Here is a 72,089-nt window from a genome sequence, read left to right as displayed (position 1 = left end):
ACAAATAAAATAATTTGCCTCGACCACATTGCAACAGTAGCCTACATATTACTTTCCATATATTTTAGAAGCTCATGATTAAAGATAGATTTTGGCAATACAGCCTCCACACAACCATCAGCCATGTCATCGTGACCACTGAGGTTCTCCACTGCTCAGGCTAATGCTATTATTAGCCTGCCAGAGAGATACGACCACGAGGTCCACACTGTAATTTAGCATCTGTTGAAACACAGCTGCTGCTGCCATGGAGGAAACCCACCTGCAGACAGACAGAGAGGCTGGCAGCAAGCTGTTACAAAGACTAATAGAGGAACAGTTAAGTCACAAGTTTAATTCCCAAACTAATTTTGTTTATAAATCAACCAATGTTTCCTGTTAGCTTTAGTTTGCCTTCCAGGCTTAACAAGAAAGCAAGTACATGGTTCAGTCCCGTTCCGCAAATTTCACTGAAAAGATGCCTTATTTTAGAAAACCAGCAGATAAATATGAAGTATATAAAGTTTTGGTCTGTGGTTCCAACCAAGCAGCAACCATGGCTAAACAGTGAAGTCAGTGCAGAGATGCCTTCAGACGTAGTTTCTTTAATGGCAACCAATATCTGCCTTTAGAAAACTGTGGGACTATTTCTCTGTGAACTGTTTGCATTGGAAAGTGTGTGGATTATCTGGAGTAACCAGGACATTGTTTCTGGAAAGACGAGATGAGATTACCACCAGTAAAACTCCATTTACCTCCAGCTGAAATCTCATAGACTGATATCTCATCTTAAAACCAAAAGTTCCTGCGTGGTTACACCACGAAGGCTGATGAGAAAATGCATCTTTTTATAAATTGAGTGAACTGATCCTTTTTAAGAGAGATTTGTTTTGGGGCACATTTGTTTATCACACTGGTGGATTTCACTTGCTTGTCCCTCATCAATGTTCAGGCTTCCTGCCTTTTGACCCAATTTGGGGTTTTCTGACTTCAGTAAGTGATGAGGATGAGCAGTAAAAACCAGCATCCTGAAAATGATTTTTACTACGACCATGTTCTTCGTCAGTGAATTTTGATCTATTTCAGTTTCTTAAAAAGACATTTGAGAAAATTGAGAAAACCCTTTGTTTTTTTTCATTTATGCTGCCTCTGCACATGCTTTGACAGCCCTAAGAAGATGTTAAGTCAGGATATATTGCTACTTCTCACTGGTTAAACCGACCATAAACAGAAAAAAGGGGATGATTTTATCCCTTTTTGGCCCGGCTATGTCGCTATGGTATAAGCTAAATAACACACTTAAAGGCAGAGGAATACACACATAGTTTCCTCTCTGACATCCGATGGCATATATTGCATTGTGTACTCATTGTAATGCTGGGAAGACTGCAACTAAATGCTTAAAAGGTAGATATAAATGTGCTTACGAGTGCAGTAAATGCATGAGCAAAAAAGACTAAATTAAATAAAAAGTCCAAGTGTAGTTGAATATGCAGCTGATTTGATTCCTTCCTCAGACATCAGATGAGCCCTGAATGAAGAGTCTGTTGCTCAGTTTGGAAGGATAATGTGTGTCTTTGTATTTGTGTGTGTGAAAAACAGTAGACAGTAGAAAGCCTCCCCAAACAGCATGCACAAATACTGTACACTCATATGCACACACACACACACACACACACACATACGTGCTCAGTTATACATACACAAAGAAACTGCAGTCTTGCCAAGTGGCCAAGGGGGAGAGATAGCTGGCTTGCTCCTCACATGGTGCCAGTCCTCTCGGAGAGTAATGAGGCCAAATGGAAATGCATTTAAAGCAGCTCAGATCATGAGATTAGATGGAGGAGGGAGGTAAGAGGGAGCAGCAGCAAATAACCATTTTAGGCCATGTCCACGTGAACACAGATGCATTCATAATACACTGTTAATGTATCAAGGATTTTCTGTCCAGATTCTTGTTTCTCAGATCGTTCACATCTACACAGACCTGCCAGAACAAAAGAGGAACAGTTCAATCTCTTCTTCCTTCTTTTTTAGTTAAGGTTAGGGCCGCCACCCTCTGATAAGGATTATCGTTGAATAACCCCCCCACACACTCACACACACACACACACCTCTCCCATGTTAGAATTATTTTTTGTAACTTTCCAAAACCTACAATTCGACATTCACACGCAGCGATCGGCCAGGTTATTTAAACTTCCCTCTCAAGCTCTCTTTTTTCATGCTTCACACAACTACTTCTGCTATTCTCGTGTGTACAAACGAGTACAACAAGGCTGTCCGATACCACGCCTCCCCCTCTCTGGGATGACAGGGTTTTGCCTACATGCAGCCCAGAGAAGAATCCTCCGGCCCGAATCACAGCTAATCCCGAGACACTTCATCAGTTGCTCTCTCACCTTTTCAGAATAACAGGGTTGCTTTTCCCTCTGGATGAATAAAGTTCTTATCTTATCTTAGTTTACATGTGCAGCAGAGACAGAAACAAAAACTCAAACATGCATCATCACGTCCCAGTCCAGAAGTCTGTCCCCTGTCTCTGTCCTCTCCATGTCTTCTTCCCTGTGCATGCTGGGACACTACATCAGCAGCAGCAACAACACAAAAGTGTCATCACTACTAAATCACTACTTTTGACCACAGGATTGTGAAAAATGTTTCATATTGTCCCCAGACGATTTCATTGAAGGTTAATTATAATCACATTGCATTGTTTCCCTGTAGAAAAAGATAAGTGGCCTCTGGAAAATGCAGTGCAGAAGCAGTAAGAGAGGAGATGGGGGACGTGGATGAAACCCAAGACTGGTAATCCATCACTGGGAGGGAAGGAGAGGTGATTAGCAAGCCGGACTGTAAAAACAAAAATAAAAAAATAAAAAAAACCTCTGAGGACTTCCTGTCCTCCAGGCTTTCTGTGGAGTCTTTTGAACAGAAGTGTAGCAGCCTGAACATAAAGGTGCTCCACCCTCCAGCATCTCCCTGCATCTATCACTCAGTCTCCTCCTTCCACAGGTCCAGCTATAAAGGAGCAGATAAGGAGGCCCAGGTTGGTTAGATGAGGATGCATTTTCAAATTAGTCCGAGGAGAGAGGAGAAGTCCTGGTGACTAATCTCATCAGGCCGAGCGGTGGCCGCGGCTCGCTCCTACTCTGCCGCCTATCAGCCCATCTAATTGTTAAAAAGGAGTGGCCTGCCGACCATTTCCATGACCTCATATTTACTTACTGGTTGAGCCAATCACTGCCAACTCCCCCCCCCAAACACGGCCCAAATGCTGCAAGTCATGTCAAAAAGTTAGAGGCCGTCACACGTAGGATGGAAACATGTAGCGGAGCGTCCCTTCAGGCTCAACTTCAAGTCTAAACTCCAGTAAAACAAACTGGTGTCGAAACGATCAGTCAGTCATTTGATAAGTTGATTGTCAGAAAATTAAACGACTTCAGTTTTGACACTTATTAATCGTCTGGCTTCACTTTATTGAATGTAATAATTTACTTCTATATATCTGTAAATTGAACTACTTTGGGTTTTGGACAGTTGTTCAAATAAAATAAGCAAAGAAACTTCTGATTGATTCACATTGAAAATATACTTTTTGGCTGCTGTAAAGCAAACATAATATCAGCTTATTTCACCCCAAAATCTTTCACTATAAACCAGACCTTCATCAGGCTTCATCACTGTGCAAACCACAAATCATGGAGTCTCTAGTTGTGACTGAAATGATGCGCTATATATTTTCTTTCCACGATGGCAACAGGCAAGGAGATACAAACTATTTTACTGGGGAGGATAATAGCATCTGAATCAGTGGCTCTCATATCAGCTTCAGCACATGACCTGAATCGGCTGCACTGATTGGCTACACTGAGGGCTACAGTTGTTTTGGGTAGTGATGTTCAGTCTGTCTCTGCTGGGGAGTGTCTGTTATCAATCCTCTGGCAACAACAGCTGGGGTTAGAGCTGTGTGTGTGTGTGTGTGTGTGTGTGTGGCAGGCAGCACCCTCCCCTCTGGCATTACAAGTGGAGCTGAAGGCAGTGTGTGTTTGTCACGTGTGTTACAGCTTCCCTGTGGAGTTTCAGTTTCTCTAGTTGCTCTATGGAGCTGTTTTTCTATGAGTGGGTCCTCGTTTTGTTGGTCTTGTGTGGTAACACATCAAGACATGCAGCAATGCACCCGCAAAGACTGCAAGCTAGTAAACATGGATGTAAACAATGCTGGATTTAAAATACTTGCAAAATAACCTGAAGTTTGGTTTGGATTTATTTTGTGTCAAAACACACTGAGGAAGACAAGTAGGCCGTATTTTTATAATATACTAGCCCATGTTTATTGAAGACTTTTTATTTTTAACAATTATTTTCACTTTAGTTCCTGGATTTTCTAAGCCACACCTTACCCATATATAAGATAATAAAATAATAATAACCTGAAATCAGTTGTTACTGATTTAGTGAAGGTATACTCTTTAAAAGTAGTCCACATTCATTTTATTTCATGCTATCAGCGGTATTGTTAAAATGTTAAAAATTAATACCTTAGCTTGAATAAAATGTTTTTCTGCAAACTCTTTTTTACGTACTAAAATCTGTAAGATTAAAGAGTGTCTGTACACAAACTTTTCCTACATAAAATGCAGTCTAAAATGAGATGATTTTCTGATTTAGATCAGGGGATACCTGATCAAATGGTCAGCAATTTGTAAATGTTGGTCTTTTTGTTTTATCTAAAAACTCTAATGCTCGGTTACACGTGAAAAACGAATTGATATTATTATCAAAATTTCCCGATCAACACATTTTTGAGTCTGCCTCGCTTATTTGCAAAAGCACACTTCATAAAATAAAACTTTCTCATCAGATAATCTGTTCTTCTGGTACATTTGGCATACATATCATCAGCAACCTCATTATTGATGTTCCCACGAGTGTGAAGGTGGTTCAGGGGAAACTTCAGGAGAAGCAGGTTTATGGCTGCGACTGAACCAACATGGCCGGCAGCACAATGACTGTTTTATTTAGTAGACAATCCATCTGGCTCAGAGGAGAGAGGAAAGAGACATCCATCCTCTCTGAGACTCTTTCTGTGAAACATTTTAAAGGAAAAGGTGTCAACAACAAGAAATGAGAAGGAAAGTAAGAAGATTAAGAAACGTTAAGCTACTGCAGGTGGACGTGGGAGGAAGTATTGGGTTTACATGCATCCTTCTCTGGGATGAATTTGTAAACACTGTAAAATGTAAAAATGAATGTTTGTGAAGCAAAGGGAGAGAGAAAACAGTCAGAGAGAGAGAGAGCTGGTGTTTCAGGAGGCTGTCAGTGGTAACCTGAGGATGGAGCTCTGTGCTGGGGGAGTATCAGTAATGACTGAGCCTCTGCTCTGGGACACACACACACTCCTGCTCCATCACTCTGCTCCACAAAAACACACTGTATACACTTTGTCTTTGCTGCCCAATCACCATTTACAAGTTTTAACCATAGACTGTATAGAAGAAGTGGACGTAGCCACTGTGACGCCACCCATTGGTTTGTGGACTACCGTTTTGAAGCCTCGAGTTTGGCATTTTGACCGTCGTCATCTTGTTGTTTTGGAGCCAGAAGTGGCCATATTTTGACGAGAGGGTGGAGAAACCGAGAACACTATGCACGCCTTCCCATACCGGCAATCTGACTGCATCTGGCTACGCCGCGCGAAGTAGCTGCTAACAAAGTTAGTCTGTAAATGTACTTACCAGAAAAAAAAAGCAATCACAACATAGCCCCGCCCTAAAGCACACCCTGCTTCATCGTCTATTTCACTCTAAATGGGACCATAATTTACAAAATGAACATCATGCTGTGTTGAAGAAGACTCGAAACTAGCGACTGAGACCATAAACTCATTAGGAAAATCTTTACTGAGGTAATAAATCAAGTGAGAAATAGGGTCATTTTCTCATAGACTTCTATACAATCTGACTTCTTTTTGCAACCTGTGGAGTCGCCCCCTGCTGGCTATGAGAACAAATGCAGGTTTAAGGCACATTGGCTTCACTTTTTAGACCCAGAAGTTGGTGCTTGGTTTTAGTCTGATGCTACTGTCTGCAGTGTAACTGTTAGCATTCATGCTTCGCATAAAAACATATATTTATGAGTTCGGAATTATTAATCAATAACAGTCCATCCATTTGATGCTGCTTATTCTGATCGTGGTCATATTAATTTAAATAAATATATAATTAGGAATTATTGTTAATTCTGCTGGGAAGTACTGAAAACATGTGATATAATGATAAATAATTTGTTTATTTTTAGCCATCATGAAACAGGTGTTCATGTATTGAAAAGGTCTTAAAAAGTCTTAAATGTACCCTGGTAAACTCTGCAGAGACCCTGTCTTTTCTTTCCCTCTTTAGCTATCATTGCTCAAGCTAACTATACCCAGTTGTTCACCACCTTACTGTGATAGTTTAGAACAGCGGAGTAGCAAAGCATCAGCCGGAGAAAATAGCGAAACAGAAGTTTATCTGTATAAATATTATTCAAACATGAGTTAAGTTACTGAAATGAATGATAATAACCCGCAAACAGACACACAAACATTTATTTGTCAGTGGGCCTCTTGTCTGCCTTCACTGTGGTGAAACTCATGGTTATCAGCACACTACTTTCAATGAGTTCAGTGTTTTTAACTTATTATTGGTTTTCAGGCAATGCTGTTTGGGTTAAAATCTCACTGATTCAAATGTCAAAAGTAAACAGAAACCTATAAAGTGCTGATCCCTCGTCTGCCCGCTGACTCCCTAACTTCCGCTGAGTCTGGACTCGACCTGCTGATGGTCGATTGAGTTTAATGGATCGAGCATCGCTGCATCTCTCACCAATGACATCATGGTTTCAGGCTATTTTAAAACTGACTGCAGTGACCCTTCGCCTTGGAATGAGGAGGGGTTGCCCTCTCCTCTCCTCTCCTTTCCTGTCTTCCTCTCCTCTCTCCTCCCTTCCTCTCATTTCTCTCCCTATCCTCTCACCTCCTCTCCTCCCCTCACATCACCTTCACCTCCCTTCACTCTCCCCTTTCATCCTGCTCCTCCGTTACTCCCTCTCTTTTTGGCCTGTCCTGTTTCCTTTTTGTGTCCCTCTCTCTCTTTTTTTCTCCAAAGTATTAAACATATTTGTTGAGGAGAAAATGGGCTCTTTATCAGTTCTTTAGAAGAAATAATACTTGACAAGTGCAGCTCAGCAGTGACCATCGTAGTAAATAACCCAACAAGTAGTTTAAAGCAAGAAATCTGCTAATTTCGCAACTGAGAAATATAATATTAATTTAAACTCATGTATTCAGCCACACAAAGTTGAAAAGTAAGAAAAGCCAGCTGTCCAACAACTCCAGACGGGGCTGTAGCCAGGATTTTAGAGAGCACAACCCCACTCCCCCCTAAGAAATACTTGACAAGACACCAAAAGCACTGTATTTGTTTTCATAGTGCATTTATTAAATTAACTATTCTTTACATGATGGTCTAAATGCTCTAAATGCAGTTTCAAAATCTCCTCCACGGTGTCAGGATATAATTCTGGCATTTTTGCATAAAATAGCCAAATAAAGAAACTGACTCTAAAGAATATCTGAATAAGTAGCGTAGCCAGAAATATCGTAATGGATGGGCTTTCCACATAGTTGCGTGGCACAAGGAACTTTCAAAGAAGCCTGGAGGAAGCTTTCTGTCCTATTAAATTATATATAGAATAACCCTGTTAAGATAACAGTGTTAATGCACTTAATAGTGAGGATGTAGACTGGAGTTAAAACCTCAGTCCTATTCATTGTAAGATGAATAATACATCAACTAAACAGTATTTTGATTCTTTTCGTGGTTCTGGTGTTGCTACTGTCTAAAACTTTGTAAACTTTTCAGTAGCTTTAAATGTAGTAATGCATCGTATTTAACACTGTCTTCAGAGTCTGCAGCTGTTAGATAAATTCAGTTGAGTAAACCAGCCCAGTGTGTGTGAGGTAGTGTGTAGCGAGGCAGAAAGTAAGGGTGTGGAGGTCAAGATAGTGGTTTAGTTGGCTAACAATAGCCATAGCTTATTTACCATGAGCACTGTATTTCTCTAATTTTAACGTTGCCTTGTGCAGATTTAGGAATTTTAAAAACGTCAGGGTTCGATGTGAAAAATGCCATTGAACATAATTTGGGGTTTTGCAAAATCATCCGATTTCAATGTCCCTGTCTGGTAATAAAGTTAGCAAAAAAACTTCTAAATGTCTCCAGTACTAGAGGTCTCCATGGGTACAAAATGGTGGACCTGCTCTAGAACAGGCCAGTGGAAAACTTAACCCAAGACCCACAACAAAAGAACGGGACCCTATATCGACCAATTAGACTGAATATAATTTGGACCCAGTCTGACCCAGGACTCAGGTCGGGTCTCTGTGTGTATTTTTTATTTACTGTGATGAAAACATGTTTGTCTGCTGCCTAGTTTCACCAGACAGAAGTAGTTGAGACTGTAGTTGCAATTATATAAAAGAAATATGATAAAATAACAAAATCCAAGCAAGTCCAAGAAAAAGAGAATAAAGTTTTGAGTTGTATATAAACTCATTTAAACCAGCAGATTCATGAGGTCAAAACATTTGACTACAGCGCTGCCAGCTTTCCTGGGTGTATAAATGTGTGTGTGTGTGTGTGTGTGTGTGTGTGTGTGTGTGTGTGTGTGTGTGGCCCGTCAGGCACTAAGACCCAGGGGCCTTCCTCCTGATGCCCTCCGGGAGCACAGCAGGATTGAATGACAATAAACTGGATGAGATACCGGATGTGCCGAATCTGACCCCAACGGAAAGACTGAAATAGACACTGCAGACCAGCAAGTCCAGGCGGGGTGGGGTGGGGGGTGGGGGGGGCAAGAGGGGAGGGAGCAAGAGAGGAAGGAAAGAGGCGGTGAATGAGTGAGGGATGGTGATACTAATAATGATAGAAAATAAAAGTGGTGGGGCCAGATGCGGTGAGAGAGATTAGAAAGATGGAAAAAGTCAAAACAAGAGACAGAAAACGTGAGAGAGAGCTGGAGAGGAAGCGGTTGATGTTTTTTGGATATTATCTGACGACACGTTCACACCAGATTGTCACATAACAATCCACTCTGCCCATTAGGCTGAAGCAAAAACAATAATGATAAGGCCACAGACTCATTGAATCCTGTTGTGGTACGATCATGGGGGGGGGTTTGCACAGTATGCTCTCTATGCCGTGTGACTTGTGACAGAATGGCTTCAGCTGTTTAGTTACACAAAGTATAAATCTTGACTTCAAGGTCTTTGCTCCCTGCTAAGAAACAACAACCTGCTCACCAGATGTTTTTGAATGTTCAATGCCGATGTGTTTGTTTTTTCTTTAGAGTAGCTTCACACCCCCTGGACAGCTTGTTTTCGCGGACCTCCAGTGGTTAAACTGCTCACCTTGCTGCAGTGATGTACAGGTGCACTCCGGGACGCCGTGACATCACTGTCGGGTGTCAGCAGTGCACATTTCTGACCACACCCGTCAGTGATGCTGAGTGAGGTCTGAGGTGAAACAGGCTTGAAACCTTCAACCAGCGAGGGAAAAGAAACACTGCTTTCTGTTAAGTTAACAAAATATGTTGGCACTTGAAATAATCCAATCAATGTAATTCCTAAAGTTGTGTAAATATCTATGGCGACACAGAAAATGGCCTAACACCTACAGTGAACTTGTTGACTTGGGACGGGATTAAATGAAGGTGTTTGGCCCAATCACAAGCAGTTGTCTTTTAGGTATCTCACCCCTCAGTTACATGTGATCCAGGGTTTTGTTCACTGTTACCCTGTAGTACAGTCCTTTACCATTTCTTCAACCATAATCAGATTTTATGACAGAAGCACAAAGTGAGCATGTGATGTTCAGGCAAATTTTAAGGTTAAGTGTCAGTTTTATCTCCGTTAAAATGAATGTTTTCACTGATGTAAAAACGTACTTAAAGTTGAATAGCAGCAGTTACTGAGCAGCGTGTCGTTCCACAAAGTTTGTTTATACGTAAATTGTTTCTCCATGTGCAGTGTTATGGGAATTATGGAGTTTTTAAAGTCGACATATCACTGAAGCAGTTTAAGAGCAAGGTCCACCGAGGTCCTTTCATGGTGGAAAACGTTTTTCTCTCACTTTTTGTGCAGGGAGACAAAAAAACATGGAGTTTTTGGAAGACCAGGCTGCGTTCAGCAGCAGTGGGAGCGTGATGCAAGTCCCCGAAACTTCAGACGAGCATGATTTCGTCAAGTGTCGTTTGACCTACGTCCGTTTTGTTCTTTTTGCTTTCCATGAATGAGAAACTGCTAGCAACAACTGCCTCTTTGTTTCCACAATTTCTTGAATATTGAGGCTTCCTGGACCTTCAACTTCTATTTCAGTCCTGTTAATTTGTGTAAATTAAAACAGCATCTCCCATACACATTCAAAACGCACAAGATGACAATGATAATAATGAATGTTGCTTTCAATCAACCCTTGGATCCAAACACTTTCCCAGATGCCCCCAGAAAGTCCTGCAACAGAGCTCACCTCCCTACAGGTTTGAGCATGTGAGCCTTAACATGGTCTTACAAAAGCAATTTCTCTTAAATCATAACCGAGAGACACATTTTCAGAACTAAAGAATATAAAACAAAGAACAGCAGCAACAACAGCACATTTTAAAAAAAAGTCATTAAGCAATTCAGCACTAGTTGAGACTTCCTATTAGAAAACAATGAATTTAATTTGTACTACAATAAGTCGGGGGTTTTCCATTCACTTCAATACAGTTATGTTTTTCTTGTGACATCTAGTGGCCTTTGGAGGAACTACACCTTAAGACATTAACTAACTTTAACGTATTCTTTCTGAGAATTTTCCTGATTTATATTTTGAGTGTCTGCAGGTGTCGCAGATGTCTTTGTCTTTTCAGCCACATTGACATCCTGCAAATTATTGAGTTCATTTTTGATTTAATTCCAAACGTTTGGAAATGAGTCTTCACTCTCAGTGCAGCAGCAAAAGTCGACAAGACAGAGAGTTCTTTAGAAGAACAAATGCTAAAACTTTGTATTTGTGAAAATGTCAAGCATTATTACTTTAAGGAAGACAAACTGTTCTTTTTCTTCTGCTAAGTTCATTTGAAAGTCCAGGCTGTCTTCTTTTTTTACTGTGAATCTTTTTCTCTCTCTTTCCACAACTTTGTGGTTCTATAGTGCAGTCGTCAGTGCATTAGCTCCTCTGCTGTGGCATAAAAAGAACCCCTCCAGCTCTATTCACCCCCTCCCTCTCTCCATCCCTCTAACCCTCCATCCATTTCAGCATTCATTCATCTATCCACCATATTCCTCCACTCCACATATACTGTCCCCTCCCTTCCATCCACCCGTCCCTGGTCAATCCCTCCCCCTAACGCTGCCGCTCCTCTCATCCCATTCACTTTTTCTTGCTCTCTCTCCCTCCCTCCCTCCCCCCATCAGTCCGTCCCATCATTTGCTCATCCACCCGCCCCTCCAGTCCCACCCCAGCGGAGATGGGTATTGACATTCTGCATCCGACCTTGAGGACAATCAATCCCAACCCCACATGTCCCCATCACAGTTACACACACACACACACACACACACACAATCTGCTAAAACACACTGACACTAATGTTAACATGCAGCCTATCAATCGGTTAATATTACTATTTCACTTCCTCCGTTTGGGGGGACGATTCAGAGATGTGCTCTCTCTCTCTCAAGTCAACGGAGTTTGCTTAAAGTCGCCCAACTTACTCCAAAAGTCGGTAAAGAGACAAATCGCACGTTACTGTCAACACTAACTCACTACTAATAAACGATGACTTGGACCAATCTGTCCACCGGGGGTCAAACAGACATCCGTCACTTCACCCATCCACAGGCCCAAACACACACAGTGACACTCAACTGTAGTGAACACTGAAGAGAAGTCATATGTACGTAAAACATGAAACAAACACCACCCTTCCTTGACTGTTTCCCCACCCAACAGCCGAGACAAGAGATGGAAAATGGGGCAGGGAGAGAAAATGGTGACAGAAAGATTTGATCAACTTGAGTAAACCAACAGACACGTAATTGAACACCAATTACATCGTCCTCATCTTCATCATCTATGTCTCTCTCGTGTGGTTGCAGAGGATTCGGGAGGTGAAACCAACGAGGGTTGACAGTTTTCACCTGCTCGGTCTGTTTGACAGGGAAATAAACCTCAAGTCCATCTTTTCTTCTAATATGTCTGAAGAGGAGAAGTGGACCCGACCAGTAAAAAAAAAAAAAAACAGCAAGCGAAAGTTCATCATAACATTAAGACCCAAAAAACTGAACTGAACTAAAACCGAAAAATGTTTAGTTGTTGGTTTTCAGAGCCCCGTCGTGCGATGTCTTTTATTGCCTTTAAGAACTTCAAGAGCCATAGTTTGTTCTACATCACAGCTGACACATTCACTTTACATTTCTGTTCTGCAGGCTCTCTACAATAGCTGCCTAAATATGAAGTAATAAAATCATATTCCCAGATGTAAATGCCGTTTGCAAAGCTAAACAACTCACTGAATAATTCCATGTTTCATCAGAAATTCCCAGTGGAACTTTTTCATTCCAAGGTCACGCAGATCATCAATAGTTCATCAGCAGATCGGATGGCGACAGGATGAATTTATGCTTACCTCTGATTGGAGGGAGATCCATTCTTCGGCGGCGTGCTGGGCGTCCTGGGTGTCCGTGTGTGCGTGTGCCTCTGACAAATAAACTACGCTACTATATTCCTGTAATATCCCTGCAGTATCCCTTTAATGACTTGTCGTATGTCTGTGGAACCCAGTGATGAATTTATCTTGACCTTAACGTACTTTTGTGATTATTTGTCTTAATCTTACTTTATGGTACTGCAGGAGGTTGTTTAGCGAATACTTTAATTTTATAAGATTACTGAGGCGCTGTTGTCTTAAGGGTGTGTGTTTGAAGGGAAGGCTGGGAGGATGCTTTCTCTCAGTGTGACGCGCCCTCCTCCTCCTCCTCCTCTTCCCGGAGCTCTTCCAGGCGCACTCTGATCCCGGTGCGTCCTCCTGAAGTCACCTCCTCCTACACCTCCCCAAAAAAAAACTCAGCCAGTTCCTTTACGCACGCTGCATCGAGGGGCTCCACTCTCTCTGTCCAAGTTGTAAAGAGATGCTCATCAAAACAGGCTCAGTTTTGGCGTTTGATTCTTAAATCTGCAGTTTTCAGAGAGAGACAAGTGTCCTCAGTTGCAGGAGGAGAAGAAGTGGAAGTACCTCCATGCAGAGTAGAAGTGATTCTTTAGGTCTTTAAAGAAATGATGATAAAAAAGAAAACTGCAGCTGGAGGTTGGAGTGAGAGGCTTGTAAAGTCAGAGACTGAACGCAGAACTTTAAAAAAAAAAAAACATCCTTTTTTTTTCAGCTCAAAAAAAACAGTTTCTTTTCCCGTCCTGCTGTAGTTTCCTCTCCTCTCCCCGAGAGATGAATGACTGCGAGCTGGATGCACTCTCTCTCTCTCTCTCTCTCACCAGTCACCCCTCCTCCTCCCCTCCTCTCTCTCTCTCTACCACCTCCCTCTCCCATCACTGAATTCACTGCAGTTCAGTTCTGCTTTATGAACATGACGGGGCAGAAGCCTGTGCGTTGGTCCTTTCAGGTCACATTGTATTAACAGATAACTTTAACTTGACAGATGATTTATTTCATTTTATTTTCAGCTCAAACCAGTTTAGTTTATTTGAAGCTGCAAGTTTCCACCAGCAACAATAATGAACCCAGTTAAAGTACACTCCGCCTATGAGTTGGAGTAGTTTTGCATGTATGTATCATGGAGCTGATTCTAGTTTGTGGTGGTGGTGCTCCGGATTACACTGTAAGAAATGAAGGACTTCACAGCTCCAAATGATCAGTTCAGGCTGTGCAGGTTTTCTTTCGTCCTCTTTCCGATCCAGGACCAGTGCCTGGTCAGACCCGAAGGTGGCAAAGGGAAATTCATTCATTGAGGACTCAATGCACAAACCCGCCACTTTCAAACAGGCTTTTCTCAAACAAAGTTTATTATTTTGGCAAAAGTGAATGAGTGAACAAGGAAGTGATCTCGAACACAACAGTTTATTCTGGAGATGTTATTTCATAACTCATAACTGACTGAAAACCATGTTGTGTGTCTGTTAGTTTATACAGTGCTGTAATGTTTGTTGGCTTTTCTTGCTTTCTGAATTATTTTACTTAGATTTTAAACCTTCTACAACATGTTTTTGGCATTAGATAAGAAACCTAAATATAAGAAAAGGGGGGGGGGGGGGGGGGGATTTTCATTCATTCATTCGTTCCATAAGGACAAGTGACATCACTGACAATATGCTGCATGACTGTAATATGAACCTCCTCCTTTGTCTGTGTGTGTGCGTCTGTGTGTGTGTGTGTGTGTGTGTGTGTGTGTGTGTGGATGCTCATGCATGTGCGTGCGTGCGTGTGTGTGTGTGTGTATGTGCTTTTGTCTCTTTTGGTCTGTGCCCTTACTCAGCAACTTACAACCATCCGGACTATAGCAAGACACACCAGTGTAGGCATAGAAATGCGCACGCACACACACACACATTAAAGTAACCGGACACTGGTCCCTAATGGGGGTGGAGGTGGGGGGGGGGCTCTGTTTCCTGTTGAGGAAAATATCTGAGATGAAACAAACTGCTGATAGAGACACGCTGAGGGGGAATAAAGACAAAGAAAATGTGATTATCTAAATTAAATCAAAACTACGTTCAAGTGTTTTTTTTCTTTTAATTCTTGCAAGGACTAAAATGTGCTTTTTACAAAAAACATCATCGTAGTAAATCAGAAATAGGATATAAAAGGTATAAAGCAGCATTCATTTGACTTTATTTCCTTTATTCGTCTATTTGATGGGTAAGAAAGACTTTTGATATTGTGAAAATGTTTGACAGGCCGACAACAGTCTTGTCCTTCGTAGAAAGACACAGCCAGTGTGTCCTTCACAGCCCTCTGTGTCCACAGTCCAGTCTGTGTTGGTCAGTTGTTTAATAGAGCACTCAGGGATCCTCGTCGATTTGTAAAGTCAATGTCGTGTTATGAGCCCATGTCATATTTATCACGCCAAAAAAAGCTAATTGGTGTGACGTGAACGTGACCAATAAAAAACACTGCACTGAAAGCAGAAACCTCACTGTATCCTACTGACTTTAGTGATCCTGCTACTTTTCCTCTAGCGCCACCAGCAGGTCAACATTTGTCCAACGTTCTGCTTTATGTACTTTGTGTTTATTACTAATTACCAAATGTTGCATGAGAACGCTCTAAACTGCGATGGTGAACGTGGTAAACATTATATCTGCTCTGTATCAGCATGTTAACATTGTCATTGTGAGCATGTTAGCATGCTAAGGTTAGCACTCAACTCATTTAACAATGTGCCAAAGAACAGTCTTACAGATGCAGTAGATTCTTTCTCTAGAAATTCTCTAGAAAACATTTCAAATTGTTATCCTAGTATTGCTGAATACTTTTGATTGTTTTTTTACAGCTTTGTACATGTGATTTTTAAAGATAATACCATGATACTTTTGATCTCTGCTGCTGGATTCATACTATCTATGTTTCTGTTTTGTTTGCTTCATTTAAAATCTGCCACCTTCTCTGGATGAACTAACTCACCAGGTACTCCACGCCTGAAGAAAAGCTAAGAAACGACACCCAGTGAGAGAGTGCACGTATGTTGGTGGCACACAGTTTGCACATTAATCTTCTTGTAGAACGATTTCCTGAAATAATGCTTCTTTAACATGCAACTTGCATGGCAATTAAGCGGTGGAGTGTGTGTTTGTGTGAGTGTGTGTGAGAGAGATGGAGAGATGTTCTGGGTCAGGCAGGGATCAATGTCAAATGGCCTGGTTAACAGCATACAGCTGACAAAGTCATTCATTTCTGCCGGCGCTCCACTCTGGACACACTCATCCTGTGTGTGTGTGCGTGTGTGTGTGTGTGTGTGTGTGTGTGTGTGTGTTTGTGATCTGGTTGTGTGTCATTGTGCTGCAGTAACAAACGCCTGCTGGAAGGGGAGGAGGCGTCCCACCCATGAAGCACATGGGTGTCAACTTACACAACACATTACAGTGTGTCTCTCACGTGAGCAACACACACACACACACACACACACACACACACACACACACACACATATGCCTTTCACTGGAAGCTTTTATCTGAAGTGGCTGAACAGTCAGACATGAAGTGAAATTTGAAAGAGAAGTTATTTCTCCTCACTTTATTTGCTCTGAGGTTTGTATTAAAACTGTGCTGACGACAGGTTTGATGAATCCATGTGACTCGGCTCACAGCTGCAGAGCCATTTTAGTGGTTTTTGTTGACGTCTTTTATCAGTATTAGTAATAAGTTGACAGTTTGTAGACTAGTTGAGCCTGTGTTCTCACCCATATGGTTTCTGAAGAGATGTTTTGAAGCCTGTGTGTGTGTTTGTCAATTATTGGAGCCAGAAAATCCATATTTTGGCTAACAGGGCTGAGCTGAGGTGGGACTGGCAAGTAACACCAGAGTAAAATCAGCTCACTAAAAGTTTCATTACAGACGTTATGTGAGAAATAATGCATGAGGAGGTGTGATAGAGGAAGACAATGTATAGGCAAGAAGAGAGGAATGGCAAAGGAGAAGCAGCGTGCCTTATTTCTTTTAAGCTCCATTATTTTATGAATCCGGACACTTTAGTGTTCATTATCACACTTACACCTCTCAGAGAAAACAAAAAGAAAAATCCTCCTCATTTTTAGCCATGCTAGCAATCCGTCAGTCCATCTACCTTTTGGTCTAGACTGAAATATCTTATCAACTACTGGTGGATTGACATTCACCAGAGGAAAAGTCTGACTTTTTCTTTTGCACCAGCAGGTTTGGCTTTAGTGAAATAGCTTGACAAATAATGGATGGATTGCCATGAAATTTGGTACAGATATCCATGGTGCCCAGAGGATAAATCTTAATGCTTTGGTGATCCCATAACTTTTTCTCCACCAGCAGGTCAGAATATTCACTTATCCTGTGAAATATCTCAACATCTACGGGACGGATTGGCACAAAAGTCGATACAGACCTCTGTTGTTCCCAGAGGATGAGTTCTGATGACAACATAAGTTTAAAATTTCAATTTGTCCAATACTTTGGTTTATAACTTAACTTTAAATACTTTATATTTATATTTCATCTTATATAAGTTCATGGCATTCCCATCCCCCTCAGCTGTACTATGTGTTTTTTGCTAATTAGTACAAGTTAGCATGCTAACATACTAAACTAAGATGGAGAATATGGTAAACATTATACCTGTTTAGTATCAGCACGTGAACATCTTCACTGTGACCATGTTAGCATGTTGAAGTTAGCATTTAGCTCAAAGCATCGTTATTCCTAAGTATAGCCTCACAAAACGGCTAGCATAGACTCCTGATCTTTGGCAGCCTTTTTTACACCACTATGAGTCAACAAAACCTTCCACATATGGGCTTTAATCAGTCAAGAAGGCACAGTGAATATGGTTCTCCATCTGCGGATGTTAGCGTTGTGTTGGAGCACCCCTCGCATTGCTCTTTGTTGTGTCACATGCACGTCACAGGCTAAATTGTTGTCATCCGGTAAACGTGGCTGATTTTTGGATTTATACGATTATTTCCTCAGTTCACTACGTTTCAGGCTGTGCCTCTGACAAAGCTCCCACCCTGCTCAGCAACCCCACACCTTCTAATTATTGCTGATATTTGGGTGTAGAGAAGAGTAGAGCCACTGATCCATTAACTGACCAGGCCCAGCTTGATTGGCTCCGGACGATCCCCTGAAATAGCAGGATTGGCTGTCGGCCAAGCGCCCATTTCCTGTGTGTCTGAGAGGAGCTCCAGCCACCGGGGCTCAAATGCATTTCCTGACTGTGTATAAAACTTTTATTAATGACCAGGAGTGCATCAGCGGCTATGCCCGCTCGCCCACACTCACTCGCTCACCCTCTCATTCACTCTCTCATCAAGGGGGGGGGGGGGGGAGAGAAAGGAAAGGATGATGGAAGTGAAAATGAGTTGCAAAGAGACACAATGTGAGACGAGCAGAGAGAGGAAGAGAGGGAGAGAGTGTGTGTGAGAGACGAAGAGAGACACTGATGGATGGATCAGGAGATGGGGAGATAGAATTAAGTGAAACAAACCAGAGCCCAGACATTAAAAGAGAGATAGGGAGGAGGTTTTCTATAGGCTAACAATCTACAGTATCTCTTACAGTGTAACTCCATTACACACCAACACACTGCAGGTCACTCAGTGCACCTTTCCTTCCACTTAATACGAGAACACACAAACAACACGATGTTGATTTAAATATGTAGGAAGAGTTTCCCTGATGACTGATTATTAGGCTGCAGTGTTCATCACACTTTATAATATGAAAGCAAAATGTGCATCTTGGCTCATTCAGGTACACACAGGTACGTCATCAGTCCTGTAACATCAGCCTGAGACTGAACAAGACGTCAGACTTACTGAACCTGTGGTGTTTCCCAGACTAACAAGGCTATAGATTTTATTATTATTATTATTCTATCAGTCACATTTTATGACGTCCTGATGCAGAAATCTAATCTAATAATTTTTTTTACTGTTCCTGTTACTGACGTGTGTCCGTCTACACATTTGACAGGTGAGATGTTGCGTTTTCATTTTGACCTGAAGGTGGCCGAAGGCTTGAGAAGTGTCCAAACACTGCGGCACAAGGGGAGAGGCGGGGGAGTCTTTTATCAGACATAGTTTTAAAGATTAATTGACCAAATTAGTTTGAATTCACTCTCAGCACAAGTGCATTTGAGTCTGTCTGACCATGAACCTGAATTACACAAAAAATACAATCTTCATCCAACTCCTGGTGGGTTAAGCAGTTCGACACGTCCTTTTGGGAACGTCAACTAACAGGGACGATTATCCTGTACCTGAGGTTAAATCTGAGCAGGAGAAGCTTAGAGAGAAACAACACTATGTGGCCTTTCATCACACCATAAAATGTGAATGGGGAGCTTCGAATGTGTATAGAGGAGCATAATTACATCAAATGGATGAAAGATGAGAGCTGTCAACACTTTCCTGGCAGGGTGGAGAGACAGAGAGAGACAGGGAGAGAGAGAGAGAGAGAGACAGAGAGAGGCAGAGAGACAGAGAGAGAGAGAGAGACAGAGAGAGGCAGAGACACAGAGAGAGAGAGACAGAGAGAGAGAGACAGAGAGACAGAGAGAGAGAGAGAGACACACACAGAGAGAGAGAGACACAGAGAGAGACAGAGAGAGAGAGAGACAGAGAGAGAGAGAGACACAGAGAGAGAGAGAGACAGAGAGAGAGAGAGAGAGACACACAGAGAGAGAGAGACAGAGAGAGAGAGACAGAGAGACAGAGAGAGAGAGAGACAGAGAGAGAGAGAGATGACTGTCGTGACTGGTGGCAAACTGAAAATATCCAGATTGATTCGATGCAACCTCTACAGTTATGGACAGTTATGGACAGTTATGGACAGTTATCCAGATCTGGAGACCCAGGAGGGTTCATCTGTTATATCTGTTGTTGTGGTGTTGAAAAACATTCAGTATACATATCTATTTGTACTTTTACTTCCATTTGTGAGTAATGTTTTCTCTTTTGAATTACTGTCGATGAAATGCAAGTTTCTTGTGGCTGCTAGTGGGCGGGGCTTATCAATCGGAGGCCCAGGTGCATTAAGCGCTGAGTCCACTAGGTTGAGCCAGGTGGCCGTAAACACAATCACACCTCCAAATCAAGTGGACTTTGTTGTAGTGAGGCCACCTCGCCTCCACATCTAAGAAATGACCTTGAGTACAAGAATATCACAACCAATAGAAATGAGGGCAAAAGCAACTAAAATAATACCTAAATTGTAGTAAAGCAGAATTTTCCTTGAATTAAGTTTGTTCCTGCTACATCAGTGGTCAGGAGAGAGCTTCTAGAAACAGTGACTGCTGCCTCATTTTAACCACAAGATTATTAGACTGAGAAAATTACATTACATTCATTTGGCTGATGCTTTTATCCAAAGCAATTTACAATAAGTGCATTCCACCTCAGTGGGAAAAAGAGCAGAGAAATCTGAAAGAAAGAGAACTGAAACACAAATGAACTTTTTGCTTTACGCTGTGCTGCCGTTGGATTTGCATCAGTGTGAGGTGGTGGGGGGGGGGCTTCAGTGGGTCGCTGACCCCAGGCATGGGCCCTGGTTACTGGGGGAGAGGGGTCGATAGGCCTGGCTGTGTGGGGGGGGGGTAAGGGGTCGATGAGGACAAAAGAGACAGAAAATGTGATTTTCATTTTCCTTATTGTACATTCTACAAGTATATAGAAGATTTCAGTTTAATCATTTGTGTGTTATCTCATCATCGTTCGTTAATAATGTTCATATTGTCACATTGCGCTGCTAGTGGTCAAAAACTCCTCAAGGCACCTTAAAGTCGAGATGAAACGCCGTTTTGAGAGCCTCTAAAGCCCCGAAACAGGATCTGCAGGCTGGATGTAACGTCGAGAGGAATACCATCTGAACGCTGAAAAGTGGGCGTGTCCTAACCGACTGTTAGCTAGCTAACTGATGAGCGTTAGCTCTGTGCCGCTAAAGTTGAAGATTGATTGATGGGTGGATGTCATGATATTATTGGTTGCTTCAAGCTGTTTTGTTTCACAGGAAGAAAACATGATTGGATTTTGATATAAAAATACAAAGAAACTGATTTTTTTGTAATTTCTTTGACATATATTGTTAGATGTGATCTAAAAGGGTTAAAAGGGAATAACTTAAAGTACGTGTAATTGCACTGAATGTTTGCACACATGTATGAGTATCTACCTATGTATAGTGGATATAAAATCTACCAACTCTTTTTGCATTTTATACCATTTTAATGCTTTGTGGCCTAAAGTAGAGCTCTAATGCAAGTTAATCAGTTCACATATTCGTGTGTTTGTAACAGTGAGTTTGTATATTGTAATATCAGCCGTTTGTTCTGGCCGTTGTCTTTCAAAAAGTCTGATTCTGATTTCTCGACTCAAAATTTGAAATTTTGGGAGGATGTTCAGACTTCACAGCTACTGTTTCAAAACCTTTCTGTGTTGCCACCTTTTGTTGATGAATTCTCATCTCTGATGTATTTTTGCCAATACAGTATTAATATCATACTTCCATTCATGCCAATAAAGCATATTGATCTGATTAGAGAGAGAGAGAGAGAGAGAGAGAGAGACTGGAGTGCGTAATGGGGAAGCATTGATTATGGCTGTTAACTCTGGCTCTTTGATGTGGATAATGCAGTCTCTCTCTTCCTGCCTCTGCACTGCCTTTACACTCTAAAACCCCCGGGCCTCAGAGGATATTGGGTTTACAGAGAGAGAGAGAGAGAGAATACATCAGACGTGCTGAATGTGAATGTGACAGAAAGAAGTTGTATATGGTAGAGAGAGAGAGAGAGAGAGAGAGAGAGAGAGAGAGAGAGAGAGAGAGTAAGAGAGAGAGAGAGAGAGAGAGAGAGCATGTGGTTGTGTGTAAGAGATTTTTTATGTTCATGAAAAAGCTCAATGTTTGCTCAAAAACGACGTTTTGTTTACGTTCAAGTGACAAACATCAGTAGTGGGAGCGAGAGTGAGGACGGCAGCAAACAGTTTTTTGACCATGTTTTTGATTTATGGGCCAAGTAAACTTTAGTTAAAAGTACAAAGTGATAATATAGGAATAAAGAAAGACATAAAAAGGGAGAGCTTTATTTTGTAGGTTGCTTTGAACTCATCTACACTGATTTACACACACCGTTTGTTTTGTTTGCTGGCGACTTGAAAATGAGGAAGGACATGTGTGTGTGAAAGATGTCGCTCATAGAGAGGAAGCCACACATAACTTCACCAGACAGCAGTTCCCCTGAGCACTACGAAGCATTTCTTTTTGTTTTGATTCACTCTCACTGCTCCCTAACTTTAACTTGAACCACAGCAGCGTCAGAAAACACAGTGAGAGCAACAGAGCTGCAGTATTTGTTGTATTTTTCGCTTCATGATTTGGGTGAACTGGCCCTTTAAATCCCCTGATTTTGAAACGTTTGAGACCCATTTATTATCAAGTATGGAAAACAACAAAAAGAGCATTCGCTCATTCTCTCTCGATGTCACACAGATATTTGGACGACGATCAGATGCTTCATCAGATCAGGTCCTACACATTTAATCCACAGAAATAAAGTGCCAGGCAGTTTCAGCAGCAGAGGAAACATTTCTGCTTCCCAGCCTGTTCTTATAGAGGAGCATTATTACCCCACTTTGCATTTAATATACAACAATAATACTGCACATTATTAAAGAAAATATATATACATAAACATATCATGATTTAATCCAGGTTAAAATAATTTAAAACGTGTTTGTTTTGGGTTTTTCTTTTCAGTGTAACTCCTCATATTTAATTCATGAGGCCTACATAGAATGGGCTGCATAATTGATTCAGTCAAGAAATGTCAGTGAGGAGAGAGAGCAGACGTGGAGAATGATTTCAGCCATAACATGAACTTAGCCCCAGTAACTGTTGTAGTAATAACAGACTGTTATCAGTCCAGACTTAAAGATGACAAAAAAATAAAACCACAATAAATGCAGTAAGGATAAAATAGGCAATGGGTATAAATAAATAAAAAAAAATGAAAAATGTATCTCACTTTTGGATACCTTTCGCTTTTTAAGACTATATTTTTGTCCTTTCAAATGCACTTTTGTACAGAGCAAAAGTCCTCAAAGTTACTTTTCTTTATCCTCTCAATACTTCAGGATGTTTCCCCAAACCATGAATCTCCTGTCAGAATCTCAGACCAGATTATTTAACTTGTTCAGTATCGATAATCAATCATAGCAACTAATTATTAGTAGTCTGATCTCTGTAATCCTGCTGCACGTAATCTGTTACTTCCCTGGCCGCAGGACCGTCAGGACCGTCAGGACCGTCTCAGTGCTCTGTGATGGTTTGTGCTTTCTCCTGTGGCCATGTGGGCTTCGAGAAAGTGACTGGAGTCAAAATGGTTGACAAGCAGCCAAATGAGCCAAGCCCTACAGAGCTGCGATGACCTCATTCTCTGTCTCTCTGCTCCATCAGCTCTACTCATTGACCCCGAGTGAGGAGTGAGCTGCTGAGGGAGGCTGGCTCCCTCTGCTGGACACACCTGGAATAGAAACTTTATCTACAGTCCAAGGAACTTTCATAGAAATACTGTATGGGATGCAGTGCTGATGTACGAGTCTCCATTTCATATTCACCAAATGCATGCTGGGATAGACTCCTGCAGCCGAAGACATTTCATTTAACGTTAATGGGAAAAAATGGGGGGAAAGGTACATTTTTTGGGGAAGAAATACACATAACGTACTCTTTAAAAGTTGTAAAAGTTCGAGTGGCTTTTGCCCTTTAACCTACAATAGCTATTCCTTTTGGCCACTTGGGGGCAGCAGAAACATATTCTTAAGTTGATATAGTGAACTTGTTAGTAAGCAGTTGCTTATTTACACATCCAGAAGTTACAGAGCAACATTATCATTCATTTGGAGTCAAGTTTCTGGCCACCTGAGAATGGAAATCCAATATTATCCATTATAAAACTTGTGATAAAACGATGTAAAGCTGAGGGGAGCTGCAGATTCAGGTGATTATTCTCTGTAGGTTCATCACTACGAGCGAGCCCTATCACGCTGTCACATTGTTTTCACGTTGTCATTTCATACATTATTATAAAAATATTGTTTATAGGTGCTTTTGTGTTGAAATAAAAAAGGAAGGAAAGAGAGGAAGAAAGGGAAGGTAAAAGAAGGAAACAAAGACTGAAAGCAAATATTCATTATTCCATTCTTGACCTTTAGGAACGTAAACTCAAGCGTCTATTTACTTTCGACCACATGTCACAGTCTTCAGCAAATGGAGCTGGTTCAAGTTAGGAGCACTTGAGAAGCTAGTAAACTAGTTTACATTATTTTGTAACATAAAAAGGAAATAGGCAGAAAACAAGAAACACACATACAGATATGTGAAAGTAAAGGAGGGAAGTTTAGTCCTTTGTTTATCATTTGGATGAACCGACTCTTTAACGTGACCACACTGATTGTGTTGTTTTTATCATGCAAGTAAAACACAAAACAAGATACGTACATACTGACTTTAATCACAATCTATCACAGCTGAAACATCTCAGTGGAGAGGACCGAGGCAGCGCAGCCCAAATCCTCCTGAACTGGAGAATAAAGAAAAACTCTTTGCATATGAAAATATATTTAGACACATCTATTTGCAGATTAGCTACAACCAGTTAATTTAGCTCAACATACAATTTATTCTCTGCTGGCAAAGAAAGGCAGGATTCGGTCTCCTCACAGATCGTCATGATAGCAAGCAAATGAGGGCCTTTCTTTGGGCAACCAAAGAGCCAAAGCTGTTTGAAAATGATCAGAGTTGCCAGATTTTGACCAACTGACCAGATGATGATGATAATATTCTGTCAACCAAACAGTGATGCTAGCCCAACATTAGCTTGCTAACACAATAAGGCACTTGAGGTCCCATGATAGTCAACATATTTTTTTTTTTTTTTTTTTTTTTTACAGGATTCCTACAGAAATTCGGCTCGGTGTCCACTGGGCAGCTCTTTTCTGTCAGTAGTGTTCAGCATATGTTTAAGGAGAATGTCGATGCAGTATGGCTAAAACTTTTTAAAATACACTTAGCAGCTAGGAACTGGTGCTGCAGCCTGTTAAACCAGTTACAGTACATGTATCTGTAAACCAGATCTGTTGCACAAACTGAAATCACCCCTTAGCTGAGCTTCAGGCATAATGCACGAGTCGGACAGGCAAAACCCCCCCAGGTAGAGGTGGAAAAACGCAAACAGCACAGCTCATTAGCATTACATTATGTCCATCTGTCCAATCCACAACAACTCCTCTTTACTAAAAGTACAGTAATGGAAGTCATTAAATTCAGAGGCTGTACAAACTGACCAATATACCAGAACAACATACACAAATAGTTCTCAGTCGGCTTTACGGCCGTTTATATGCTCATGGTTAAACTGTGTTTATTTAATGGGTTCATTGTAAAGTATAAAGTCTTTACTCATAGACTCAGACTGCTATCAGACGCATAAAGAAAGCTGTGGATTTGATCAAATGGGGGGAAATCTGTTCCAAGAGATTAAAAACTGATGAATAGAAATGGTCACCACATGGTGTCTGTAAAGGTTACACCTGTGTATCACCGTTATTACGTGTCCTGTACATACGCAGCTATTACAGCGTCTTTACTACTTCAATATGTATATAATGTGGATGAAGCTGGTTTTATTGGCAACAGGAAACATGACTGTTTGTAACGTCTCTTTCACGTTCAACCAGTTGAAGAAGATTTTTTTTAATAAATAAACAGCCTCAGTGTGAAGCCGGCTAGTTTCAGTGTAATAGTTCCTGTAAACGTTCGACCCTGAACTGCAATCAAGCTGCGGATCAGTGAAACAGGCCGCTGCTCCGTAAAGACGAGCGCCCAGCGGACACGAAACCGTCCACATGCTTCCTTGTGTAAAAAGCCTGAACAGAGACAACCAGGAAAACTCAACATAATATTGTGCTTTAAATTGTTCTTCCACCATCATAAAACACCATATAATCATGCTCCAGTTCTATACATCCAGTCATCCAGCCCCTAACCCCACCCACCCGCTGCAAATACATTACACCCATGGGAGTCAGTGCAAGCTTGCATTTCCTCTCATGGATGTGAGACATTGCACATATACAAACACATCAGTGCTAGATGTGGACAGCACGTACCCATGCACCTCCGAGTCCAACAAGACATACAAACCTCAAAATAAAAACACAGTCAACAGATAAACACTCAAAGCAAACGACCCCATTTTTCTAATGTTCGTCACAACCATATTGCAGGAGGGCAGCTCTACAGTCACACAGGAGGAAACACTCACTGAGCATGCCCATCTTGCAGTATATATTTATATATATAAATATTTACATGCAGTGTAGCAATCACGGTAACACGTCCACTTCCTCGTCCCCTGGGCTAGCACGGCTGTGGTGGCTTTGAGGAGGATCTCGTGCTACATGCTAGATGGCACCAGGCTTAAACGTGCATTAGTGACAACTGGAAGCTGAGACGACGCTCTTTCGATAACGCTTGGTTCCACATTGTCCTCTCTCCGGTGAGGACGTGAGTGATGTACAAGATGTGAGCCCTCAGCAAGGGATCAATAATCACTTAGCCAATTTTAAACTGGAAGTCCTTGTACAGCTGCATGTAATTAGACCGTGTTTAACATTTGAGAACTTAAATTAAATTAAGAATTAATTGAGAATTGAAACATTTACACAGCCCCGTTTGTGGGCAGGTACAGCATCCACCCCGTGTGACACTGTTTGATCCTTTCATGGTAGATATTACTCCCTTTGTACGACATGAACTGAAACTCATGGAGTGTCCCAAATCCGTACAATATCATAATTGTGTACAGGACGTACTACATATTAATCGTCCTAATATACTTTTTTTAGCCTTTGGTATACAAAAAAAAAAATCAAAGGAAATGATTCAATACGTGCAACTTCAGACGTAAACTTTGGAATAAGAAAAGAGAAAGCAACATTTTTATTATTATTTATTGTTAATACATTTCTTTGTTTTTCAATCGTTCTTGAGCTGTCTCACTGTCTACATTTAATTTAAATTTATGAGGGAATAGTATCCATCGACAGCACACTAGAAAACCGACTGTATTTAGTATTCATGCTGTCTGGTCGTATGTAGTGTGGATTTTGGGACACATCAGTTTCACTTTGTTTGGCAGCTATCTTTCTTCTTTTCATGGATTCTCTGTTTTTGATTTGAGGCAACATGTGAACATCCATGTGGAGCTTTACTGTCATTTATAAGCTCAACTGCCGAGTAGGGATGGGACAAATAATCGATACAGCAAAATATCACAATACAATCTGCTGTGATACTGAGACAGAGCTGAGACTTTCTTTTACTCCAGAACGTTTAACTCTGAACTGCTCTGCTTTTGTTTGTGCCTCACGTGGTTTGTCACATATAATCTGCCATTTCAGGGATGTTTTCCACTTCAGTTACTTTGTGATATATCACAGACGACCGTATATGACAGAATCACATGTTTAGTGATTCAGTTGTGAGCAACGTATCGTAATTTCCCAACCCTTCTGCAGAGAGCTCATAATTCATTTACCTGGTCCGAATAGTCTACATGCATTCTTCATAGAAATATTATCTGTTTGTGTGTTGACGTCTGATCGAGAGATTAGATGTTTATCATGGTAATATTTCTCACAACTACTGCAGGCAGTATGGAGAGCAGCCAATCAACGGCCAGTTTAAGACAATGTTGACTTGAGATGTTTCCACCTTAAACCTTCACTTCATCAAACAGAATTCAGTTATGAAAGAGAAAGAAGCGTCTTTTCGTGCCAAATAGTACATCATCTCAGCTGAGACTCGCAGCTGTTCGCCCAGTTCCCAGTTGTCACGATTGCTTCATTACTGCCACCTTAATCCATTTCACAACCAAATGGATATAACGTACTGAGAAAAGATTTGGTCTTTAATTATGGGAATGTTTGTTCCCTCATAAAAACCCCAAATAAAAACAGTCACCCCAAACAAGCCCAATTTGGTCAAACCAAAGATTTGAACCAATGATCCCTAATTTCAAGGGGAGAGGAATTTCAACCACCACCAACCCTGGGAGCCCTGAGGATGGGGGAGGGGAGGGGGGGGGCATGCAGAGAGGGAGGGCAGGTGACATCTGGGTCTTCTTCTCATTCATTTATTCCTGTCGGAGAGAAGCAGTGTGTCTTTAAGGGGTTGTAATGATTTCCTGTTTTGAAATAAACAAAACACAGGTACAGTTGTTACATATTGACCACAGTTTTTAGTCTGCTTTAAAAAGAAAAGGCGCCTGGATGTTTAACGAAACAACACACAGACCAGTTTCCACAACAAGCTGAGATCTTATTCATCTTTGGGAAAATGTATCTCATGTGTTGTCATAGCTTTGGCCATCATTCCACGTCTATTAACTGAAGTGCAGAGAAAACAAGGCGAAAGTAAAAAGTTACTTGCGGAGCAACTTCCTGGTTCAACTTTGACCTTCAGCACTCACCGCAGACGTGTGCAGTTTTACAATGAAATGGTTGATTAGTTTGTCCAGTTAGTTTGGTAAAGACGGGAAAGACTCCCGTGTTAACGACTTGTTGATGTCATAAAGACAGTTGAATGATTACAGAGTTAGTTTTGAGAGGATTATTACTAATAAGTGTTCTTTGGTTTAATTACAGTGAGCTTAGCTGATGCGAGGCATTCATATTTGTTTGCACTTAAAGATATAGAAGTGACTGAAAACCAAAGTTGAATACATCAGAGTCGTCGTAATTACAAGTCGGAAACTTGTAATTATGACGACTCCGATATGACTTGAAAGCAGCATGAGCCCCCACGTTAGTTATTTGAAAATGTGACTTTGGTGACTCCTAGTGGTAGTACTAGAAAAGACACAGATGGCAAAGCAAACAAAAACAAATTCAATCAAAATCTTTTTAAAGATAAAGACTTTAGACTAGACTAGTTTAAAATCTGTGACTCTTTGCTGCATTGTCAAAGCCACTGTAAAGCAGCGTCTAGTAGAGTTGTTAAGTCTCTGGACACTGTAGCTGAGGACGAAACGGCTGAAAAGAATGATGGCCACGTCTAAAAGTAATGAGAACCAGCAAAAGTGTACCCTCTTCTCAGTAGAACAAGCAGGCAAAACAACTTAAATGCACTCATTTGCAATGAATAAATGCTTAAGCAGTTTGAGATGATGCATAGTCCTTGTGGTGCATTTATGACACGTAAGAAATGGTGGTATTTCAAGTGAAATTCAGAAAACAAGTTGTCAGTCAGTGTTTTTTGGCTGATCTTGGAACACACTATATTAGGTGCTGTAGTGCAGTTTTAACAGTAATTCAATTACTGTTTTATTGTATTATTTGATTTTAAAGTATGCAATGCATAAACAGAAACTCCAAAACTCAGAGAAAAGTCGGCCGAGTTGGAATTAAGAGTCTGAGAGAATTCAAGTGGATTTTCTCCATAAAGCCACCATTTCTCACTTGTCATAAATGTAACACAAATATCAATAATCCTTCAATAATCCCATAATTGAATTGCAAGCTTCCACTTAAAACCTGCCTGCAGCCGCACCTCTTTACCACAAGGTGGCGCCGGTTCATTTGATAACAAATAAGTTTCCCCTTACTTACCAATAGATAACAGCTGTTACAGCCCCATTAAAACTGTGTGGTCATAAAACATAGGAAGTACTAATATTAATATCTCTATTACTGGATATTCAGCCATGACTTGGATACAGGATTGTTTTGGATGGCACAACATTTGTTCAGTAGCTCAATGTTACGCCAAGAACAAGTCAAACAATAAGGCAAAGCAGGACACATTCATCTCATATTATTCAGGGATAGTACATGTTCGTATCCCCTCATTGATCTTAATAGGGGCCCAGTACCATTCTTAAGATACTCTCATTTTATCTGTGAGTGGCCGATACTCCCGTCCAACAGCTTTTCAACAGCTTTGTTTTTTTTGTCTCTCTCTTACTTGGAATTAAAATGTCCTCCCTCTTCGCTAATGTTATGTTAGCTTTGAGCCCTGAGCTCTGTCAGAAGCCCCTTTGGAAATTAGGTGCAATAAAAGAAAAATTAACAAAATGTCATTTCTGAAAATAAGCACTCTTATTAATTCTTGCAAAATGTGTGTATGTAGTGCGAGGAACCCCTTCCCACCCTTCAGTATGTCAGTGCGACTCGGTGACTCGTCAGTATTTAGCACGGTGAGTTAACTCACTGGTGCTTGTTGCTAACATTTCTATATGCAGTATATTGAGAGGTGGCTAATATTACTAATTCTGTTTGGTCATCTCCTTTAAAACTCTTTACTGTTTATACCTGTTTGATCATCTCGCCAGTTCTCTCGATGACGATGGTCTTGGCTTCTTTGACGGGCGAGGTGAACTGGTAGTCGTCGCTCAGCAGACCAAGGATGGGGTACTGGTTCCTGTACCTACACACACACACACACACACACACACACACACACACACACACACACACACACATATGGAGATATATTCAGTTGTGAAAACATTTAATCTAGTCTGGTGTGTAATCTGCTGTGACGTTGTACCTCTTGGTGATGACGGTCTTGGTGACGTTCTTGGAGCTGTCGTTCCTCTCCTGCATCAGCTTCTTGATCTCCTGAGGGCCACAAGAGGTCAGAGGTCAAAGGTCAGAGGGCTCAGAAACTCAGCAACAGGTGCAGTGTGCTTACAGGCCATCCCTAGTGTGACTAGTGCGTTTCCCAAAAATACATTAGATCCTATAAAACTAAAGTTCACTAAAACAATGAATCTGAATTTAATCCTTTGTCTCGTCTTGTACTCTTTACTACGTGTCTGTGGGGCTACGTATCAATGTATTCTTGTTACATATTGTTTGATCAGATAGTTACAGATTGGAATTATAATTCTCCAAATATGAGACTGCATTTTATTTTGTTAAAGTTCTTTTACGGCTGTTTGAGTTTAGACAACGTTTAATATTTCAGAATAATGGCTTCTATTGTTAAATGGGGGGAAAAAATAATGTTGATAATGATTTTCTTAATCTCACATCTTCTCAGTCTGCTTCTCTTCTTGACAGCTTTTTTTTATTTAATTGCAAATGAACTTTAACCAAAAACTGGCTGCTGCTCTTTGTGTGTGTGTGTGTGTGTGTGTGTGTGTGTGTGTGTGTGTGTGTGTGTGTGTGTGTGAGAAACTATAACAAAGGTATGTCGTGCCAGCACCCTGAGGTGGCAAAAACATTCCTGAGTATAAATTAACTGGCAGCCCGCTTCACTTGGTGCTGCACAAAAACAAAACTGAACTGCCAGAATGCAGTTGGACCTGAAAGGTGAAAACTAATCAATGAAAAAAAGAAACAAATCAGCTCGAGGACGTGTGTGTGTGTTTGTGTTTGTGTTTCTATGTAAATAGATCAGTATATCTTTAATAGCAACCAGCTGCCTTAGTTTTCATGATTTATATACACTTCATTCCAGGTAAGTCTGCTTTCTGTCTGCATGACTGAACACACGCACACACACACACACGCACACGCACACACACACACACACACACACCTGATGTTCATGCAGAGTGAAGCAGTAAGTGATAACTGAAACGCAGTTTTTACTGGTTTCTATCTGGGTTTTAAACAGATCTCCAGTTTAACTAACTGACGTACAGTACAGACCGTAGTTTTACCGTGCAATGAGGGATTATCGACATTTAGCAACATCTCAACAAACTTTGTAACTTTGTGAGCACAATGTTATCAGAACTGATGGAAAAGATATATGACAAATATGAAAATATGACCCAAGTCGTAATAAACAGGAATTAAAAGGACCATACTGAAGGTTTTGCATGTATTAGCCTTTAACTACAAATCACGCATGCTTCACATTAAAGTTAACCATAATTCAAACCTGCTGCTGTGTTTTAGAAATGTGTTTCTTTTCTACAGCTCCGGAGCTGAAGCATGCACAGACGGTGGGGTGTGGTTCTCTAACGTTGCCTTGTTTTAGGATTTCAAAATACATAAAAAGATGTTTGACTCATAGTTTGTTAAAAAGCAAAAATCCTAACTTAAAAAAAACCAAAAGAGTAAATCTGTCCAGTTTGGAGCTACAGGGGCTGATGCAGTAAGACGGTGTCTGAAACAACATGAGGACAGTGTTGGTGTGTTATGTTGCAGACCTCCTCCTGCCGGGTGATGGTGGTCTGCCGCTGCTCCAACATGGCGAGCAGCTCTGAGATCTTCAGGTGGAGACTCTTATCTGAGGACGACTTTTCAGTGGTGATCTCCGTCTGGATCCTCGTTATCTGCGACTGGAGGGAGGACAGAGAGAGAGGAGGGACAAATGAGTTAAAGGAGGGCTTAAGTAGGTACTAAAATGAAGACATTTAATATGAAAGCTGTTCTCTGGTCTTTTGTCCTGAGCTAAACACGTAGCTGAATTTCAGTCTTTTGTCCATCTTGTGAATAAAACTGATTTCACTGAACATACAAAGATTATTTTCAAGCTGAAATCTCAACACATCTATGTTTTCTTGAAACTCAATATAGCTTTTCCAATCATCAACTTGAGGGGGACACGACTGTCTGATGGCAATCCATCCAATCGTGTTGTTTGATTCTCACCCGCAGCCTCTGTATCTCCTGGTCCTTTTCTTGTCTCATGGAGCTGAGCTGGTCCTTGTACTGACGTGACAACTCCTCGGTCTTGATATGCAGGGTGGAGCTGCCGGCTTGGCCTGCCAGCTGAAGGACAGGTGGACAAGGAAGGAAAGAAGAAAGATAATCATAACACTGCACCCCTTACAACAGTGTGGCAACAAGTTTCATGTCCCCCATCACAAGCTGTCTGTCCACAAGTTATGAAGAGGACATGATTAACTTACCTTCTGTCGGAGCATCTCGTTCTCCTTCTCCAGCGCTCTCATCCTCCCCTCACACTCTTTGATCTTGAACTCGCGGCTCGAGTCGGTGTTTCGGCTGCTCATGAGTTGACTCTCCAGGGAGCGCTGGGTGGCGCTGGTCTCCTTCAGAGACAGCTGGAGAGGGACAACACACACAAGGAACACTCTGCTCTCTTCACTGATGCAGACCTGCAGTAAATCCTCCCTTCATGAAGGTTATGATGAAACTGTTTACAACTCGTCTAATCGTCTGACTGCTCGCGTGTTTACGTTGTAGCGATGCCGCTGTGTTCCCAGATCTTCATAACGAATAGAAATGATGGGCGGAACTATAATTAATGAATTAATGTGTACTTCCTTGTTTGTAATATATCATAATATATACACACTACATACATGTAGCTTTTAATAAAGGTACAAAAGTGTGTGTCGGATGGATGTCCATGGACGGCTAAACTGAAGCTTCTACAAACTCCAGCGTCTGCAATGCATTCTGGTCTATTGTAAAACAAGAAAATACATCTTCAGTGACAACATCAATAACCTGATCAATAACTTTACAGAAAACACACACACACACACAGACAGGCGTACAGTACCTGGAGCTGTCTGTTGTTTTCTCGGACGGCCTCCAGGAGGCAGTCATACTGCCGAGCCTGGTCTGCTTTGAAACTCAGATCTCTTTCCAGAGTCTCCTTCTCGCTCTCCAGACGCTACGACCACAGACAGACAGACAGACAGACAGACAGACAGACAGACAGACAGACAGACAGACAGACAGATCTTCATGTTAACGGTGAAAAGTTTTGTGGATCAGTCACATATTTCCTTTCCTCTAAGATATTTCCTCATGATTTCAATGTTTTTTATTGTTGATTGTTGTACTTTCTGGATTCGGATTGGATCAGTTGTGAATCTGCTTTTTCTCAGCTCATGTGAGGGTGGGTGGGGTGCAGGTGGAGGAACTGGACACCCACGTTATTGTGTTTTTGTTGTTCTTGTGTTTTATGTCTTTGTCTCTTAATATAAAAAAGGTAAAAACAACAACAGCACATATTTCCATTTGCTCTCTTTTGTCTGTTTGAGATGCTAATTGTTTCTGTTCAGGAATGCGAGCAGACAGTAAAACAGACTCCACCACAACGCATTAAAAGCGCTCGCACGACAGTGAAGCGCTCACATAATGTGTCAGCAGGCTGTGGGCACATACTGTTCTAACTGCTGTGGAGATCTGGATGTACACTTTTTATTGTTTTTGTTCAGGAGTGTTGAATATCTTGCTTTCAAAATGCTTTAAAAATAGTCTTTTGTTACTGTGCAATCTTCAAGTTTAAAAATAAAAGTCACTTCCACAAGGAAATAGTAGTGCCTTGATAGCAGATACCATTCTGACGTCAATACTAACACAAGTTTAATATCTAAATATCTGGTGGAAAGCAATAAAGTAATTTTATCGTACTCAAGTACTGCAATTAAGTACAATTATGATGTACTTCTAGTCCATCACATTCTGATAGGAAATAGTACTTTTTGACTGCTCAACATTTATTTTATAGTGACTTTGTAGATCAGGATTTAAAATCTATAATATAAAAACAATCTTATAGAGTAACTTAAAGTACCCTCCAGAATATAAACTAATTAAAATGAGTACCACTTCAACGAGTTCCAACACTAAAATGCTGCCTACATGTTCATGCAGCAGTAACAATAATCCAAGAAGACACTTAACATATATTTTGCTGAAGAAATACCATTTTTAAAAAAGTAGAATATTTACTTGATGTTTGTTTATTTTCTGCTGTCACCATGGAGTCAAACTGGAGTCAAACTGGAGTCAAACTGGAGTCAAACTGGGGTCAAACTGGGGTCAAACTGGGGTCAAACTGGAGGCTCTGGCTTCTTTAAAAGTTCTAATTACAGTTCAGCTTGTCAGAGAGCTGCACACTGACCTGTAATTATCCTAATTTAAACTTCAGACATCTAAGCTCTTGTTGGGGCGTTAAAATCCGAGTTATGGTGACAAAACTAGGACTCAACTAAAGTCCCTCAGCAGCTCTTACCCGCAGGTCCTCGGACATTTGGAGCAGCTCCTCTCTCAGACTGCTGAAGGTGGACAGCAGGAGACGCATGCTTTTATCTGCAGTGAGACGAGTCTGACAGAGAAACACACACAGAGAGAGTCCTGATCTGATCTGTAGCCAGAGACCACCTGATACCACATCTCTGAAGACACATAACAACCAGTAATGGACCAAGTGTACTGGTTAGAAACTGAGCCTGTGAATTATGTGTAAATGTGTTTATCTGACAGTTAATAAATGATTCAAACACACTGTAAAGGGTTTGTACATGTGTGATAATATATATGATTATATATGTCACACTGTTATCAAGCAGTCAAGTTATGATCGTTGACGAGTATATTACGGACACTTTCAAATGTCATATATGTCATATTTTCTTACAACTACATAACGCTGTGATAATCGTAACCAGTGTTTATATACATATATTATTTATAAAAAGACAAAGCAACTGAATAATAGTTAAAAATGGAAAAGAGATTAAATGGAAAAAAGACGTATTTTAAAATGTTTAGATTCTATATGAAAGAGAATGAAGCTAAATGGTTAAAATATAAACGCTCACCTGCAGCAGGTAGCGGATTTGTTGTTTGGTCAGTTCAGTGGCTCCTTTAGGAAGCAAAGCCTCCACCTCCTCTCGCTCCACCTGAACACACACACACACACACACACACACACACACACACACACACACACACACACACACACACACACACACACACACACACACACACACACACACACACACACACACACACACACACAGATACACAGATACAACAGAATCAAATTATCATTACTTATGCTGGTAGTTTAGAGAAAGTGTTTGGTCCCTAAAAATGACAGAAATACAAGAACATACTTTTAAATATCACCTCGGATAGTTTTTACATCCATTCATCTCGTATTCTTCATGAAATATCGATTTAATTTCGGGCTCTAAATTGACTTTGACCACAGATGAAGTTGTGCAGATTAATTTATCAGATGTGTGTGATGCAGGTTTGTTTCTCACCTTGTAGTCATTGCTGGGATCCAGCTGGTGTTTCCTGCAACACACAGAGAGGAAAGACAAACAATGAGGACGGCAGCATGACTGGAGAAACCCGACAGAGTGAGTCTGGAAATGTATTTAATATTATCATTTATCAACATTCAGTGGAATCGTATATGATGATATTGTTTTACAGATTCCTGTCGTCCAAATGAATGACTGCAAGCAAACTGCAATTAAAAAACGAGACACTGAAGCTTGTTCCTGCTGAAGACGTAAATCTTTAAAATAGGTCACAAATATGTAGTTTCATTTTCATAAAAAGGCTGAGTGATGTTTTAAAACAGGAGGAAATAGTGTGTTTGTTGGGGACTATTTTTAGCAGCGGATAAATACACGTTCAGTGCTCTAGTGAGAAGTTATGGCAGCAGGATGTGTATGTGGGAGTGACTCAAAGTAAACTTCTGTGTATGTGTGTGTTCATGGTAATAAAGGAACATGTCAGCCAGTGGTTTAACACACACCCACACCCCACACACACACACACACACACACACACACACACACACACACACACACACACACACACACACTGGGTGGTAACTTGATGGACAAAAACTCCACAACCCGCAGTTTTATCTCGCTCTCATTGGCTGCAACAGACCACCTGACCTACATTCATTCACACCATCCTCCCTTCTTCCCACCCAGGTTTCCTGTAACGACCCGCCTCATGCAGGACTGTGAACAGATGATTACAGATTCTCAACATACAACCGGACTATGGGATGTATATAAGATTGTTTACTGTGTCAAAGAATCCTTCACAGGAAACAAATCCACCTTTTCAGATGTAACAACTTGCTGAACTGAACTAAAGTCACAGTTTTTAAATCAAAATGTCCTTTCTTGCCAGGTTGCCATATATGTATAAACATTAATTTACACGTAATTCACCAGTGGACCTCCATGATGGCACCTGCTGCGTCTGCAGGAAGGAGTGTGATATAAACTGGAAGAATTACGAGGGAAAGAAACCAACCGAAACTCGTCTTTGACCTGTTGGAGCACGCCGTTCATGACACTAATCCAAGCAGCTAAACCCAGCGTCTATCACCATGACAATATCCCACAGCTATCAGTTATCCAGGAATCTACTAATCTACGAATCTATATGTCAGGATAATAAAACCAGACTGTGATTATCTCATAAAAGTCTATTACTTCATTTGTAATTTGATATGTCTGTTTGGTGGCAGTGACAGGAAGCACTAATGTAAACTAATACAGCAGCCCTGAGTTAGAGAGTGTATTGATTCAACTTTATGGTCATTTTGGCAGCTGCAGTTTTAGCATTGTTGAGTTATACTGTGTTTCTAATATTTCGTCCTCCCCATTTATATCAATAAGGGTGGACTAAATATCAGAAACACCACTTATACTGCAGCATCCAAAAATCGACACAAACCTTCAACAAAAACTGAACATTATAACTTCCATGAAGATTGACTTTGTTGTGTTAGACTGCATTAGTTTCAGTTACATACTGACACTGTTACTGTTTTAATCCAATGTTCAAAACCAAAGTTTCACATTTACTATGTTGACATTGGATACACAAGATTTGAGTCGATCCTCCTAATACATTCTCAACCTGTAAGAAAACCCTGCATGATGTTTACAAAAACGTGAACATCATTTTCAAGTTACAACAATCAGATATTTCCCTTTGTGATCACTCTGTGTTCACTGCTGTGGATGGCGACTTGAGCTCAACGCCTAAGATGCACATGCACTTACTGTCCGCGGATCTTGGACACGTGCTCGGAGATGCAGGAGTGGATGTCACAGTTCTTCCTGTAGACGTCGGCCAGCAGCTCGCCGAAGTAACGCGTGTCCATCTTGGTGGGCTGGGGCACTTCCCTCAGCTCGGTCTTCACCTCCGTCCTGGAGATCTTCTCTATCACCGGCGGCGGCTTCTGCTGTATGATGTTGACAATCTCCACCTCTTCCACCTCCACTGCCTCCTCCTCTTCCTCCTCTTCCTCTTCCTCTTCCTCCTGGAGGAACAGGGCACAGACAAGTTTTTAACTGTGTGTTTATCTGTCGTGTCTGACAAGTTAGCAAGAAAATGTTTCAGTCAGTGCACATGCATTGCTAACTGTTATGAAATCCGTATTACTAGAGCTGCAACGATCGATAGAAAACTAATTGACAACTATTGATACAGATAATCGAATTAACGTTTCAGTCATTTTTCAAGCAAAAATGTCAAACGTTTGCTGGTTCCAGCTTCTTAAATGTGAGGATTTGCTGCTTTTCTTTGACTTTGTGACAGTACATGAAGAGTCTTTGGGTTTTGGACGGTTGGTTGGACAAAAGAAGCAAAACAAAAGTTCTCATTTGGCTCACAGATTCACAGATAACAGACGTACAATACAAAATGTCAATCAGACGACGGTGTGACGCTGTGATGTTTCATCATTAGTGTGACTCTCTGCTTCTGTAATTACTGCAAGACATGAAATTTCTGCCACACAGCCGCCATCATGGATCACTCTTCAAAAGATGACGTGAGGAACCGACTGAGGGGCCTCTTTGGTCCTCTGACAGAACAATTACATATAGTTAGCTGCCTCACAATGACAGGGAGGTCACGCTTCGTAATTCCTAGAAAAATAATAGCCGACGTCCTTCAACGCTCAAACAAATATTCCAACGATGATAGCTCACTACATGTTCAGCCTGGTTCAGCTTTAACATGTATGTTTTTGTGTATTTACAAATGTACGTTCAGTTACTTCTTTTCCCTTCTAGGCTGCCATTGTTTTCCATTCATTTTACAAATACATTGAAATCAAACCAGGAAAAACAGGTCAAGACTGAAAGTACATAAAAATATTTGGTGTCCACATACTTTTGGCCATGTCGTGTACATTGATTATTTGGGGATAAATCACCTCTAAGACGCTCAGTGATGAAAACCTGAGGTCTCCGGTTCTCCACCTGTAATCCTGCACAGTCCATGCTGCACTTATTAAAGACTGCACCGACACACAAGCCAAACACACCCATCGCCTCCTTTTATCTGCATGTAGCAACAGAGTCGAGTCAAACAGTTGTTGCATAACCTGTTATCAAAGCCACACTGAGCTGAGCTGCCTGCTGTGTGTACTCTTCACACAGAAAACACTTTCACTCTCTGCAAACACCCGTCTGTCACACTGTTTGTCTGCTGACACATGACAGAAGAGTGGTCCACACCAACATGATTCATCATGTTTGTCTTGTTTCAACCGCTCCTCTTTCCAGATAATTCCTTCTCATCTTGTTATCTGTCACCTGGAGGGAAAGTCCTGAGTGTGATTAACTCTCACAATAATGAATGAAGTTTGGCGCTTCTTTTTTGTGGCAGACAGGTTGGTTGGGTTGTTTTTGACAGGCCTGTGTTTGTGAATCTACTCTTTTGCCCTGATTTAACATTCGTGTCATGAGGACTAAAAGGGTGCAGCTGCACCAAGGCCCGGGGGCCTGAACAGGGCCCTCGTCCCTGCCTGTCCTGCCAAATTATATAACGATTTAATGGTTTAATATTTCTGTCAAATCAAAAAGCAGGTGTATGTATACATGAAAAACTAGAGCTTCTGTTTCCCAGCATGCATCAGCCTCAACATAATGAGTGTGACCAACAGTGTGACATTATGGAAATTATGGAAAGTGTTCAATATAAAATAATTGAATAAGTAATTTTTAAAACAACAAATTCAATGAATACATTGTACAACATAAGTCTGTGTTTATTCACAGCAGCAGCACTTTGGGGTTTAACAGTAAAGCTGCATTAATGATACGTATGCTTCACTTCTTCCCTTCAGTTAGAATCTGGGATTTTAAACTCACACTCTCTAGAGATGTTTCAGGCTCGTTTCAGTTTGTCACATGGTTTAAATCTTCAGTTTCAGTCCTAACAAAGAGAAATATTTTGTCTGATCTCATGCCTTCTTAAATATCCCAACTGTGGCTGTGCAGAGCCGTCCAGTCAGATTCCACATGAGCCCGTGGGAAGATTTGGGGTTTACTCTATTGTCCCATCAGACAGCCACAGAGACCCACATGGAGCCCTGCAGCACCTCAATATCAGGTTCAGGTTCTGCTGACACCAGCTCAGGCAGGTCTTTGGATTGCATTTTATTGAGAGGATTTTATAATCTTTTGTTCCTCCACATTAGCATAAATAGGGGGACAGAATATTAGAAATAACAAAAAAAGCCACTTATTTAGTGGTTCCAGCTTCTCATATATGTGGGTGTGCTGCTTTTCTTCGGTTTAGTATCACTGTACATTAAATATATCTTATCGCAATTCGATAAGGGACATTGTGATGGGGATTTCGACAATTTTTATCATATTATTATGCTTCATTAATTAGTGTATCATAGGGTTGAGTCAACCCCTCTGACAGGGTCAACAAAAACTTCACATATAGGATTGATAGCTGGACTGCATTAGAAGTGTACCGGGGTTCCTGATGAACTGGTATTTCAGGAAAAGAAAACACTCCAGATGTCAGTGTTTCTGAGCACAACGGCCCTCTGCACTTCCTGTAGCCACCACCCATGCAGCAGAACCAATGGGAGAAAGATCACCACCACCATGAAACACTGGCATACTTTCAGTATTGTTTTCATTTGTTTTCTTTAAATCAAGGAAACTCCACAGACGGGAAGAACAACAAACAGCAGCGAGGCGGGTAAAAGACCTGAAGGATCGCAGGTTTGATTTCAACCCTGAACCCCAACACGCTCACTTATTGTGAACAGGAACCGACACTAACAGAGGCTGTTCGGACTTTGAATCCTTCGGGGAACCTGTTATGTTCTTCAGGACAAATAAGACTTTGTCACTCGCTGTTTCAAATCCAGCGCTCCCTCTTCTAAAGCCTGAATCAAAGTGGGTCAAACACAAATAAACACGGCTGTGTCAGGAACCAAAGTGCTACAAGAGAGGAACTTATCTCAATGTTGTCTTTCATTTTCATAATGAGCAAGTTTAAAGACTTCTGTCTTGTGGTCTTAACAGCCCTGTAATGCTGAATATACTTTTTAATAAAAACATGGGGGCCATCTTAGGCCTTTTGAGCCACATGAGCCACTGAAGGCACCATAAAAAAGTACATTATACATCGAACAGTTCATCTTCATTAAAACAGATCCAGATCTCAGTGTTTGACTGAGGGCTTGGCACTAGACTCTGGTATCAGTGTGAGCCCGGTCTGGCTGCAGAGACGAGTTTGGTTTATGATCCTGCAGAGCTCAAAGGTCTCAGCAGGACCAAAGGCTGGCCACTTTCAGGGCTATTATATATCATAATCTCAAACACAAGTGTGAAGAGTGCAACAGTAAGAGTGAGGAGTGTACGTATGTGATCACATGGAGGTGGGTGTGTCTCAGAGCTGCAAGGCCGTGGCTGCGACAGTAACATGCCTGTCATTCCTGCAGAGAAAGATGGAGACGACAGACAGACCTGAAGCAGTCTGTATGCAAAACAGGCCGAGGATAATCGGCTCGTTATCACCCGACATACCAGAAGATATCAGTCCTGACGATGACACGCTGCTTACTTAAGCGACATTCATCCAGAACGTCCTTTTAAAACAGTATTTTAAGTGGGAATTTGGGAAATAATTTAGATGTTCAGCTTTCTGAGTTTCTCACAGATTTCATTAACCTCTGAACTCTCATCTGCTTACATCTCAAGTCTGCAGTCAATAGCTCTGTTAATATCCATTTCTCACAGTGTGTTTTCTTTCCACTTTATTTAATAACTCTGTCAAAATGATATTTCAGAACCAACAACTTCCAACAACCAACAAAGAACGTGCTAGAAGACGTGCTTTGAAACCTTTCATGATAGTCTGCCAGTTATACTTTGACGTTACTTGTGTGTGCGAGTTTAAATTTTGCCTGTCGGTGGTACTAGAAGGTCAGATGGTCTCCAAAATCATTGCGGATCATCCTCTGAGTACCATGAATACACACATCTAATGTCTTGGAAGTCCAGCCTTTATATTTTGAAATATCTTGTAATTTTGACCTGACGGTGGTGCGAAAGGGTAATTAGGATTCATCCTTTGGGACTGGCCAGTTACAGTTACAGATATCTTGCTGTGGACCAAAGTGTTGGACAGAAGGACAAACTGAACCACATCACCAATAAGGAAAAACTAGGAACTATGTTCTCTATTTTATAAAGAAAACCTCAGAAAAGAAATCTTTTACAATCCTAATTATATCCCCAGGTTAAAGAATCTCGGACTCTGACACAGAAGCTGTACAGCTGTAACGCCGAACATGTTGTTGTTATCTTAGGATTGTTGTTGTTGGTGGTGGTGTTAATTTTCAGGGATCACATAAAGGACTTAAGTCGCCTCTGACAGAGTTTAATATGCAGCTGACCTGCAGACGCTAAATTCCAGGGATCCACTGCAGACCTGATCTCATACTGCTGTGTAGAATGTGTGGGAGGATAACAACAACCGTATGATGACAGGTCAGTGGGTGAGAGCTGCTGCAGAGGAGTGTGTGAGTGTGTGTGTGTGTGTGTGTGTGTGTGTGTGTGTGTGTGTGTGTGTGTGTGTGTGTGTGTGTGTGTGTGTGTGTGTGTGTGTGTGTGTGTCTATGTAAGGCAGACTGACCTAGAAAAGTGTGAGAGCACAGTGAGAACAGAGCAGCCATTGGTCAAAGGGAGCACTATCAAAACATCTTATCAACTCATTTCTGTCTACATTGAGTCCTAAAAACGAGATATAAATGTGCCTGTTTTCTACATATATGAGTGTCTATCTTACTGAAATGGCAGATCTTTTTTTACACTTGTATGAGGAAAATCAGACTGGAACCAAAACGACAAGTCAATCGTCAATTTTCTAAATTTCTAAGCACAAAATGAATAAACAACAATTTTCGTTTAAAATTGTTTATGAAGCAAAAAAAGCTCATTATTCTCTGTTACCAACTTCTCCAACATGAGATGCTGCTTTTCTCTGTTTTGTGTCTTTGTACACATGATACTACTTTTGGAATTTGGACTGTTGGTCGGACAAAACAAACTATTTGATCACTTTGACCTCTTGAAACTTGAGATGGGTATTTTCTTCTATCTTTAGAAATGTTTAAAGACTGAAAAATGTGTTAACTTATCAAAAAAAGAATCAATAGATTACTTCTTAATGAAAATAACCGTCAGTTGCAGCTCTAAATAAGTCTTTTTGCAGAATAGGTCAACTTCTTCCACCTGACGTCAACAAGTTGAAGGTCGAGATAAGTTTAATTTTCTTCTCCCTCGAACCTCCTGTGTGTTCTTTAAGGTAAGTTTGATGTTGTCAAACAAAAATCACTCAAACGTCTCTTCAAGATCAGAACCCGACGGTTCTAGTTCCACCTCTGGAGGTTGTGAAAGGAGGCTCCCAAAAGACCAGAAACCCAATATTCAAACTCAATACATCATCACCTCAGCTCTTCACCATGTCAGGCCCCCTGGTGTGTGTGTGTGTGTGTGTGTGTGTGTGTGTGTGTGTGTGTGTGGTGATGCAGGTCAGTGTGTGAGCTCTCAGGACTCTGTGTGACAGAGTAACACTAGACGTTGTTATTGGAGAGAGACGAGTCATTTTACCACACAGGCTCTTTGTGCAAGTTTCTGTGTGTGTGTGTGTGTGTGTGTGTGTGTGTGTGTGTGTGTGTGTGTGTGTGTGTGTGTGTGTGTGTAGAGCAAAACATCTCCTTCTTATCAAGTCTTTTTTTTCCTGTGTGATTCAGTGCAGTAAGAATATTTCAACCTGAACCACCTGCCGTCTCTCAACCTGATTTCAAACTTGTTTTCATTATTTTCCAAAATTAAGCTTCATTTGTTCTTGATTCTTCTTTTTCCGCAGTCTGCCGGGTTCTTTCTTATGTAAAGATAATGACACTCATTTGCAGTGCTTAAAACGAAGAGGACAGAATGTGCAAAATACTGACCCAGGAAATGTTCACAGTATATAAGTATAAATAATATGCTCAATGTGTGTGAAAACAGTCTGAAGTATTCTTATTGCATTGTTTGAAGAAAACAAGTAATTTAAGATGTCGTTTTAGACAGAAATGACTTGATAAGATTTAGATTTCTTGGATTAAGAAAATAAGAAACACACACCACCACTACACGATGCCTAACTCTGCACAAAGCCTCTCCGGCTTTTATTCAAACTTCAAACCAGCTACTTTTAGGTCACAACTGTGCAGCTCTTTATAAAGCCGGACCTCATATTCTCGACATGAAGTCGCTCTCAATGCTAACAGGACGTCATCAAAACCAAAAACTATGGGAGAGAAATCAGCTAACTAGTTCATTTGTAGTTCAGAGAACAAAAAGCAACAGGAACTGCTGTTCAGGTGTTTTTCTACCTGATGAGTCTCTTCTTCATATCTTTTCACAGACTCACATTTTAGGGTAAACAGTCTGAAATCACCTCTAAAACTCGGGCCAAGAGAAGCCATTTCCAACAGTCACTACCACAGCTGGATGTGATCCAGCAGTCACCATAGCAACAAAGTTCACTATAGAAAAAACATCAGTTAAGAGGAGTGATTCTGTGTAAAGCTGTTCATGTACACGCAGATTCATCATAATGAAGTTCAACTGCTGCCACGCAACACTCATAACTGTTTTACATTTGTCTCAAGTCAACGCCAAGTACACAAAGTACCGCAGTGTAATGTGGCAGCTCAGCAGTGGAGCTGCTGCACGTCATCCTCTCATCTAATGCAGCATAAGATTCATTAACAGCTTATAAAAGAAGACAGCCAATTAACAAACATCATCAGAATACCAACATATACAACAAACCGACTGTCATGTTACATCAGACTAAGATAACGATGTCCATCGCAAAACCAAAACCACAACTTCACAACCACAAAATCATTTCACATTTCGGTTTCTGTTCGGATTAAATCAGCGAGATATAATGTGTTAATAAGTGAACTTTAGACATGTTGGAAGTTTTATTTACCTTTGGGCTGAGCCAGGGTAGACGCCCCCCGTTTTTATGCTAAGCTAAGCTAACTGGCTGCTGGCTCCAGATGGTATCAGTCTTCTCATCTATTTCTCTAAACGTCAAACTTTTCCTTCAAGTTTGTTTGCATTGTGCAGAAATGCTACCTGAGGGGAATAACCTCGGAGCAAAGCCAGCTTTATTTTCATTCGCGTCACGTTTTTCTCCTCGTTTCCTACAGTTTCTGTGTTTGCTTTTCTACCCCAGGCGGCAAAGTGAGGGAGAAACACAACAAACCTTTTCTTCTGCTTATTCACACATATTCACACGTGTTGCATGCGGACTGACTGCATACGTTTACTAAACCAGTCGTAAATCTGCTGCGATGGACAAACTGTTCCTCGCCGCAGCTTCTCTGAGTCACTCACTGCAGATTGGTCAGAACGTCAGACTGAATACTGAAGCGAAGACAAAATGGCGAATGCTTTCACAACCAGCAGCTGGACTAAAATGAATTATCCGCCAGTTGGAAAAAAGATTTCCCCATATTACCACGGAAACCAACTCTACACACCCATGTGCAGATAGACAGTGATTTTACCACAAGGCCATAACTCAGTTCCACCAGCTTCAGAAATGCTTCAGACTGCAGAGGAGCAGACGGCGTACAGATGTGATGAGATTAAAAGTATACAGATGACTTTCAGCTGTTTGACTCAGTAACATTTTATTTTTAAACTCATCTGGCTGCCTGTGAGGGGAAGACAGGAATAATATTATCTTACTCGTTTGTTCTACTGGAACAAGAGAACAGAGAAAAACATTTCTGAGGGCCACAAACAAGCATTGACGCTGACTGCGTGAAAAACGCAGCTGCAAACCTGTATATCAGGTGCACAACTGGGGAATTTGTTGACACTATAAAAAGGTGGATTGTGAGGCTTTAAATTGCTGTTGGTGCAAAGTGTTTCTGCCTCACCACAATGTGACGCCCTCTTCCACTGCCCTGTAATTAAGTGTGAATACTTCACATACCCCACAGTGGTGAGAAAAGCCTCTGAAGAAGCAGCAGCAGCCCGGCAGAGAACAAAAACTATTTTAAAATGATCACAGCTGAAGTTCATCCCACAGACAGTTTGTTATGCTTCTATAATCTCTGAATCGACTGCAAAGTCGTTCTCGCTGTGTTACACAAGCAGATTTCATCCTCACAGTAACAAACACGTCCGTCGACAAACATCCTGCTTCATCACACTTGAACCTCAACCTGTTCAAGAACAGTCACACACGTCTTTCACTCAGCCCCTCCAGCTCCTCTCTCAACACAGCTTTATGGCTTTGACCTTTGACCCACTCGAAATTGATTGTTTACACACTGTCACAGTTTCTTCCAGCAGCAGTCGCTCTGGATGATGAGACAATAGACTTCTGTCAACTGAACACAACCAAGTCATTTGTCAATCACAATACATTTCTTCTCTTCAGTGCAGTTAAACTTTAAAATAGAAATCAAACCATCCAGACGAAAGTGAAACCAGCAAACACAGAATGTAAGTAAGGCAGTGTTCATCTTCTTCTACGCTACACTGGGAATACCATTTCCTTATAAAGCTGGCTCCGTGCAGGAGGGGTATGGCCATGTTCAAACAGGAAAGGGACAAACACAAGCTGCTCCCACAAAGTTGAGAACACCCTGTTGTTTGGTTGTATGTGTCTGTATTGTGTAAATGCAAAATTGACAAAATAGACTGATGAAACAGTTGAGTTGTTTGTTGGTGGTGTCTAATATAATCAAGACAACATAATATCTTTTGCATGATATTCATCTTTTACTGAGTGGAATCCGTATCTTACTGCAGCAGATTGAATAATCAAACCGCCCCCCCCCCCCACATATACAGTTGTGGCTCCGGCCTGTACAGACCTGTAAAGCTCAGCTACAGACTTAACCGTAAGGACTGTGTCGACCAATCACTGAAGAGGCTGAGAAGAGGGACCCCCCCCCCCCTCGGAGTTTTAATCCTTCACTGGAGGTGGGAAGGTTTCTGCTGTAGTCAACATTTTTAAAACTTCCACCTTCTTCCTCTTTGATCTGCCGCCTTCAGAGGGAGTTTTTAGTAGAGAACACGTATAAAGTAGGTAAAGCCAGCGTTTGATATGTAGCTCCAGGTTTTATTAAGAAAACGTTGTATTCGTCTTTATCTCGGCAGACCTCTGGCGTGAGTTTGAGCTTGAGAAGAATCAGTTAATCAAAGCCGGTTTCTGGCTTCGTAAGTTCACCACACCTTCCACTCAGTCATCACTGATGCTCATTGTTAATCAATCATGTCGTGTTGGTTTTGGCAACATATTTTTCAGTCACTGTTGTCAAAAGACCACAAAAAGGGACTTGACAGTTTTATCACATTAACAACTTGTCTAATGGCTTCTGTAATCGTGCTGTGATCATTCTTAATGAAATGCTCTAAAAGTAGGCAGGGTCGCAACACAGTCATGAGGGAGCCCTCCAAATCCACCTGTGGGTGCCACAGGGTGCGTTACATTACGTGAATTATCTCTATCGCTCTTATATCTGCACTTCAAAAATGAAAATGAATGTGGTGTTTAATGAGTACTCTTCACCTTCTGACAGCTTTTATTTCCTTGTTCCCTGGTTAACCTCCCGACTTTGTAAAGCAATATGAATCTGAATGGAGGCGAATGAAGTAGAGTGGTAAATCGGTCCATCAGTAACCATAACCCAAGCAGAATTTTTTTTTCCCCTCAGGCGGAGTGAGAGTCATCCAACAGCAAAGCTTAACTGACTACAGGAACACTGACCCTCAGAAGAGCTTCTGATGTTTCACTGAAAAATCTAATAAATCAAATCCTGACTCCACTATAGGAAAAACACAGAGGGGTGTGGTCGACGTGTCGCCCTGACAACGAGTTTCATCTGACTTTGTCCTCACCAAACAATAAAATCACCCAAAGAAAAGTGCTGAGAGAAGCTGACCTGCAGATTCCTGTCTGAAGCCTGACAGCCCGAATGATTTCCTGAAGATGCAGCTGACTCACGACTGAAGAGGGGTGAGAGGCAGCGGTGACTCCAGCACACACTGCAGGTGATGTCAGGGGAAAGACTAGAAACCTCAGAGTGTAATCAAAGTAAAGTAGAGACTTTACATCTCAAAGAGAAAGAACAAGAAAAAAAAATACTGTACAACTGCAGTTTTATGACCCAACAATCACACATGCAAATGTGCCTAAACATGACAACACTGTACATTTCTTCAACTACATAAACTTAGACAACCTGCACCGTCCTCTGGTCAGAGATAACACGTTCAAATCTACATTTATCCACTTATAAATCCACTTAGCTCAACTATAGCACAACAACCACAGCCTTCTTATTTATTGCAGTTTTATTATGGACTTCTGTACTATAGTTTTACTGTGTTTGTATTGTGTCTGAAACTGCCTCGTTGCAAATAGATTTTTCTGTTAATAAAAATAAAAAGATGAACTGAACAAACCAGACCAGACTTGAACTATGCAGTCAAGAAGCTCAGACAATCAAAACAGGTGTTATAAATGACACGTTTTCATTCCAAAACTGGTGACAAAGGTGAACAATTAAACGGAAAGCTAAAACAGTTAAATCGATAATTAAAATAATCATCACTTACAAATGAATAAAAAAAGTCGTTACGTTTACGTCGTACTCGTAAATGCAGTGAAGACTTTCTCAGAAAAACGGCATCAAAGCGCCGTCGCTATAAATCAGAGAACCTCCCTGTTATGACAACAGCCACATACATGACGCTGCAGGTTCAAAAAGGAATGCACCCACCCACAGCAAAGGCCTCCGGGAGGTGGCCGGACACACCCCATTTTTACACCCACCCTGAATGATTTGTCAGTGTTGCGATAGTTTAAGGTCCTGTGATTATGAACAAAGTGCTGTTGTAACAGTGTGACTGCGGAGGCAGGGCGTAGCTGCAGAGAGCGGCTCAGTAAACCTTCCCGGCTGAACTGAGAAGGTTTTCTTTTTTTAAGAAGACACTTGTTGTGCTACTGTGCTTTCACACACCGACATGTTCCCATGATGAGGCTTCATGCTGATGGGTGTGTCGGCACTCAACCAACAGATGGACTCCACACCCCCTCTGCATTTTCTTCCTTCTTTTTGTTTCTCGTTCTGAAGAAAAAGCTCCATTTTTTTTAATTTTGCAGATAAATGTGTTCTCAAAGTGTCAAAAAGGTAAAACTCAAAACATTTCAAACTTTTCCCGTCCCTACATATTGTTTCAACAGCATGTGGAGCAGATCCTGACTACATGTTGAATATACAGTCAGTGAAATGCAGTTGAAACAAAACTTATCGTCCAGTTTTAACCGTCCACAGTAGTTTTCATGGTCAGATGCCACCTGCGCAGTTTCATAGTCGTGTGCCATGTGATCTAATGTATCTAAAATAGTCGTGTCTGTTGGATTAATATCTGAACGCTGCATCTTGTTGTATATCAATGCTTTCTTTGCCTTGCCATAATCGCAGCATAGCTTCAGGACTAGACTGCCGTGCAGACGCGAGACCTCCGTCTCAGTTTCACTTATCCACAGTGATGTTTTCAGAGCGCGGGATTATCACTTGTCTCGACAAGTTACCGCCTCATTTGCATGGAAGTATGTTGTGTTCGCTCAGGTCATTGGCCTTGAGTGTCTGCTGGGGGGGGGATTACACACTTTTTTTATGCTTATCCTCAACTTTATTTGCATCTGTTATTTCTGTGTTTGACAATGTTTTCATTTGAATTTCACCACCTAAAAAAACTAAACTGACTTGCTTCAGTGGGTTTTCACTAAGTGAAGGACACATAGTTGTGGGGTTGCCAGACTTCTGCTTTGTGTGTGTGTGTGTGTGTGTGTGAATCCTTGCCTCCTCCTCAAGCTCAGGGCTCTTCACAGGACTGGACGACTGGCTGAACACCGACGAAGACTGTCCGCTGATGCTCTGAAATAACAAACAACAGACGGAGAGAAAAAGCCGAGACGGTCAGATTTGAACAGAAAATAATAAACCTCAGTCCTCGGACCTCTGGACACATGGCATCATCTCCATCCTTTAGTTTGAGAAAAGGTATTAAAACCATGTTACCCATAACCAGCCATAACTAAACCTACAGGTCTTTACTGCCTCAGAGTTTTAATTTACACACAAAAAGGGTTCATGGCCAACTCCACAAATTACAATATTGTGTCAAAAAATGCCAAACGTAATTGACAAATTTGTAAAATAAGAAAATAAAATGCAGGCCACAATTTGATAGAACTGTTTTGTTGCCACAGCTGTGGACTTGACACTTGAACTTGACTCAGACTTCAGTCCTAAAATGAGGACTTGACTGCTGTGAGGCTCCACTCGAAACTTAAAAAGGAAAAACATGTTTTCACTCAAAACTTGACTTCAAGTCAACTCTTGAGCCTGTCAGAGGAAGTCTTCAGTCTTGAGTGATTCTGGTGCCCGACAGTATGAAGAGGGTGTTTGAACTTGTCCTTCTGCTCTGATGTCACTCCAATCAGAGTCAATAACAGTCAAAATAAATGTACAGCCTATAAGTCTTATTTTCATTATTGATTCATCTGTTGATTACTGTTCTACTAACTGATAAAGTCAGAAAATAGTCCTCCCATAGTCCAAGGTGACGTCTTCAAAATCGCTCGTTTTGTCTCAAGGATGTTTGATTTACAACGATCTAGAAAACTGAGAAACAGATCAGATCCCAATAAATGAGGAAATGTTGCATTTTTGTTCGATAAATGACTTAAACGATTAACTTCTTCATCAAAACATCTCAAAACCCACTGAAAAGATGTCAAGAAAGAAGCCCGGCTGTCCAACCGCTCATTGAGCGGAGGTGATCCAACCAGGTGGAAGAATGTGTTTGTCTTCAAATGTAAGGGTGTGCCGTGTCAGCAGAGTCAGACCGGGCGTGGCACCGCTTCCCTATCAAGCAAGCCATGCGAATTTAGCTCCGAGTGCTGCGACAGAAACTGCAGAATGAACTTGAATTAGGAAATTATCAGGAAAACCAGCAGCCAAGAGGGGAAGCTCCAGAGGGAGTCCTGACTGATTCTGCTGCACTGAAAACTAGAAAGAGATCAAATAACAGCAGGAGCTGATGAAAGAAGTAGAAAGAATATTTTTTTTAATCACAGAGGCAGAGGAGGAAGAGGAGAAGCAGATATTATTCAAATGTTTTCAGCCTACAGAGGAGAGCTTGTGTAAACCATCCAAAGGGCGAAGGCCAAGGCATTCATTCAGGAAGTGATTCTTTATCAGAGCAGGTGAGACTTCAGCAGGTGCAGGACTGAACCGCTGCCAGAGCGACGGGCGATATAATGTGGCATAACGATCGTTACAGTGACACAGCGTCACATAATCAGTTAGTCGACTGGCAAGAGTTACGTAATCCTTCAGAGGATGTGAGCAGATGACAAAAAGGAGGGAAATGGTGGCTTAAACTTTACAACACTTTAAAACATAATGAATGGAGATGAAAATGTTTTTTTCTACTTAACAAAATAAGCTGAACTTGTCAACTGCATCAGTGTTTATACTGCATCATTTACTGTCTACAAGGAGCAGAATTATGACTTTAACCAGGAGGTATCTGATGAAAGTAAACAAGCCTGAGAATCTGAATAACTCATGATCCTTGACGGCTGCAGACTACAGACACATTTCAGTCAGCACCTCAGAAGTATCGGGGTTTGATACACAGCGCTAACTACAGGTGATGACTGTGTTTTTCTTGTTTTTGGCATTTTTAGCCTTGAAAAATAAATATAATATAATTATAGTAAACATAATTTGGCACAGGCCAAGGTAACGTCTTGACACGTCTTGTTATGTCTGACCAACAAGATATTCAGTTTACTTTCATGCATGAAACAGAAAAGCATCAAATCCTGACTGAATCTGAGAAGCTGGAACGAAAACATGACGATTATCCGATAACCAAAACAGCTGCTGATTTATTTTCTATCAATTAATGGCTGCAGCTCTCGTCTAGATGACATCAAACGAGGGTCTCCGGCCAAAATCGAAGCAGGGAAGTTGCAATGCTACGGCCTTAAACACAAGGCTGCCAGGAAGCTCTCTGAGCAGTGATTCTGTTTTTCTATATCTTTCAAAGTAAAATCAGCAAATAACTGATCAGACTGAAAAGATGCATCACACTTCATTACTGTGTTCTTGTGGCAGCATGCCTGAATGACCCAGGTGTAAAATGCCTTGTATCATGTCTGATCTTGAGGTGTACTTTCTCCTCTATGTAGTAAAGTGTAAGTCAGCCACAGCACCAGCTCAGCCTTCTGTCCATCATGTTCACATATTGATCAGGCTGCGAAAATTCAACGCTCACTGTCAGAAACAATAAGTCATCGCTATGTGGGAAACTCACGCTGCTAATGTTCCTCTGACAGCTGCAGAGCGGCTCATTCTGTTTTCACCTCCTCTGACTGACGAACTAATGAGCTATCTCAGACGTTTAACAGAGGCTGACATTTAAAAAGAATCGGCCATGAAATCTGAGCAACAGCATCAAGCCTGGACTACTTAAGAGAGCACGCAGCCAGCGTTTCAGAGACCACAATCTGGTCTTTCACAGCCCCTCACCAAACTCTGCCCAATAATCAAGCTGTTCATGAGGCCATGTTGATGCAGTTCAGACGACATTTATTAAAATGATCAGAAATAATACCATGTCTTTATCTCACAGGAGCATTTTAAGTCATACTTTCTCATGTTTTTGTACTTTCACTTTGCATAAGAAGGACATTTGTTCATTAAGCAGATATTTATGATGGTAATAAAGGTGGTTTAAAGATGGTTGATTGTTGGTGTGAAATTAATTTTAGGAAATCCAGCAGGCCTGCGGGGGTTTGCTGGGTTACAGTGGTTACTTCAAGCAGCGTCTATGCTGGTTTTGGTTCAATAAACCACTTATAAACCACATTCTTTGTCATTGGGGTTGTCTTTTATTACTGTTTTGCAAGTTCAGGTTGGTGTCACATTCTGCCTGGGGAGCCAACAAGTGTAGTTCCAGACTCGCTTATAATAATAATGGTTTTAACAAGCTGAACCTCACCTCCACTGTGCTCTGCTGCTGGTACATCATGTCGGACTCCTGGCTGCTGACGCTCAGGTGTTGCAGACCCTGCAGGTACACCGGGGACACCATCTGCTGCATCATAGACTGCTGCACCATAGGCTGCTGCATGAGGACGTATTGCTGCTGCACGGCCTGCTGTACCGGGATGTAGGACTGCTGCTGCTGCACGGCCTGCTGTACCGGGATGTAGGACTGCTGCTGCACGGCCTGCTGCATCGGGACCAGGTACCGCACCGTCTCATAAGAGCCGTTCATCGAGTACGGCAGCGGGGACACCGGCCCGGGCGAGATCACCGGGCTGGTCACCGTCTCCGGAGAGGCCACTTTCACGGTCCGGTAGGTCGTCGTCTTCTGGCTCGTCTGGACAGACATCTTGATGAATCGGCGGAGAGGATCAGCTCAGACCCCCCCTCCAACAACAGAAAGTTTCTCAAAGCGAATAAGTCGCTGCGGGATAAAAACCACGCAAGTTCCTCACGTTGTTTTCCTGTGAAGCTTCTGTTCAGCGCTGGCGGAGCGGAGAGGTGAACCCAGTTTAACTTCCTGCTGTGCTGGGCAAACTAGAGAGGAAAGTCCGGTTGGAGGAGTCCTTCCATGGAAAGGAAGACCGAACCGCTGAGGGAGGCGCTCTGCTCCACTGTATGCAAATACGGCCCTGCAGCAGGAGGTGGGAGGGCTCAGGGGGAGGTGCTGATAGAAAGCTCTACCTGGTTGCTCTTAAAACAGTGTGGTGTGTGGTTCTCCTGTCTGTGTGTGTGTGTGTGTGTGTGTGTAATCTGCACTTAATCATACCCGTCCTTGGCCTTTAATAAAGAGTTTTGATGTCAGTTTCCATTGTCATGATTTGCTGTCAGGGATGGACAGAATTGAAGCTTTGCTGACACCTGTAGAAAACACAGCAGGTGGAGTCAAGGTGTGCTGCTGAATCTGAAGCAGCCACTAGGGGGAGACAAACGGCCACTAATGATACAGACAGAGAAAAGTGATCTGTTGCTGGTTTGAGATCAGTCACAGGAAACAGCACAATAACACATAGGCTACATTTACCCAGTGGTGGAAGAAGTACAAAAGTATTAGCACCAGTAATTAACATCACTAGCTAACATTAAATGTAAAAATAGTCATTATGCAGAATGGCCCATTTCAGAATGATATGTATTATTATTAGATTATAGATTAATGTACATATCACTTTAATGTTACAGCTGGTAAAGGTGCTGCATACTGTTCATATCTGTGTGTCTGACATATAATGTAGAGACTGTATTCATATCATACCTCCAGCTGTTTATTCTGCATATAATATCTGCTATTAATGTTACTTTTATACTTTACCTGCACTGCCTATTGTAACTGCTGCACATGCTCATACTGTAACTTATTCATATCTACCCCTCACTGTTATTTATATATTGCATCTATACATGTGTACATTACTCTGCACTTTACTGTTTTTGCAATATATATATTAAATTTACAATAGCCATTATTAATGACATTGGTTACACCTGTGATTTTCTCTATGATAAATCAAAATGTCTGTCATGAAATAGCCATTTTGGAGACTGGAGCTCACACACGTGGTAATTTAAAATAATAACGTCCGTGTGTGTTCGTGTTTAAACACTACTCTCGCGATGTCCAGCGAGAACAGGCAACGTAATTTCAGATTCCATCGAGGAAGCGCCTTTGATTAACGGACATAATAATGGCTGCTAGTCAACAACTCCGTTGTTTTCTGCGCTGTCCAGTCGACATTGGAGGGTCACCGATGTTTCAGTCGTCGCTCTGAAGCCGCCATTACTTCCGGTGAGAGAAAATAAGGCAGAGACAACACTGTTGTTCAAACGTCGTCATTCGCCAGCTGTTCGGCATCTTCTTGTCCTCCAGCGCCGACTGGTTCCGCTAGCTTTTGCGGGGAGACCCTATTAGCTGCCACCAAACTACACTCAAAAAATTGATAATTGAACGACGCTGCGCTTCTCTTTCGACGTATCTAAATGCACTCGGCTTAAGACATTTTACGAATATATATCAGCCATTCCTCAATTCGGAATGAGTTCAAATACACCAAGCAGTACCTGTTCTAGTAAAAATGTTTATTTTATGACTGTCTGCTCTGTGTGTCCTCCCTTCCCAAAACGCACATGAACGAACGAATTGCATGGAAATAAATGTTCTTTGATGATTCAGATATTTGCTGAATTTACCATGATAACATCTGAAAATTCAAGGCACCACACAGTGATATACCTGTTACCATCAAGACCTTAAAATGCCGAATGTATGAATGGAGTTTTGCGAGTACGTGGCTGCGGCCTCGTGTGTAAAACTGCCAGAATTCGTTAAATCTGTCTACTGTAAATTATTTTTATTTTTGCGATGCGATTGTACTAAACTATTAATAATTCTAACTGGATAAACAACATGCTGGTTATATGGAGGTCGCACCTCGTTTAGTTCACCAATGCTAAGCAGCCAAAAATCATCTGCCATCTATTTCAAAACACTAACCTCATCTCTCTATATATCCACACATATTTGCCACCGTTCAGGGTGGTGTCTGTGTGTATGTATGCACGTATGTGTATTTCACAGAAAGTATTTCTGATCTGGTGTGTGTAATCTTGTATTCCTTAATTTTGAAGTGAAATTATATAAAATGTTCGAGCTAAGATTCATTTGCTTGACACAGTCGTATTCAGAAAAAGCACGTAGCTTCTAATTACATACATCATTTAATTGCAATAAGTCTACTGTGTAACTGCTAGGCTTGCTCGATCATCCCCACAAGACAAAATATAAGCCTTTATTTTGAGGTAAACGTCTGGTGTGTCAGTGATGCAGCGCCCCCGCTGCTGCTGCAGCAGGAGTTATGTAATCCAGCCTGTCTGCCATCATCCACTGGAATAATCCTGCAGTCACCAGTTGGTTAGAACAGAGGACAAGCTCCCTTTGTCTTACATGTCCACTTATATCTTTTTTTTCTCTTTATCTCTTTAACACCCCGGCTATATGTTTATTTAAGCCTATAAAAATTTAGTTGAACCCATCTTTAACCCTGCCAGTCAATACATTACATTACATTACAAATCCACAAGAGAGCAAGCATTGTTTAAAACCACAGATTTATATTTTTTAGTGGAAATGTTAAAGTTTGCAAATATTCCAAAATGAGTGATGTATATGAGTTTAACATTTTTACCATATATAAGTTATCTTATTGTTTCGTTGTGTGTTGAAACAGGTTGATAAAGAATAAAATATTCTCATGCAGTTTGTAAAAAGTTATTTTCTTCTAACAGATGAAGGGGAAATGTAACTATTATGTGTTTCACAGGCTATCTACAAATCTGCCAAACATTTTACTTTCTTTAAGAATATTGTCACCATATGTTATATTTAGATTAAATATAAAAAGTGTTGGTGAGAAATTAAGTTTCAAAGACAAAATGTCAAAAGAGTGAAAGCATGTTAGTCAGTGAAGTAAATTGGATGAGAATGTCACACTGTTGATCTTTGACCTCTGCTGTCTCCTTTTTAGTTGCTTCCCTGGCCTCGCTGCTTACCCACAATGCATTGCCAGAGGGTTTTGTGTGTCTCAGACAGACCAATGTAACTGTTGCCGCTGCCGCTTCACCAGCCAGTCCACATCACAGCAAAGCAGCAGGAAGGTAGTAGCCTGTTCACCAGCTGTCTTTATGTCTTTATCTCTTCTAGAGTTCTAGAGTCTTTTGTTCTATTACTTCTGTATATTGATTAATTAAAGCAGAAACCTCTCTGTCTTTTTTTTCCAGGTTCTGTCCTGGTTGATCTTCTTCATTGTCTTACTGAAATCATGTCTGGGTCAAGGGACTTACCAGGTGAGTATTTCTTGCAGCAGAAGTCATAACGTTTTGTCGTGGGGCTCTTTTTCATGGTTTGGACTAGGCCAGTTAGTTGCAATGAAGGGAAATCCTAATGTCACAGAATATAACAATATTTTAGACAATAGTGCGCTCTTAACTTTGTGGCAACAGTCACACAGACAACGCCCCCTTGCCCAAAGCCAGCTCCTTTTTAAAGACGTGGTTTTCCCACCCAACGGCATCCAACAACTTTGGGATGAACTGGAACGCCGACTGCGAGCCAGACCCCATCACCCACCATCAGTTGGACCACACTAATGCTGTTGTGGGAGGAAATCCCTGCAGCCAGGCTCCAAAATCTGGTGGAAAGCCTGAAACCAGAAGAGTGGATGCTGTTTTAGCAGCAGATTAATGTCCATAGATTTGGAATTTACATGTTCAGAAATCACATATGGATATGATATTTGGGTGTCCACATACTTTTGGCCCTGGAGTGTACAATCTGATGGCTCAATATTCAAAATCAAGCACCGCCTCAGTTTTCTTCATCTTTCTGAGACATTGATTTCAATTGGTTTTTGCCTCACCAGCGCATCTTTTCACTAAACCTTCAATATGTTTTCTGTGAGTTTGAACTTGAACCAGACAGAGAAAATACTGACTAGCATGTTGCGTCACACATAACAGGGGATTACACTGATTGTTTTGTCTCTCACACCCGACCAGTCTGAGTGGATTAGAATCCCACACGATCACACATTCATACTGTGAGTCACACTGAATCACACATTGTTTCGCAGTATCTATTAATATCTGTTACTACTGGCTCTTTAAAGTCCCACGGCAGCAGTAGCAGGCATTTCACAACAGCAAACCAATATGCATTAAAACATTTATAACTCTACTAATGCAGCATGTTCCAAACTAGGCATTTATTTTCATTTACTCCAGACATGTTAAAGGAGAAGATTTTTCTTCTTGTCAACAGATTTCATTAGAAGACCAAAACAAAATGTGTTAGTGCCTCTCTGAATACTTAATGACTTCACTATCTTTTCTGACACTCAACCCCAAGAACATATGTTCCTATTGAAGATGTAAAATGTCTTTGTTTCATTGTTGGTTTTGGTCTTTTCATGGAATTTTTTGACAATAAGAAAAATATGGAATATCGACAACCTTAGCCATGAAAATATTTCCACAAATAGTTTAATGAATGAATGAAAACAGCTTTAAAAAGCCGTCATTACTACTGTGCAGCTCGGAGTGAAACGCTGTTGTTTGTGTCCGCAGCCATAGAGGGCTCCGGGATGGGAATGAAGCTTCCCATCGGGATGACCCGACGGGCCCTCAGCTACGACGACAACCTGGAGGCCCCCATGTCCACGCCCCCCCATGACATCAGCATCAACAACCTGTGGAGACGACCCATCATACCAGACAGGAAGTTCACACACCTGGCTGAGGTGAGGGCCTCCACAACACACACACACACACACACAGCTGCTCTCGTGAAGAGGAGGAGTGTGATACAGTGTGTAGATGATGATGATGATGATGATGATGATGATGATGATGTTGGTGTGTGTGTGTTTTTTCCACCAGGAGGATGACAGTGGTGCAGTGAGTCAGTCCACAGGGCCAGGTTGCGCCCCCTCCAGGTCACCAAGTGTAGTGAAAGCGAAGGCCTCCTCTGTCATCATGAATTCTCTCATCACCAGTATGTTACAGTCTGTTAATGATATTCTATATTTATAGTTCCAAAGCTGAGAAATGAATAATTTCTGTGTTCAGTTCAGAGAAAAAAATGTTGTAGTTCAAGTCAAATCAAGCTGGTTAACTATGAAGTTATGAATTCATATTCATTTTTATCTGCCTTGCTAATGTTACAGTAATACTCTACACACAGTCTATTGTTCAAACATGAATGGTGACAAGTTCAGAATAAAAACATCCATAGATGTTCTACTTTTGAGCCAAATAGAGTTCTGTGAGATGAAACACTTTATTTACTTATTTTGAATCTTTTTTAGATTCTGTGGATATTTGGTACCTTTTTTATTTACATGAAAACTTCTCTCCACCAGAATCACCGGGATTCAGGATGCCCACAACCTTCTAAGGCTTTGAATGTTTGGTATTTTAAAGATAAATTGTCACTTTAAACTATTGTGTGTGTCCCTCTCAGAGCAGACTCAGGACAGTATGTACAAGTTTGAGCAGAGAGCGGGGCTCACTGACACCAGCTACACTCCCCACAAAGGCCTCACTGCTGAGGAGACAAGACACCACCACCGCATCCCCGAATCCCTCCAGGTAAGATACTTTAACACACAGACCACATATGTTTATTAGCGGGCGTTCAGACAGAAGGATCCATTTATTAGAACATGTTTTCATTTTACACCCAACTGAGTGATCTGCCATTGTTGTTATTATCGTTACTATGTAGCTGTTGCTATGTAGCTGTTGCTATGTGTGGCATCACTTGTTGTGATTGTCTATTGTTTCACTGATTGATATGGTTTTTCAAATGACATGTGAATTAATCATCAATACTCTCACAATGAAGTAAAAACCAAAATGGAGACAGCAAAACCAGAGATATCGTCTTTTTTTATCCCACGCATTCTTCTTCGTTGTCAAAACCTGGCAATTACCCACAATTCAACTGAACTGCCAACAGTTCAGTCAGAGAGTCGTGTCTGTTACGCTAGTAACGGCTAATGTAGCCTCGAGCATCTAAGCCTCTAAACCTGTGAACGTCCCCTTTTTGAAAAAGGTGTTAAATCTAACACACGTGTAAGATTTTACTTTAGACTGAAGCCTGCTTTGTTGTTGCTGTTCAGAAACTGCAGATCCAGAGCATGGAGGCCAGAGAAGAGTGGCACAACTCCTCCGCCCAGTCCACTCCATCCAACACACCACACAGCTCCCCAAAACAACAACGCAGGTACAAACACACACACATGCACACTGAGTATTCACTGTCCTGTGGTCTAAATCCTGTTTAAGAGTCTGTCCATCCTGAAAATCTATAACCTGGTCAAGTTTACACACGTTTGTGTGTTTTGTGCAGGTCCTGGTTCAGCAGTACAAGTTCAGAGGTCAGCATTAGCTCCAACAGCAGTGTGGACATGGGAGACACGGCAGCGGCAGGAGGAGGAGGAGGTGTGGTCGAACGGTGGGGTGTGTTTGGGCCGCGGCCCGCCGTCCACAAGTCGACCTCTGACCTGGGATCAGACCCTACTGCAGGTGAACAGTATCGCCTCGTTGTGAAACACTAAATGTTGACAAAGTGCTTGAGCGTTGGTTTGTTGTGTGTCAACAAAGCCACAGAAGGGTCCCCTGCGTCTCACGCCTAAAAGAGCCACGCTGTAGATCTGTAGAAGTTCAAGGATTTTGATTAGTGGTTTCCAAATTTCCAAAGCATCTTTTTAACTAAACAAACAACAAAGAGCCGATAACAGGCCAAAGAAATCCCTTCACTGCTTCTGTTTGTTCAGGCAGAAACAGAAAGTTGGTGAAAGGTGGTTTAGTTTTATAAAGTCCAGGATTTGGGTTAATGGGCGAACAAATGACCTTCAGACTGACGGTAAACACGGACCAGAGGTTTGAGCTGGCAGCCCTGTGAGTCTGTTCACTTATTGGCTCTTTTTGATAGTGAAGCAAAGTTTTTCTGCATCCCAGTGATTATAAAAGTCAGATAGGACAAGTTGAGATTTATATCATTGACAGCTGCTGAGAAACAACATTTAGATTTTCACATGTGGGACGATTCAGTCTGTTTGGAAACTATCAAAATCTTTTTTCCAGGATGACTTTGGGTAGGTGACTGGAGGAAAGTAATGGTTTGCGTGGAGTTTAGACTTTTCTCAGTTTATGGAAAACGGCAATGTGTAACTTGAGAAGTTGTTCATCTCTCAGCTGAAAAAAGGTTTATGGACTGTTCAACAGACCACATAACTACCTGATATCATTTGATTCACATGAATGTGTTTAATTGGATAGACATTTGTAATGAGGCTGCTGCAGTAAAGTCAGACTAACTTCCCTCGTGGTGCTCTTCACCGATAATCCACTTTAATGTTCATCATTAGCAGGAATGCCTTATTCGAAGTAGAATGCACAGAGACGTAAACATTGGTTTTAAGGTTTGTGAATCAATGTAAAAAGAGTTTATTTGAACAGGCATTAGTATAAGAGACACTGCTGCCCTCAAACTAAACATGAATGTGTTGGTTCAATTCTGCCTCAAGTCAGGCAGCTAAAATAAGATTTAAAGGATTTTCTTAGTTGTCTTTTCAAATTCAAAGGCCAGATACAACATTACCAAAGTACTGTATGAATATTGACTTAACCTTTAAGTATATTCAGAAAAACTGTTGAGAAATGTTGCTGTCTCAACTGAAAAAAATAGCAGAAAGAGTAAGCAAGTAAAACTTTATATAAACTAGGGTTCAAAGTTTCAAAAAGACAATAAAAAGCATTTGAATACATATTTCAATCTAAGACGAGCAAGGAATTGTTAAAGAATAAGAACAAATCAGGGCAAGGAAAATGTGTGTGATTGAATTCATTAAAATGTGTCCATTTGTAAAATGGACACATTTTAATGAATTCAATCTGATTTTTGATAGCAATTTTTAAAACATTTATGAACATTTCTTTGCACCAATTACATTCATATACACAATGTTTCCAACTGTAATCTGACTGTGGTCTCATCTCGTTATCTCTGTATCGAGTTATACCTACATTTGACACACAAACAACCAAACGCTCACTTTCACTGTGTTCGTCCTCCGTTATGATAAACATGGTGATGAAGTAACCGCAGGTGTCCTCAGTGCTGACTGGGTCACTGTGCACACTTCATGTTAAACTGTCAGAACATTGAACTTTTGTCAGCGCGTTGAACCATCCGATAATGCGCGATGAGCAAGACCGCATTCAGGAGCACCAGCCTCCAACAGCACCCACACAGACACACCATCCATATCGCTTACTTAAATACACTGAATACACCTGCAAACAAATTCTTAAGAGTTGGAATGAAGTAAGTAGATTTGTGTAAATAGTAAAAGTGTTTGATAAAGCTGGATGAATGTTAAATCATAGAGAGTTACTGAGGTAGTCTACAGACTGCAGTAACGAGCTGTAAACAAATCATCCATGGTGGAGGTGAAAACATCAGAGATGCAGTCAGAAATCTTATGTCAATAAACAGCTTGCAAGCTGTCTTTGTTATTTAATCCTTTGAGCTTTATGTAATTTCTTTGCCAAAATATGAGGAATTCTTTTCTTTTCTCTTTTCCCAGCAGGCTTTGCTCTGCAGGCGTACCGCGGGGCCCACAAGCCCACCCCCATGGAGTTAATGAAGTCACAGTCCACGAGGTTGGCTGACAGCCCCGCCGCTCAGGCGGTGGCCCCTCCCAAAATGGAGATTCCCACGGTGGAGGGTCGACGGCAGGGAGCGCGACCACACAAGCTCAAACCCAGAGACATGAACGTCCTGACGCCCTCTGGCTTCTAAGAGGACGTCTGTCAAAGCTGCGCGTCACTCAGACGATGAAGGTCTCATGAAATGACAACCTCTCTGTTGTCATCTTGTCTGCACATACTGTTACACAATCTATCGTTACTTTAAACATGTTTCATTGCTTTCAAATGTCAAACTTTCTTATGTTAAGATCTTGCACCCGGGATGAAACTTCCATCCAGTAATGGGAGCAAAGATTTTGGATTAAGAGTCCTGCAGGTTGGCTTTTGTCCCTAAAGGAGAAATCTGTTTTATTACAACTTGGTCTCATTTTTGTAGTTCGTGTACATTATTCCTGTTCGTAATGATAACACTGTACTCAACAAGGAAATCACTGACATCTGTGATCGCGCCAGCATTGCTAAAAAGAAGTCCGACGGGGTTGTAAACAAACCCCCAGGGTAAACATCCGTCACAGTTTAATTAAAAACTTTGACCTACCGTAATTACTGTAGTTGTGCACTGATGGTTTTCTTGCCAAATAAGGGATTATTACTGACATTTCAGGCGTGCTAACTCTCAGTTTTTCCGGCAAATAAAGTGGGAATCTGGCTAAACTGTCGGCTTGTTGACAACCTGGATGATCATCTGACCGATCGTTTGTTCTTGTCCCACCCGACTTTTATTGTATCTCTGTCAGCGTTTTCCCAGATGTCAAATTACTTTGACGGCCAAAACCACAAAAATAAGACCCAAGCTCTACTTTAAACTAACTGTAGCAGCATATGCACAGGTTTGAATGATCCTCCTCAGTAACACTCAGTTTTGGAGGAGTCTTTTTCATGTGAAACCTTTTGAACCAACCTAAAAGCCATTTCATGGGACCTTTTGAACAGCAGCTCCAGCATTCAGATAACCACTGTACTGTCCACCATCTTCACCATTGAAACACTTTTGGATAAAGAAAAAAATTTGACATTTCCCATCGCCACTGCTTTGAGGCATTTACTGTGTTGCTTGGCTGTAAAATCATGCTCTCTTATCCGTCACCCTTTAACTGTTACATCTAGCTGCAGCATGAATCAACCGCTGATAACCTGGAGGGCCTCTGACTTGAGAACTTTGTCCAGCTGAGGGTGAAGATGATGATGATCCCCTGTAAATGCACTTTATCCCCCACTCTTCCCACCAGGGAGACTAGCTCTATTATTCGCCCTCCAGGATGCAAATGAATGCGTGAAAACTTCCTCTGTTTCTGTGTTGATAAGTCTTTACATCCTGTCTGTCTCTTGTCTTCTTCAAGGGACATTTCATGAAGCAGGTTGGGAAAAATAAGTCTAACAAATTCCTTAAGTGTAGTTTAATATGAATCAAACCAACAGAACAAAACAAAATTGTAAAAATGTTGTCTCAGGAAAATTTGGCAGGCTCCTGCTCACTGAAACGTTCCACTTATTTGTTTTGCGTTACACTTTTTTTGAGATGTTTTAATGTATAGATTAAGATTTTTTTTATCTACTACTGTAGCAACATATTTTGTTCCTTTACCTGGTGTGTGTAAAAATCAGAGCTACATGTGACCAAGACTCACACACAGTTTCAAGGTTTTCAGATTATTGGATTCAATCAAAACAGAAGAATTTAAAGAACCGAAAAGAAGAAGAGTCTCTAAAGCCTCTTTTAGTTTTCAGTGTCTGATCCTCTGTTTTTTTTTTTTTTATCAAATATGAATGAATCCTGTTTCTGATGAGTTTTGGTGCATAACTGTTGACTGAAGAGACTGCTGCTGTGCACACCGGCCACATCCCGCAGAAACCTTGTGTCACTCAGAAAAAGAAAAAGCTTTTCTCAGACACACTTTAGCTTTTGACATTTAAAGATGAATGCAGCCGTGCAAAGAAACATTGTGCACCCCTGAGAAAACATGTCGCCTCACAATAACAGAAAAATGACTGAAATGCATGGGTTTTATTTTAGAAACTGCTGCAGGTTTTCAGTGGTTTGTCTCGCTACAGAGGTGTCAAACATTTCTACAGTGCTGACTTACTGCTAATAAATGGCATTTTATACAAGGTTTCTGCAAGATGATGTGTGTAGTTTAACTGTTAAATGAATTGTAGCACCTGGCTGATTGTTGTTGTTATTATTGCACTTTTATTATTTAGTGGAAACACTGTTTTCCAGTAATAGATTTCATGCAAAATTAGGAAGAGCTTTTCTGTTTTAGGGGGTGAAAATTTCAAATCCAAGTCATTTGTCACCTATCAACACACCTGTCATTTGTACTTTTTAACCTGCGTGAACGATCCTAAAGCTGGACACGGAAGAAAACACACTCTGTTGTCAGCAGCTGTACGTATTAAATGAATATGACTGTTTCTGCTCTGTTAAAGTTTGTTATGTTTCATGGGTTACTGTGTTCACAAGTGCTCCGTGTTTAAAAGTGTGACGCTGTTCCCTTTAAATCTCTCCCTGACTGAAGTACCACACCTGAATCTCCTCTGTCTGGTAGTGTGACTCTATAGTACAGACTGAATTACAGTGTGTCTCTGTTCATCTGTTCAACGTTTTTCCAGTTGATGGTTAACAGATATTTTCCGTGATTTATAGTCTCTGTACAGTTTATTTTTCTTTGCCAAAACACTTTGGAATTTGAGAATAAATGTTACATTCTCATCAGAAAAACAAGATTGAGTGCTTCATTATATTTGGTATGAAAAAACAACAGATTCTGCATTGCATCTCTGCTGTTTATTGCTGTATAAATATTCTCTGTGGATCTGTAGTCATTTATTTCAACCTCTAGAGGGCCTCAGTTCCCCATCCAGTAAACACACTTCTCGTCTTAGGTTTAAGACCTTAAGAACTGTTTCTACAATGATGGCATCTGATTGGCTGATATTGGCTTGTTGCTCCTCCTTCATCAGTCAGAGAGGAGCTTCCTGTCGGTCCTAAATCCTGAGAAGTCACATTTAATAGAATTTGGACTGAAATCAGTCATATTATATTTTTCATCATGAGTAATCCAGCTAAAATGTAATAATATAGTCAACCAGCCCCACTGGACACATGCATGTTCAAAACAAAACAAATACACTGAAAAGATTCACTGATTAAATGATCCGTGGAAAGAGGAGTTAAAGTTTATTCGAGTGAACAGGAATTCTGGGATCTTTATGTTTGAGAGGGTCATTGTACACTTTCAGTCATTGTGATGCCGGCCACTCAAACTGTAAAAACAAAAACATCTTCACCCAGTCAATAGGAATTCCTGCACAGCAAGTCAGTCTAGTTCCTGAAGAAACAAGGCATTTAGTATAGCATCCAGTCAATATCTTATTATTAGAGAGACAAACAGTGTGATAGCCAGTGAGAAAACATCCAGTTGACTCAGATATCTTGTTCTTAAATTAAACTAGATTGCTCCACTACCATTTGATTCATTTGTTTTTTTAAATTTCCAGCAAGTCCCTCCATTTATCAGCGCAAAGACAACAGGACAAAATGCTGCGTTCAGTTCACAGCCAGATTTCAGGGATTCCCAGTGGCTTTGGTCTTGAGCTGTGAAAAACCACAGAAACTTGATCTCCAGCTTATATTAGATGACCACTTTGTATAAGTAGGATCTGCTAGATCACTTGCAGCAAATGTATATTGGGGTAATAAATATGTTAAAAAGGACTAGTGTTTACAGTGTCTGCTGCCTTGATGAAATGAATCAGGCAGATCTTCGACAGCTCAGGGTTGAAAAAATCTTGCCTGAATTTCCCACTTGGAATTCAAACTCGAAGGGCTGTCCTTTCCATTTATGTGATATAAACTCAAAAACTTCACCTCTCTGACATCTTGACCTTGTCGTGAACTGTCCCAGATGCTACGACATTAAACATGAAGCATGTTAGATTTTATCGTAGCCGAAAACAGGTTGCGCTTGTTGTTGGAGTATCTTGACGATCTGTCTGAGACAGTCTCAGCAGTACCCAATACGATTGTCAAGAAAAGGGGTCGGGGAAGGAGGGAGGCAGCAAACACTCCAAAACAATATAACATTTCTTCAAAGAAGGCAAAGATCAGTACTAGAGTTCCCTGTGTTATGTGGACACAATGGATGGACTGATTGACTGGCTCTGAGCTGGAAATTCGGCATCATGCACTCCAGTCACAGTACTCTCCAACTGCAATAATCTTGTAATCAATAAACTTCATCTGAGATCATTTGTGTAGGTTGTGAAACCCCCAAGGCAACGTGACAAAAAACCTTGTAGTGTGAACATTACAGCAGTTCTGACATCTTGAAAGACTCTTAGACTAGACAAACTTTTAGTTTCTAGCACTCTTCTAGGTCTCAGTTGTTCAGGGACAGTCCAGAGTGGAGTTTGGTTTCTCAAAGGAGACCTGGGTTTATGTTGATTAATACCTCACCTCAGGCTTCCTGGAAAGACACAGCTTGGTGACTGGTTTGCATAAAGCAGGAAGACACTTAGAGTGTCCACCAGTTGCTCCAGTAACCCAATCCAACAGCCCCCTGATGGGGAAGAAGCTCACCAACGTCCAAAGCTGCTCCTCAAATTCAAACGTACTCGCCATCTTCTGGAAACCGGGAATTAAACCAACTCAGCCTGAAGCAAACTGGTTGAAATGACACTCAACTGTCTTATTTCTTTAGATTGTCTTCTGGATTAGTTAATAACTTATTTCATTCCTTGCCCCCAATGTTTTCCTCCGGGGTTTGATGCCTTCATGGTCTGCCTCAATGATCAGCTCGGAGGAGTTGAGTCTCCTGTCGAGATCATTGACTCCTTTCACACTGTTTATCCTTACATCCCTTTCATCAAGCTCTGTTCAGCAAATCTTCCCTTCCTGTCTATGCTCCTTACCTATCCAGACAGTTCAAAGAATTCCTCCATCTTTCTCTTTCTATCCATCTTCAGAGACTCCCTCCTCCTCTTCCGCCTTCGTCTCCTCCTCTTCTTCTGAACTCTCCATACATCTGGAAGAACAGCTCCATCTCTTTCTGCAGCGTGGTGTTTCGGAGGTCGGCGTCGGCTTTGGCTCGCTCCATGTTGCGGATCTTGATCTCGGCAACGCTTTGGCTGCGCTTCTGCTGGTCCAGGCTGACCCGCAGTACCACAACCTGCCGCTCCAGGACGTCATTACAGCGCTCCAACCTGCAGTACACATAAAGTACATACACAGGCTTACAACAAGCACTAGCTACATCTACAATTGGACTGGATTAGATACTTTTGGCCATACAGTGAATCTTCGATTACATCTGCTTAATAATACAACTTTGACAACAATAAGAGCAAATATTTAGCATGAAGCATGAATGACAATTTAAATGTAAAAGTGTAAATTAGAGCACCAGTGGCCGAACAAGGCAAATCCCTTCATTTGTATCAAAGTAACTCAACTACATTTCAATAAAAATGACAGCAAAGATTTTAATACTCAACACTAAAGTATTAGATGTGGATGAATAATGAGCTTGGAGGATGAGAGGATGCCATTTTCCTCTTTGTGCTGGTGTCTCACCTCTGTATCCTGGCCTGGTACTCTGCTTTCTGCTGGGCCATCTGTTGCTGCAGCTCAGCCAAGAGTGAGTGAGCGTCCCTCGGCTGTGACTGAGGCTCAGGCACCTGGAGGTCTAGAGGACCAGAGGGGAGGAAGACCTCTGAGCTGCCTGTACTGAGGGGGCTGTCACTGCGTACAGAACAGGAGGCTGGGGAGTTAGGGTGGTGGACGACGTCATCATCGTTGTCGTAATCGTCTTCATAATTTTCGTTGTGGTCTTCATGATCGTCATTATCACTATTTTCCTCTTCTGCTACCTGACTTTTAGGGCTCTTTGGTGGCGTGTCAGGATTGACTGCACCCACAGCATCGCTGCTCTCGTCCAATGGTAGAACCTCGCAGGAAGACCATGAAGAGGAGGAGTCCCTTGTCTGCCCCACCTCCTCTAGCTCCACCTCCTCTTCACAAGTTCCAATATGGCCTTCTGGGTCGTTGGTTTCAAGATGTCCACCAGTGACATCCTCCATCCTTTGATGTTGAGACACTTTGTCCAGGTTGTCATAGGCAGAAAGGGTGCTGTCCTCCTGAGCATCACTGCTGCCCCTGCTGGCTGTTTCTGGCACTGCACCCTCTTCCTCTGCAGCACAAGAGCTCCAGAAACCAGCACCTGCCTCTCCTGGGCCTGGCCAGGCCGTTGCCCAGCCCATGAGCATCGGTCTGGACTTGGAGCTGTCTGGTAGTGGGTCTTGTAGCTGGAGGCTGGTTGTAGAGGCTGGAACATTTGCAGGGGATGGTCCTTTGCCAGTGTGGTGCCTGTCAGAGTGGTGCTGAAGGGGCTGACTGGAGGAGGGTAAGGGGTAGAAGCAGTTCTCTGGGTGTGAGGAGGTGTAGCGATGGCCGAGAAATCTCCTCTGGCCAGAGGACAAGTCTGATTTAGCAGCAGCAGAGTAGATACAGCTACAGAAAGCAAAGAGAGGGAGGTTAGACTTTTAAGATTATCCTCTCAGGGATTTTTTACATCTAAATTCACTTTACTGCCAACAGTATGTGATAAATGGTTCAAATATGTAAGGTAGTGTTGTACATTGAGGATGGATGGATAAGGGATGAGCATATCTTCCCTCTGTGTGAGTGTTACCCTTGTCTCTTCTCCCTCTGTGTGAATGATGTCCTTGTCTCTTCTCTCTCTGTGTGAATGGTGTCCTTGTCTCTTCTCTCTCTGTGTGAATGGTGTCCTTGAGTTTTTCCTATTGTGTGTATGTGTAGTCTATCCTCTTTCCAGGTCTTCATTGTGGAGAGGAGGTTGTGTGGCTCAGGTCCTACCTGTTTTGGTGGGCACCAGGAAGTTGCTAGTTGCCAGAGCACACTCAGATAGAATGTGAGTCTGTCAGATGTTTGTATGAGACGTTGTGAGTGTTGGTTGATGATGAAGCTTTATTAGAGCAGTTCTGTTGTACCTTGGGTTCTGTCCTGGCTCTCTGGAGCGCTCTGCGATGAGAGGCAGAGACATCTGGCGGAGGCAGGGCGACGGGTGGAGATGAGGCTGCCTCAGAGCACTTGGTGATGCGCGCGAACCTCCAGGTGGACGGGTGGAGATGGATGGGGGGATTTTGGCAAACAGAGACTTGTGCTCTCTGATCAGCTCCAACATCAGAACCTGGACCAGTGCTGCACCTAGGACACAGATAGAGAGATTAAGGTATTCTTTAAAGACCCCCTTTGGTTCTCTCAGGTTGTCATATGCTAGAAAAACATGAACAGACGGTGTTTTTTAATGCCACCCAAGTTTAGCTTTGATCACAGTAAAACAGCCTGGGTGGAGCTGAGGCAGGAGGAACAAGTGGCAAACATCACAACAACAGTGTGAACATCTTTCCAGTATAAAACACTATCCCCCTGTAGACTTGAAAGGTGGCTTTAAAAACTTTGCAGCTCACAGGCTACAGTCCGCTTGGATTCACAGTCGTTAACATGGATTGCAACGGTGACTCAGTTTCATCGTGAAAGATAAATAAATAAACAAATACACAGCTTGTGTTTCAAAGCTCACTTATGACCCGGCAGCACTATTTTGTTTTCAGCAAAGCCCTCTTTGTGCACTTAATATTGTTCTAATGAGAAGCTATAAAGACTTAAATCAAAGCCACTATGCATAGAATGTTTTAACATCTTAAAATTATTCTGATAGAATATGTTTTTGTTTGTAGAAAAATTTGATCCAAAATCCTTGTTGCCAAACGACCGCTTGCCTACATGTGATATAACAGATGCAAACAAAAAAGAATAATTCATCATTCATTAATTCATTACGGTGCTGTGTGCAAATTTGTCGGCCTACCTCCCATGATACTCTGTGGGTCTTCAGCTTTGGCTCGGAGGATGTTTGGCCCAAACACAGTGGCCAAGTTCTGGCCGCTCATCTTGTTACTGCTGGAGTAACTCTGGACCTCACTTAGAAACCTGCACACACACAAAAGGTTCATCAATACTCTTTTAAGTCTCATCGAGTTTAACAATTTACATCCACTTTTTCCATTCAATACTTCTTAATACAAGAGAAATACTTGGCTACAGACTGTCAGTCTAAATAACAAGGTGGGAGTATTAGTAATGTCTTACTGGCAGATAAAGTTGAGTAGGTTGAAGTTTGCAACTGGCAACTCATGAAGAAGATTCCTCAACTCCCCCAAACCCTGAGAGAGGCCAAAGGGAGGAAGAGTACGAGGATGAGAGTCAGGAAGGGGGGGAAAGAAAAGAAGGTGGAAAGCAAAGATACAAGGTATGTTTACTGGAAGGAAGTCAAAGTTAACTACTGTATGCAACGTCTGTGGAATTTAAAGAGACAGTCATGATTTATAGGTACCCTGTGGAGTTCATGACCACTAGTGTTGTCATAGTAAGAACATCTACGTGCACAAACACACAGGTAGCGTGATACACATTCCTGCCGACAATTCGACTGCTGTTCCACTGATCAACAGTTGTTGGTGGTAATGTGTCAACAAATGTATTACGGAACCGGTAAAAGGCAAAGAAGAAGATTGCTGATGTAAACATGGATATAAATAATGCAGGTTTCAAAATGTTTAAAAGATTGGCTTTGAAAAACTGAGAAATATTGAAAGGAAGATTTGTACCTTTAAAAAGTAACTTAAAACCAGGCTAAATAAAGCATTTTGTTGCCCTCTGTGGTTGAAAGTTTAAAGTATGTCTGAACTCTTGCAGCATCACTGATGCTGGGTGTGGTTGGGTTTAGTCAGAAGTGTGCTCCGCTGCACCTGTAAACACACCCAACAGTGACGTCACGGGATCCTGGACTACACCTGTGCGAAATTAAACCACTGGAGGTCAGCGAAGACAGGACTTTCAGGGGCTGTAGCTCTTTAACTAATGAACAGTTTGACAGCGTAGTTTACAGAGCTGCAGTCACCTGTGTGCGGTCACTCGACAGCTTCTGACCACAGAGCAGGAAGTCCTGGTAGCGTCTGTAAGGAACCAGAGGCTCCGGCAGCTGTCTGAGGTAGAGCTTCAGCAGTGACGCCACCGTGTGGACGTCTGTGCTGCTGCAAGCAAAACACAGAGCCAACTTTTTTCACAAATCCCTTTGAAGAACACTTAATCAGAAAACAGTACAGGCAAAGGGAGCAGAGGGACTGTACCTGTCGAAGGACGGCCTCTCCCCGGCATCAAAAGCCTCCTGCAGCTCTTTGACCAGACTGGCCTGTCCCGGCTGGCGGAACAAGCCCACTTCATGCAGGCCACGCTCCCGGATGAAGGTCACACACTGCTCCACCACCAGAGGAACCAAACGCACCCCATAACGTCGCTCATACAGCACCGTCTCCTCCAGGCGCTGACCAAAGACCCCTGCAAGGGAGGAGGATTTTAATGAGGTTCCTCTCTGGAGCCAAGGTGCACCTCATCCAATCAGAAACTAGATGACTGCTCAGGTAAGGTCTTTGAAAAGGTCTTTTAAATTGCTAAAATAAAAAAAAAAGAAACCAGAATGCAGTTTGAGACAAGTAGCTGACCCGTCACATCATGTTTATGTGTCGAGACATGAGCCTCCACTGCTGCCCGTGTAATATTTCCGGGATCAGAAAATCTGATTTTGTTAATGTTGTGAGACATCTGGCTTTGAACAATTTCATTTAATAGAATTATTGTTTTTGTGCCAGTCGAAGGCACAAGAACTCCTAAACAAGCTGATAGACATATTATCACTGTATAATGTTGTGTACCTTAAACACCTTCTCACAGCAGACAC

General features: G+C 41.5%; 3 protein-coding genes across 7 annotated transcripts in view; 1 reads left to right on the top strand and 2 right to left on the bottom strand.

Moving 5' to 3' along the window:
- Positions 1-25,815: 25,815 nt before the first annotated feature.
- Positions 25,816-53,575, bottom strand: pof1b (POF1B actin binding protein). 4 transcript variants are annotated; one of them, XM_070917241.1, is made up of 14 exons: positions 52,952-53,575; positions 49,738-49,812; positions 37,586-37,845; positions 35,807-35,840; positions 35,357-35,437; positions 34,768-34,860; positions 33,304-33,417; positions 32,687-32,839; positions 32,427-32,546; positions 31,982-32,113; positions 30,367-30,437; positions 30,129-30,243; positions 29,427-29,459; positions 25,816-28,003 (listed from the first exon to the last, which is right to left on the bottom strand). In XM_070917241.1, exons 1-13 carry the CDS (start codon positions 53,345-53,347, stop codon positions 29,454-29,456), a joined length of 1,650 nt encoding a protein of 549 aa, XP_070773342.1. In that variant the 5' UTR covers positions 53,348-53,575; the 3' UTR covers positions 25,816-28,003; positions 29,427-29,453. The 4 variants fall into 4 exon arrangements, with proteins under 4 accessions (XP_070773342.1, XP_070773344.1, XP_070773341.1 ...); XM_070917243.1 differs by having other exon boundaries at positions 25,816-27,958; XM_070917240.1 differs by lacking the exon at positions 29,427-29,459.
- A 1,130-nt stretch (positions 53,576-54,705) lies between these two features.
- Positions 54,706-62,550, top strand: LOC139295590 (putative monooxygenase p33MONOX). 2 transcript variants are annotated; one of them, XM_070917799.1, is made up of 9 exons: positions 54,706-54,784; positions 56,520-56,649; positions 56,773-56,838; positions 58,117-58,289; positions 58,429-58,543; positions 59,012-59,139; positions 59,673-59,776; positions 59,903-60,078; positions 62,148-62,550. In XM_070917799.1, the coding sequence occupies exons 3-9, from the start codon at positions 56,814-56,816 to the stop codon at positions 62,357-62,359; spliced, it is 933 nt and encodes a 310-aa protein (XP_070773900.1). In that variant the 5' UTR covers positions 54,706-54,784; positions 56,520-56,649; positions 56,773-56,813; the 3' UTR covers positions 62,360-62,550. The 2 variants fall into 2 exon arrangements, with proteins under 2 accessions (XP_070773900.1, XP_070773901.1); XM_070917800.1 differs by having other exon boundaries at positions 62,145-62,550.
- A 4,682-nt stretch (positions 62,551-67,232) lies between these two features.
- LOC139295834 (rho GTPase-activating protein 24) overlaps positions 67,233-72,089 on the bottom strand; it is a 5,960-nt gene continuing 1,103 nt past the window's right edge. Inside the window, exons 3-9 of the mRNA XM_070918097.1 lie at positions 71,482-71,689; positions 71,253-71,385; positions 70,442-70,515; positions 70,161-70,282; positions 69,280-69,496; positions 67,844-68,779; positions 67,233-67,473 (exon numbers count right to left, since the gene is read on the bottom strand). Of these exons, the coding sequence (XP_070774198.1) occupies positions 67,233-67,473; positions 67,844-68,779; positions 69,280-69,496; positions 70,161-70,282; positions 70,442-70,515; positions 71,253-71,385; positions 71,482-71,689 (1,931 nt within the window). The remainder of the gene's footprint in view (positions 67,474-67,843; positions 68,780-69,279; positions 69,497-70,160; positions 70,283-70,441; positions 70,516-71,252; positions 71,386-71,481; positions 71,690-72,089) is intronic.

This window comes from Enoplosus armatus, chromosome 13 (genome assembly GCF_043641665.1).
Source record: "Enoplosus armatus isolate fEnoArm2 chromosome 13, fEnoArm2.hap1, whole genome shotgun sequence".
Classification (NCBI taxonomy): Eukaryota; Metazoa; Chordata; class Actinopteri; order Centrarchiformes; family Enoplosidae; genus Enoplosus; species Enoplosus armatus.
Note: the sequence above shows the minus strand (reverse complement) of the source record. Positions and strands in the feature narration are given on the sequence as shown.

Coding starts and splice junctions, on each gene's coding strand:
- pof1b (XM_070917240.1), bottom strand. CDS start 53,347: ATGTCTGTCCAGACGAGCCAGAAGACGACGACCTACCGGACCGTGAAA. Junction 49,813..52,951: donor AGCAGCAGAGCACAGTGGAG/GTGAGGTTCAGC, acceptor TTGTTATTTCAG/AGCATCAGCGGACAGTCTTC. Junction 32,547..32,686: donor ACGAGATGCTCCGACAGAAG/GTAAGTTAATCA, acceptor CCTGTCCTTCAG/CTGGCAGGCCAAGCCGGCAG.
- LOC139295590 (XM_070917800.1), top strand. CDS start 56,814: ATGTCTGGGTCAAGGGACTTACCAG. Junction 59,140..59,672: donor GCATCCCCGAATCCCTCCAG/GTAAGATACTTT, acceptor GTTGCTGTTCAG/AAACTGCAGATCCAGAGCAT. Junction 60,079..62,144: donor GGGATCAGACCCTACTGCAG/GTGAACAGTATC, acceptor CTCTTTTCCCAG/CAGGCTTTGCTCTGCAGGCG.